Source organism: Mobula hypostoma, chromosome 7 (assembly GCF_963921235.1).
Source record: "Mobula hypostoma chromosome 7, sMobHyp1.1, whole genome shotgun sequence".
In the NCBI taxonomy this organism is placed as follows: Eukaryota; Metazoa; Chordata; class Chondrichthyes; order Myliobatiformes; family Myliobatidae; genus Mobula; species Mobula hypostoma.
The window spans coordinates 180,736,848-180,808,936 of NC_086103.1; the positions used below are offsets into that span (position 1 = coordinate 180,736,848).

Below are 72,089 nucleotides of genomic sequence, written 5' to 3' on the forward strand. Positions count from 1 at the left end.
ACATACGATATCATTTGAAACTGCTGCGCGCGCTGCGTCGCGTCACCATCTTCTCCTCCCTCCTCCTCTTTAATGAGATATTCATTAAAATCTAAGACAGTAGCACAATCCATATTTTGACAGGGATGAAGATAGCTAGACTGTGCACATCTATACTCATTTCATTCTACAGATGTGCAGTAGAGAGCATCCTAATAAGCTGTATCACTGTATGGTATGGAAACTGCACTGCTGCGGCCTGGAGTGCTCTACAATGGGTAGTTAAAACTGCTCAACGCATCACCGACACCAACCAACCCGCCATCAAGGACATATATACAGAAAGGTGCCTGGAAAGGACCAGTAATATCATGAAGGATCCAATCCACCCAGCTCATAAGACTGTTTGACCCACTCACATCAGAGAATAGCATCCACACCAGGACTACCAGATTCAAAAACACTTCCACCCACTGACCCACCTCTCCACACCCACAACTGCCACTGCATTATCACCGCTCGTCAGTCACCTTGTGTACAGACACTACTGTGCCTAGCATCACTTCATGGACATATAATCAATCTACGTATATGTTATTTTTGCATTTATATTTATTACGTGTATTATTATTATTATTATGTTCTTTATCTTATAGTGCTACATCGGATCCAGAGTACCTATTATTTCATTGTCCTTTACACTTACGTACTGCAAATGACATTAAACCATCTAGAGTTACACCAATTCAAAGAAATGAGCTTGATCATAGGTGTGATGAAATATTGCAGGATGTTTGAAACCTGAAAGAACAGAAACAGGTCAGGCAATGTGTGGGGAAGGGAGAAGGGGCGAAGAGTGGGACTGTGTCTGGAGAGTGGGGGCCGAAAGTGTTGTTGCCGGAAGATAACACAGAAACTCGAGCAGGCGACGTCAAAGCGCTGGATGGGATCGCAGGCAGCGTACGCGATGACGTAAGCGCGTTGGAGTACGCACGGTGTTCGACGGTTGGAGTTACGGCCTTTAATCACTTCACATTGAGCCCAAAGCGGCGGCGTTAAAACAAACAAAACCATTGTTTTGTTCAGTGTCGGGTAAAACGCCTAGCGAAGACAATGCCGAACTTCTGTGCGGCGCCCAACTGCAGCAGGAAGAGCACCAACTGCCCGGAGATCCCTTTCTTCAGGTTCCCCAAAGACCCCGCGAGGTGAGCGCGGTGGGTTGGGGGGTGGTGGTGTCTGCCTTGTTTCTGGAATGTTCCGCTGCCGCGGCCGAGTGGAGAAAGGATGGGGAAGGTTGACGAAAGGCTGTGGTGTTTCTCCAGTTCGTCTGTTGATCTTAGAGCCTGAGCTCGCCTCCGATTTCTTTGCCTCCGATTTCTTTGCCTCCGCCCGCAGGCCCGAGTCCAAGGGGAGAGGTGCGCATGCGCAGTGCTGTCTCTCTTTCGCCGCCTGTTCCGCTAACTCTGTCTGACGCTGTCCCACTTATATGCCCATGCCGTTCTCCAACCACTTTTATGCCCCTGCCCCTATATTTGCCTGTTGCCATCCAGGCAAATATCAGGGGGATGTCAGAGGTAAGTTTTTCGCACACAGAGAATTGGGTGTGTGGAATGCACTGTCAGCGACAGTGGTAGAGGTGGATACAATAGGGTCTTTTAAGAGACTTAGGTACGTGGAGCTTAGAAAAATAGAGGGCTATGTGGTAGGGAAATTCTAGGCAGTTTCTAGAGTAGGTTACATAGTCGGCACAGCTTTTGGGCCGAAGGCCCTGTAATGTGCTGTAGATTCCTATGATTCCAACCCATTTCCGCTCCTGTACCCCATGCCTTACTTGGTCACCCCATCCCTTCTCGTGTCTGCTCCCCCCTCTGCCCTGTCACCACGTCTTCCATTTCCTTGCACATTCCTGCACTTTCATGTCATTTTTTAAGGTATAGAGGGAGGGTGTTTAATCCACTGGCTCTCCCATGGCTGTTTTTTTCATAAGTTGCAACAATCCATTTAGGTTCATTAGAATCATAGAACACTTCAGCATATAAACAGGCCATTCAGCCCATCTGGTCCATGCCAAACTTTTTCTGCCTACTCCCATTGACCTGCACCTGGACTGTAGCCCTCCATTCCAGGTACCTAACCAAACTTCTCTTAAATGCTGTAATCAAACCCACTTCCACAGACAGCTTGTTCCACAGGCACATCACCCTCTGTGTGAAAAAGATCCTCCTCTGGTTCCCTTTAAATATTTCAGCCTTAACCCTAGTTCTAGTCTCACCCAAACTCAGTGGTAAAAAGCCTGCTTGCCCTAGTTCAGAAGTTCAAAGTACATATGTCACCATATACAATGTTGAGATTCATTTCCTTGTGGGCACACTCAGTAAATCCATAATAGAATAATAACTATAGTACAACCAATGAAAAACCTCAACAACTTAGGCGTTCAACCAGTTTGCTAAACACAATAAACTGTGCAAATCCACAAATAATAACTATTGAGAACACAAGATGAAGAGTCATTGAAAGTGACTCCATAAGCTGTGGGAACATTTCAATGATGGGGCAAGTGAAGTTGTCCCTTTTGGTTTAAAAGCCTCATGGGTGAGGGGTAATAACTCTTTTTGAACGTGGTGGTGTGAGTCCTGAGGCACCCGCACCTTTTTCCCAATGGCACCAGCTAGACAAGAGCATCAGAATCGTGTTTATTATCACCACCATGTGACATGAAATTTGTTAACTTAGCAGCAGCAGTTCAACGCAATATGATAGAGAAGAAATAAAATAATAGTAATAAATAATTACAGTATACTTATTGAATAGATTAAAAATTGTGCAAAAACAGAAATACTATATATTATAAATGTGAGGTAGTGTCCAAGGTGGAACCAACTAAATTTACAACCCTCTGCAGCTTCTTTCGGTCCAGTGCACCCCCTCCCCCACCCCGACATACCAGACAGTGATGTAGCCTGTCAGAATGGTATGTGTTCCTTCGTCTTGCCCTTCCGGAAGTCCATAATCAGCTCTTTCATCTTACTGATGTTGAGTGCCAGTTTGTTGCTGCAACACCACTCCACTAGTTGGCATATCACTCCTGTATGCCCTCTCACCACCTGAGATTCTACCAACAATTGTTGTATTGTCAGCAAATTTATAGATGGTATTTGAGCTACGCGTAGCCACGCAGTCATGTGTATATCGAGAGTAGAGCAGTGGGCTAAGCACACACCCCTGAGGTGCACCAGTGAGCAGTGTTGATTGTCAGCGAGGAGGAGATATTATCACCAATCTGCACGGATTGTGGTCTTCCGGTTAGGAAGTCGAGGATCCAATTGCAGAAGGAGGTACAGAGGCCCAGGTTCTGCAACTTCTCAATCAGGATTGTGCAAATGATGGTATTAAATGCTGAGCTATAATCAATGAACAGCATCCTGACATAGATGTTTGTGTTGTCCAGGTGGTCTAAAGCCGTTGAAGAGCCATTGAGATTGCATCTGCCGTTGACCAGTTGTGGAGAGAGGCAAATTGCATTGGGTCCAGGTCCTTGTTGAGGCAGCAGTTCATTCTAGTCATGACCAAACTCTCAAAGCATTTCATCACTGAAGCTCACATTATTCTTCTTAGGCACTGGTATAATTGTTGCCTTTTTGAAGCAGGTGGGAACTTCCACCCTTAGCCGTGAGAGGTTGAAAATGTCCTTGAATACTCCCGCCAGTTGTTTGGTTCAGGTTTTCAGAGCCTTACCAGGTACTCCATCGGGACCTTCTGCCTTGCTACGGTTCACTGTCTTTAAAGATAGCCTAACATCCGCTCTGAGACAGAGATCACAGGTTCATCAGGTGTTTCAGGGATCTTCAGAGCTGTAGTTGTATTCTCCTTTTCAAAGTGTGCCAGGCAATGAGGTCTAAAAATGCCATAACCCTTAGAGTTACCTGCCTCTCATTATCTTGGTCCATGGGATAAACACAAGCTGGGCCTGATCAACACTGGCTGGGATACCTGGGTGAGGGTGTCTAACGATTAAAGACCCGAAACACGTAATGACCCCAGGTTGCCTTACTGATGATGTGTCCCAGTGCACATCCAGTTCATTAAGCCACATGGTGTCAGACCAGATTAATGAAAGGCATCTATTAGATTAAAGTGACTCCAATTTGCCAAATGCTTTCTTTACGACCCTATCATTCTTTCCCTTCTTCAGAGGCCCATGATCTCTGCTGTGAATGTGGAAATGACCCATTATGCCAACTCTTCTGATATTTCTTTAAGTTTTTTTTTGGCTTCTAAATGTTTTTCCAAAGCAGATGGAAATCTCTTACTAGCTCGTCTTTCAGTTAGTCCTGACGAAGGGTCTCAGCCTGAAACGTCGACTGTACCTCTTCCTGTAGATGCTGCCTGGCCTGCTGCGTTCACCAGCAACTTTTATGTGTGTCGCTGGAAATTGTTTCCAGTTTGTGGGGATAAGAGTATTTATATATTTAAAAAATGGAATGAAAATTCATCCATAATTTGTCACTGACCTTCTATGAGAGCAACTGTACATAGAGTAAAGATGGCTTGCAGGGATATGAGAAAAATGCAGGAAGCCACCCGTTGGAGAACATATTCTCCAACAGGTGATCAGTTGGATCCTGGATTTCCTCACTTGCAGACCCCAGTCAGTTCGATTGGCAACAACATCTCCTCCATAATCTATCAGTTTAGGTGCACCACAAATCCCCTGCTCTACTCACTTTATACTTATGACTGTGTGGCTAAATACAGCTGCAAAACCAAATTTCAAATTTGCTGATGACACTACTGTTGTAGACTGAATCAAAGGTGATGAATCAGCATCTAGGAATGAGATTGAAAATCTGGCTGAGTACCTCTTACTCAGTGTCAGCAAGACCAAGGAACTGATCTCAAGGATTTAGGAGAAGGAAACCAGAGGTCCATAAGCCAGTCCTATCAGAAGTGGAGAGGGTTGGCAAGTTTAAATTCCCATGTGTTATTATTTCTGAGGACCTATCCTGGGCCCAGCACATGTGCAATTATGAAGAAAGTACTTCCTTAGGAGTTTGTGGAGATTCAGCATGACATCTAAAACTTTGACAAAATTTCTATAGATGGGTAGCGAAGAGTATATTGACTGCATCACAACCAGGTATGAAACACCAATACCTTTGAATTGAAAATCCGACAAAAGGTAGTGGATACAGTCCAGCCCATCACGGGCAAAGTCCTCCCACCAATTCATTCATTTTCTAGGATTCTGCATCTCATGTTCTCGATGTTAATTACATTTTAAAATTTTTATTTCTTTTGTATTCGCACAGTTTGTTGTCTTTTACACACTGGTTGAATGCCCTAGTTGGGCAGATTTTCATAGATTCTGTTCTGGTTATTTTTCTGTAGGTTTATTGAGTATGCACACAAGAGAATGGATCTCATGGTTGTATATGATGATGTAAATGTACTTTGATAATAAAGTTTACTTTGATCTTTGAACTTTATACTGGATCACTTTTGGAGTTGATAAACAGCCAAGCAAGAAATCTGGGATTTGACAGTATGGAAGTGGGTTGGTTGATGCCTTTTTTTTTGGTGAGGGATAAGGAGGGGTTGGAAAAGGTAATAACTTCTTCCTTGGAGAACAGAAAGTTTAGAGGTTACCCGTTTAAAGTTTCATAGGTGGTGAGAGTCTTCGGTAAGCTAGGTGAGGGGAAATTGTTCCCTGTGATATGTGGATCATAAGTTGGAATCATTGAACAATGATGTGGAAGGGTATAATTTTATCAGCATTGGACATACTGTTGAAGGAAGCAAGAGGAGAAATTGTTGGGGCAAAAACAAATAGCTTGAGGAACTCAAGCACAAAAGGTATTGAGGCTTCAGCAAGAGGAGATGGAGGCTAAGGTGAGATTTCTATTAAGTTCTCTTCCTTTCTTTTTTATCGCACAGGTAGAGCAGCAGAATTGGAACCCAGGCCATTGGTATGCTTCTCCTATACAAAGTGTGAAGTCAGGGAAACCTCCAGTATTCCTGATGACCACACCTGTGACAAGTGCATCCAGCTGCAGCTCCTGACAGACTGTGTTGGGAACTGCAGCTGGATGATTTGGGAGACAGGTTGACTTCCAAGAGTTACATGGAAGCAATTACTCCCAGATTGCAGGATGCAGATAACTGGGGACTATCAGGAGAGGGAAAGAAAATAAGCAGCAGTGCAAGGTAACTCTGTGGGCGTTCCTCTCAAACATCAGTTGGAGGAGACTACATAGCAGGGAACAGCCACAGCATTCAGGTCTCTGGTATTGAGTCTGGTTTTATGGTTCAGAAGGGATGAGGGAGAAGAGGCGAGCAGTAGTGTTAAGGTATTTGCTAGTTAGGGGGACAAACAGGAGATTCAGTGGATGAGGACGAGACTCCAAAATGGTATGCTGCCTCCCAAGTGCTAGGGTGAGATCATGCCAATAGAATTCTTAAGGGGACAGGTAAGCAGAGTTCATGGTCCAAGTCAGTACCAATGACATGGGTAGGAAGTGTGATGAGGTCCTGCAAAGAGAGTTCAGGGAGTTAGGTGCTAAGTTAAAGTGATCTCAGGATTGTTACCCTTGGCACTTGCCAGTGAGGCCAGAAATAGGAAGATAATGCAGTTTAATATGTGGCAAAGGAAATGGTGCAGGAGGAAGGGCTTCAGATTTTTGGTTCTTATGGGCTCCCTTCCAAGGTAGGTGGGACTTGTACAAACTGGATGGTTTGCACCTGAAATGAAGAGGAGGTGCCAATATCCTTGCGGAAAGCTTTTCTCATGCTGCACAATGGCAGGCTAGTAAACTAGAGTTGTTGGGGTGGGAACCAGAGTGGCAGGTCAGCAAGTGAAGTGGCTGGAGAAAATAAATGTTAAGTTTACATGCAAAGACAAACTGAAAGGCTGAGCATGGTGCGATTGATATTTTGGGTTGCATATAATTCACCGCAGAGTATTGTAGGTAATGCAGATGAACTTAGAGCATGGATAAGCACATAGATTTATGATGTTGTAGCCATTAATAAAACTTGTTTGCAGGAAGGACAGGACTGGCAGCTCAATGTTCCATGGAGAAGCCAGAGAATGGTAGTAGTTGGTTGCCTCTCTAACTGGAGGTCTGTGACTAGTAGTGTGCTGTAGGAATCGGTGTTGGGTCTGTTATTGTTTATCATCTACATCAGGAGTTCCCAACCGTTTTTTGCCATGGACCACTGCCATTAACCAAGGTTGGGAACTCCTGATCTATATTAATGATTTAGATGATATCGTGGTAAACTGGATCAGCAAATTTACAGATGACACCAAGATTGTGAGCATTGTCAACAGCAAGGAAGGATATCAAAGCTGCAGCTTGATCTGGACCAGCTGGGAAAATAGGCTGAAAAATGGCAGAGGGCATTTAATGTAGACAAATACGAAGTGTTGCACTTTGACAGGACAAGCTAAGGGTAGGACTGATACATTAAATGGTATGGCACTGAGATGTGCAGTAGAATGGGGACCTGGAATACAGATCCATAATTCTTTGAAGCTGGCGTCACAGGTGGTTGGGGTTGGAAAGAGAGGTTTGAGGATTGTGTGTGTACGCTCCTCTGCAGACTGCTGAGATCTGCTTGTTCTTCCAATAACAAGCATGCAACATTAATTTGCAGGACATGTCACTCAGGGACTTGGGTTATATATTTTGTGACTGTATGTTAACTTGCTATCTTGTATGTGCTATATGCGCCTTGTGCTGTATATGACTGTTGATACTGTGTTTCGCATTTTGGCCCTGGAGGAACGCTGTTTTGTTTGACTGTATTCATGTATGACTAAATGACAATCAAACTTGAAATAAAGTGTGGCACATTAGTCTTCGTAAATCAGAACCTTGTGTACCGGGTTTGGTTTGGTATGATATGTTTAGGTCACCATAACTACAGAAAAGATGATCAATAAGTTTTGAAAAAATGTGGGGAAAAATATTACAGAGATGTTGTCTGGCCTTGAGGACCTGAGTTAAAGGGAAAGGTTAAACAGGTTAGGACTTTATTCCCTTTAACATAGGAGAATGAAGGGAGACCTTACAGAGGCATACAAAATTGAGGGGTATAGATAGGCTTTATACATGTTGTGGGTTTCCCCTGAGGATAGGGTGGACTAGAGCTGATGAAAGGTTAAGTATTTAGGAGGAACTTAAATATTAGCTTATTGATTAGGACACTTGAGTATACGAGTGAGGAAGTCATGTTGCAGCTATTTCAAATTTTGGGGTTAGGCTAGAAAAACTTGTTGTTCTGGTCACCCTTTTACAGAAAGGATGTGGAGACCTTGGAAAGTGTTCAGAAGAGTTTACTAGAGTTCTGCCTGGATTAGAGAGTAGGACCTTCCTGGAGAGTTTGGTTAAATATGAGTAGGTTTCTCTGTAGGGTCAGAAGCTGAGGGGAGACTTGTTAAAAATAAGAGACATTAATAGAGTAGACAGTTTTTTTTCTCTCTGGGTAGAAGTATCAAGTATTAGAGGACGTGCATTTAAGGCAAGAGGAAATAAAAATAGGTTTGCATTTAGAGTGGTGGGTGCCTGGAACCCATTTCCAGGGGGTAGTAGTGAAAGCAGATCTGATAGCGACATTTAGAGGCTATTTGATAGATACATGAATATGCAATGAATGAAGGAATATGAATATGCAGACAGAGGATAGTTTAGTGGTGTTTGGCATGGACATGTAGGCCAGAAGGTCAATTCCTGTGCTGTACTTTTCAGTATTATATCTTTGAGGACCTGAAAATATACTGAAGCAAATTTTATTAATGTTTAGCAATATTAAGAGTTTTGATCAGAATCATTCTTTTTTTATATTAAACAGTTGAACTTGCCCTTTCACAGGCTGATATGGACTTTCTGTTATCAAATATCTGAATAAACATGACTCTTTATCAAAACCACAAAATCAGGAAACTTCATTCCTCCAGCTAATTGCCACCTTCTCAACATTTCGTGAATTTGTCTTGTGCTGTTTTTTTCCACTCTGACTATTCTCAACCCAGCCTGTTCTATTCTCTCCTCTCCTGGGTAAATTAGCCAACCACCTGGCTATGCTTTCTTGTGCTTCCATGCCTCCTCCCCCTTCAATAGGTTCAATTTAATGTTAGAGAAATGTATACAATATACATACTGAAATTCTTTTTCTTCGCAAACAGAGGAGTACCCCAAAGAATGAATAACAGTTAAATGTTAGAACCCTGTAGACCCCTCCCCCAGCTACTCCCTCCCACGCATAAGCAGCAGCAAAGTGACGCACCTCCCCTACAAGCAAAAAAAATCTGCACCCTCCAAGCGCACAAGCATGCTGCCAAAACATCAGTAAAGGCACAGATTTGCAGTACCCTAAAGACTACTTGTTCACCCAGTAATTCGACATACCACAGCCTCTATCTCCCCCCCCATACATCCTGATTCATTCACACCTTACTTTCTCTCATTTTAAATATTTTCCGAAGTATGAACTGAGGCCAAGTAAGAAGTGATCCTCAAGAAAGTTACCTTAAAGTTTGGGTTTAATTCACTTCCTGCTTACTGCACCACTTGGGTAATATTCCTTCTTTAAAATAAAAATAGGCAAAATCCAGAATATCATGGAGCACCACTGACCTGGGTTCAATTTCACTGTTATCTATAAGGAGTTTGTATGTTCTTCCCATGACTACATGGATTTCCAACGGATGCTCTGGTTTCCTGCCACATTGCAAAGACGTACGGATTAGTAGATAATTGCTCACATAGGTGTAATTGGGTGGCTGGAGGGCCTGAGACTGTGCTGTATTCCTGAGAAAGAAATCTCATCTTCAAAGCTGAGAAAGCAGTGGGAAGGGTTCAATAGTAACTTTTAACACATGAAATTTGTAAAACATACATGAAGAGGAGTATTTTTTTTTGCAGATATGGGAAAGAGTTACTACTTTGGGAGTCCCTTAGATCAATGATGACTTGCTTCCACTCAAGCGTTTTTTGTTCAAAGCTATATGGGAATGATGAGACCGATGTGGGAATTACAGGGATCTCACAGTTGAGGCAAGGCAAGACAGACTGGGCAGTTAGTTAGTTTGTGAGGTTAAGCTGTCCTTCCATAGCCGTTTGCTGAGTCCTGTCACAGATTAAAGATTTTTAAAATTTAAGTTTAGTTTTATGTCATATGGACATCAAAACACACAGTGAAATGCATTGTCTTTGCATCAACAATCAACTTAGCCTGAGGATGTGCTGGGGGCAGCCGGCGAGTGTTACCACGCTTCCGGCACCAACATACCATGCCCACAACTCACTAACCTTAACCATATATCTTTAGAATGTGGGAGGAAACCAGAGCACCCAGAGGAACCCCACACAGCCACAGGAAGAACGTACAAACTCCTTACAGACAAAGGCAGGAATCAAACCCCAATTGGCTCTTGTCTGTTACAACTAATTGCTCACTTACTAATTCTTTACTTTTGAGATTTTGTGTCTTGGCTGAGGGAGCTAACTTCCCAATTTATGCCTGCTGCTTTTATGTTACAGTGGAGAGTTGTCCCTTAGCTTATTTTCATCTGGTTTCAGTCTGTGCTTACATTTGTCAGTATTGATCATTCTGGGAGACACCTTTGATTAGTTGTTAACAAGCTCCTTGCTTATTTTAACATTCTCAGAGCATTTTACGAGACCATTAACCACCTCCTGAGTAGTCACTTCAAGGAGTTGCTTAAGACTATACACCAATTTCTTATATTCTGAAGTACTTTGCATATGAAAAAGTGTTCCCCAAGATTTCCAGCATCTGCATAATTTCTTGTGTCTATGATTTGCTGTTCCACTGTGAAATCTCTTTAAGATATGTATATCCTGAAGGCATTTAATCCTTCTCTTCTTTCGGAGTTCAATGAGACCCTCTCTCGCTACTCCCCTCTGTGGTCTCTGCTGTTACCTGACTCTTTGCACTTATTAGTTGGCAGCTTGTACTCTTCTTCCCCCCCCCCCCCAGCTTATTCTGGCTTCTTCCCCTTCCAGTTCTGATAAAGGGTCTTGGACCAGAACATCACCTCTGCATAGATGCTGCCAGTCTGCTGAGTGAATTCCTCTGGCACCTTGTGTCTTATAATCTGTGATGATTGCTTCAACCTGCTGAATACCACTGTCTCCCACACACCATTCTTCATTGAGGGCTGCTGGAGCATCACATCAAACACTCATATCCCTTTGCTTGGGCAGACCGCCAGTGCAAACTGCTTTACATTAAATTGATTGTGCAGACATGATACATTCAGCATATAAAATTATCTAGTGTAATACAAAATATTGATGAACAGAGCATTAATTATGGTGTTATACCAGTCCACAACTTTTAAGTATCAATTCTGCAACTTCAATAATAATTTATTTTATACTTGAAGTTCTGTTTCTGTCAGTTCAGGATTGTTGAAGGGTCTCAGCCCGAAACGTCGACCGTTGACTGTTTACTGTTTGCCATAGATGCTGCCAGGCCTGCTGAGTTCCTCCAGCACTATGTGTTTTGCTTTGCATTTCCGGCATCTAGATTTTCTCTTTTATCTGAGTGTGTCTGTGAATCCTCTGAACACAAGAGATTCTGCAGATGTTGTAAATCCAGAGCAGGTCAGGTACCATCTAAGGAGGTGAATAAACACTCGATGTTTATTTCCTGTTGACATTGCAGCTGTTCGCAAAATAGCGCTCTGTTTCGGTGAGTTGCAATTGAATGTACATTTGTTGGCGCGTAATCGTGGCGCATTGTGGTCTATCGGAGGACCGACCAGACCTCCCAGCCAGCATCTAGCGGGCGACGCGGCGATAGGAAAGACGCCTGTGCTTGCTTCAGAATCCTGTTCCCCGTTTTGGGGAGGTAAAGCTAGAAGGGGGTGGGGGGTAGAGGAGGATAATAATTTAAAATAAAACATGCCGAATTTCTGCGCGGCCCCGAATTGCAGCCGGGGCAGCACTAATTACCCGGACCTACCTTTCTTCAGGTTCCCCAGGGATCCCAAAAGGTGAGAAATGAGACTTGCTTTGGTTTCATCCAAGGCACCCAGCTCCCGGAAAGGTCATGACCTGGTGCAGGGAGGGTGCACGCAGTGGGGGGGAAGCTGCGGATTTCGAGCTCAGTAAGCGGGGATGGCGACTGCTGTTCGGGCCTGTGTTTCCACTTTCCGACGCTAGGCCTCGCCGTCCAAGGCGGACGGGATCGAAGAACGCATGCGCAGAGGCGACCACCCATTTCCCTCAGTCCCTTGTCATTCAACCCATCAAAGTAAAATGCAGCAAATTTTGCTGATACTGGAAGTAGACTATTAAAACAGTATATATCTGCAACGAGAAATGCTGATCATTTTGGGGCAGTATTTTTATTATTTTCACATATTTTTGTGAATTAGATGAAATATTTTCCTCTGCCTGGATGAATGAAGCTCATCAAGAAGTTTAAAACCATCCAGGACAAACAATCCACTTCATCAGCATCCTGTTTAGCTAAAATATTAGAGTAACCCAAACATAATGCTGGAGGAACTCTGCAGGTCGGTCAGTATCTCAGAAAAGGAATTTAAAAAAGTCAATGTTTCAGTCTGAGACCCTTCATCAGGACTCGTTTCACTTCAGCCCATTGTAACTACAGTGCAAACAGCCTAAAAATACACTGCTGTTACACTTTGACAACATCTGCCAAATCAACAAACCCTACCATCTAGAGATACTAGCCCAGCAGCCCCATTGAAACTGCAAGACCTGTGACTTGCACATCCTGACATGGAAATTTCTTGTTGTGGTTTAAATCCTGTCACTCCCTACCTAACAAAACTGTGGGAGGCCTTTGCCAGTATGCTGAAGCAGTTTGAGAAAATGGTGTGCAGCTATTCTTAAGACCATTTGATAATGGGCAATAAATCCTCGCCTTAATCTTCAAAAGGTGGTATTTCAGAAAAGTGGCATCTCTCATTAAAGACCCCCATCACCCCAGGTCATGCCCTCTTCTGATTGCTATTTTCAAGGAGGTGGTACAGAAACTTGAAGACAAACCCAACATTTTTGGAACAGCTTCTTCCTCACAGCCAACAGATTTCTGAATGGACAATGTACCTCAGTGTTTCTTTTGCTCTTTTCTTGCGTTACTTATTTAAAGAAGAAGAAGAAAGCCCTTAACTCCGAGTGGAGTCATCGGGGCGCCGTCATGACAGAGTTTTTTTTAGCAGGCTTTCTTATTTTTACGAGGCCGAGTTGCTAGCTCGACACTCAACCCAGCACGGATGGAAAGCGTACAAGGGAGCCGGCTAGATTCGAACTCGGGAGCCTTTGCTCCGAAGTCCAGCGCTGATGCCACTACGCCACCAGCCAGCACTACTTATTTAATTGTTATGTTTATTTATTTAGTTTTGTGATTTGTAGTTGTTTTTTATTATGTATTGCAGTGCATGACTGCTACAAAACAACAAATTTCACAATATATGCATGTGATATTAAATCTGATTCTTGAGACTAACATCCTGTAATGAATAAATTCTGCCATTAAGAAAGGATATTTAAGTTGCTGGGTTTTCCAAGATACCCTCCACCTAAGGGGTGCATTCCATCTGTTGTGATGCAGGAATTTTGGTGTAAGTTTTAATTTATTTTTAAGGATCTGAACAGCAGTGGCAGAGCCAGAATTTATTACCATTCTCTTAATTGCCCGTGTATACATCAAAACAAGAGTTGTCTGTATTAAATTCTGCATGTGCAATGAATGTTGGTCAAGATATCAAGGATAGCTCCCGTTGTATTGACTCATGCAGCAAGCTCTCTTCCTCCAACCGTGAGCAAACAGCACTTCGAGCTCTATAGCTTTCCCTCAGTTCCAGATTTACCATGTACAGTACAAGAATCTGAAATGGACCTGGACCTACAACCTTCTGACTTTGAGATGGTATTATAAACCACTGAGTTACACCTGATGAGGTCGTTCAAGTCCAAATTCTCTATACTGTGGGAATTACTCTCTCCTCTTTCCCTATAGAATCTTCATCCTTAATGCACAATGTATATTAACATTTGAACTGTTATGAATTTTCCCTGAAATTTCCATTGACATTTCTGTGTTCTGAGCTCTGTGGGCATGCAATGCTATGTGTGTCAACACATCCTTGGATATGTTGGTTGTTAAGGCAAATGAACTGTTTTGATGCATATGTGATAAATAAATCTGAATGAACATGGTGCGTTTTCGTGCAAATCCTGGACACAATTGAAAAGGGTCCTTTTCTTTGGGATAATGCTGTTCCATTGATTGGGGTTGGCATCTTGAAAGCATTGCAATTTACTTTAATGTCATATTTGTGGCTGGAGAACATGTTGGCCAATGCTTTGTGTACTAAAGTGAATTCACTGATCCCAGTTAGGTAGTACTGTGACCTCTTGTGTATGATGTTCTCTGGTGGCTGTTGGGGCTAGTCCAGGATACACACATTCTGGTGCAGTGTAGGCAAGAATAAGTGGTGGATGTGGTTAGTGGTTTGTCTTGGTTGTTCAGTCTGTCCTTTTGCAGCTGTTTATTCTCATGTAGCACAGCTCCCCCTTGGAACAGATTTGCTCCAGGTATATCTATTGTGTGCAATGTCTTCCCAGTTTTTTGAAGTTAAGTTGAATTTCTTCAGACTGATTTTGATTCTATCTTTGAATATTTCTTTTGTCTACCACGGGCTTGCTGACCTTGCTTCAACTGGGAGTAAAGGATCTGTTTGGGGAGATGTGAGTTAGGTATCCGGATGACATGACCTATTCATCAGAGTTAGTGCTGCTTTATCACCAGAGATGCTGTTTGTGTTGACCTCCTCCAGTTCACTCCTCCAGGTGTTAGTGCACCTTCCGGCTGGTCCTCAAATCTTTCTTAAGGATCTTTGGTGGTATTACTCCAGGGCCTTTAGGTGCCTGGTGAAGGTGGTCCATGATTGAATTCCATACAGTAATTTAGGAAGGAAGACTGCTCTATAGACCAAAAGTTTTGTTTGGAGCTGTCTGTTACAAAGAATCTAAGACTGGCATTGATCGATTAAAGCTTCCTTGCTCTGAGGGCAACGTAGTCTCTCTGAGTTCAATTAGGCTATTGCATTTAGGCTGCTGGAGGCAATGGGGCATGCTCCACCTGTCAATGAGCGGGGAAGCAGTTGAAGCTTCACTAAAAATATTTAAGATACAATTAGATAGATTTTTACATAGTGAGGGAATTAAGGATTATGGGGAAAAGGCAGGTAGATGGAGCTGAGTTTACGGACAGATCAGCCGTGATCTTATTGAATGGCGGGGCAGGCTCGATGAGCTACATGGCCTACTCCTGCTTCTATTTCTTATGTTCTTATGTCATCTTGCATTTCATTCACACAATTGCTGCTTCCTTTTCTCCCTTTCTACCCCTACCCATGATCTATTTGAGTTTGTTGGTAGATATCCATATATCATCGGTGTATGTGGGAATGTGCTGGTAAGCAAGGAGACAGATGGAGGGAAAGGATTGATCCTGTTCTCCAAGATGGTGTTCAATCCTAATAGAAGCCAGTAGTAGAAACCCGGGTTTGCTTACTGCCTTTAGGATAGGAAGATGTTCCAAGATGCTCATGATTTCCAAAAGTGGGTTATATATTCATCCTTGTTTGGACTTTTCATGTAAGGTCATTGGTAATGGATGGATTTTAAAGTAGGGGCATGATTTGGACACCTTTCAGAGATAACAGGCTGAACAAATTCTCAGATCTTTACTTATAAGCTCAAAATCAGAGAGTTACACAGCATTACTTGGAAAGCAGAGAAACGAGGGGTAACCTTATAGAAATGTTTAGAAATGCGAGGCATAGATAAGGTGGACAATAGTATCCTTTACCCTCCAAGGTGGGAGAGACCAAACAAGTGAGCATAGATTTAGGGTGAGGAGAAAGATTTTTAAAGGGATCTTTTCACACAGAGGTTGGTGATTATATGGAATGAGCTTCCAGAGAAAGTGGATTGAAGCAGGTACAAAGTATCATTTAAGAAATACATAGATAAGTACATGGAATAGCAAAGGCTTGGAGGTATATGGGCCAAAGCAAGAAATCATGATTGGCTGGGTGGGTACTGTGATCAGCATGGATTGGTAGGGCACAAGGACCTGTATCTGTGTTGTACTGCTCTTTATAGTTGTTTCAGTCTATCCTGGGAGCAGTATATATCACTTTCCATAATTATATGGTTTTCCAGTCAATAATAAAGCTAATCTATAATTAGATTTTAACTAATAATAATCTGAATTCTAGAGCTATAGGCTTGCACCTTTTCACATGTACAGGGACACTCCTTGAAACAATTCCGTTTGCTATTTGAGAAAAGGAAATGCTTTTGATGTGGTTATTTAGTATGAATAATTTAAAATTTGAGAGATGTTGGGTAATATGAAATGTTGCTCTTGTTTGATGTAGGTGTCAGAAATGGGTGGAGAACTGTCGGAGAGCAGATTTAGAAAACCGTTCTGCTGAGCAGCTTCACAAACAATACAGGCTGTGTGCGAGACATTTTGAAGAATCTCTAATATGCACAAATGTAAGTTGGAATTTGTACTTTGAGCTTTTGAAAATTGCCACAGATATTTGGATTAAATTGTGCAGACCTAATAAAGATACCCAAGACTTGATGTTCTAATTTTATCGTTTGTGTATCGTCTTTTGATCCATCAGTGGGAATGATTAAGTTTACAGAAATTTAGGAGAGCAGATTATTGGGAAGATATATTCTCATACTTTGTTCTGTTTTACAGTTGACACAGAAATGCAAATAGAATATCATAATGCAATTCATCGCATTCTGCTTGTGCCTTTGGGTTACCTAATAATAAAAGAAACTATTGATTACTATTAATTTCTCTGATGGCGATGACCACTAACTTTCGTAGTAATCTATACTCTCAGTTTTGGACAGAATCAAGTAAACCAAAAGTGACCTGAGTTAGCAGGGAAAGAAAATGGAGAGTCAGAAAGGATGCACGGCATTCTTCCTCGTTGTTTCAGGAAGTAGAAAAAAGCACTAGTTATCATAGGAAAATGGTCAGGAGTGAGCTGTTCGGCCCTGCTGGTCTGTTCCATCATTCAATATGATCATAGTGATTCTTTCTCTTAAAGCTATTCGGCCCGTCTTGCCTGCTCCACCATTCAATACTGTCATAGTGATTCTTTATCTCAATCCTAAAGATCATCTCTCCCTCTTTTATGTTTAGCAATCAATCTGTCTCCTTGAATGTGGTAGGAAATACTACAACGTCACCATCTTTGAAAGAAGAAATTCCTCCTCTTCAGTCTTAAATGGCCTACCTGATATCCTAAAACTGTGATCCTCATTTCTGGACCCTCCGCCCTCTTCCCCCCCCAGCTGTGGGAAGTATCCTCCATTCAAGCTTGTCAAGACCTGTCAGAATTTTGTATCCTTCAGTGAGATTTTGTCTTTTTTTTCGTATGTCAGTGATTTGGATGAAGGAATTGATGGCTATATGGCCAAGTTTGCAGACGATGCAAAGATGGGTGAAGGGGCAGGTAGGGTTGAGGAGGCAAGGTGTAGGACTTAGACAGATTGGGGCAATGGACAAAGAAGAGGCAGATAGAATATAATGTAGGGAAGTGCATGGCTTTGCACTTTGGTGGAAAGAATAAAGGTGTGTAATATTTTCTAAATGAAAAAAATTCAGAAATCAGAGGTGCAGAGCGACTTGGAGGTCCTCGTGAAGGATTCCCTAAACATTAACTTGCAGGTTGTGTCAGTGGTGAGGAAGGCAAATGCAATGTTAGCATTCATTTTAAGAGGAGTAGAATACAAAAGCAAGGATGTAATGCTGAGGCTTTATAAGGCATTGGTCAGACTGCATTTGGAGTATTGTGAGCAGTTTTTGGCTCCTTATCTAAGAAGTTATGTGGTAACATTGGAGGGGGTGCAGAGGAGGTTCAGGAGAATAACCTCGGGAATAAAAAGGTTAACATGTGCGAATGTTTGTTAGCTCTGGGCCTGTACTCACTGGAATTTAGAAGAATGGTTGGGGGAGGGGAGGGATCTCATTGAAACGTATGGAATATTGAAAGATCTGTATAAGGTGGATGTGGAGAGGATGTTTCCTATAGTGGGGGAGTCTTGGATTAGGGGAAAGCCTTAAAATTGAGGGACGTCCATTTAGAACAGAGATGAGGAAAAAATTATTTAACTAAAGGGTGGTGAATCTGCAGAATTCATTGTTACAGATGGCTGTAGTCATGGCTATATTTAAAGTAACACACTCAAATCACGAAGAACTCAGCAGGCCAGGCAGCATCTGTGGAAAAGAGTATAGTCAACCTTTGGTCCCCACCTGGCACTCAGCTCTCACCTGTGGCTCCCCGTAGCTGTTTGCATGCGATAGCGGCCACACCCCGGGCAACGGCTTCGACAAGCCGGCTAAACCAGGTGAGGGTAGCCGACGGGTCTCAAACCCTCAGTGAGATAGGGAGTTGTCTATCCCGACATGTGAAGACAGACTCCGGCAGATTGAGCGGACAAAACCAATGGAAGGTCCAACGGTCAAGAAGGCAGTCTCTGCAAGCGTCGTGGAACGTGTAGAGCAGGACAAGACACAGAAGACGTCCTGGTCATCCACTGCACCTAGTCCCATCTCCAGCCGTCTCTACTCTGTCTTGCCACTGGACCCAGATGGGAATTGGGAAGAGAGAGTGAGGCTGACGCTGCGCAACTCTCCCTCACTTAAATCCAAATCACGCGCTAGTCTCGACACCATCATTATGGTGTCGAGGTCCTCATCGACATCAACGATGGACGAACAACATAGTCAACTGAAGGGATTCTGCACGAAATGTCGACTAAACTCTTTTTCCATAGATGCTGCCTGCCTGCCTTCTGAGTTTCTCCAGCATTTTGTGTGTGATACTTGGATTTCCAGCACCTGCTGATTTTTTCTTATTGGTTATATTTAAAACAGATTGACAGGTTCTTGATTAATCAGGCAACCAAAGGTTGTAGGGCGAGGTCAAGATAATGGGCTTTTGGTGGATACTACATCAGCCATCATGGAATAGCAGAGCAGACTAGATGGGCTGAATGGCCTAATTAAACAAAATTAAATCTGGTGATTACAGGCCCAGTAGGCCCAATGTCAGACAAGTGAACAACCTTGTACTGTATTCAATCACTCTTTTAGGTTATTAAACCAACAATGCACGCAGTTCTCCAGGTTGGTCTCACTCTGGCTCTACATAATTGTAGCAGTTATCCTTCCTCCATTTATCACCTTAAGTGCTTACTGCTCCTGAACATTTACTTTCAATGACTGATGGGTGGAGATAACCAGGTCCTTTTGTCCATCAACATTTTTCTATCTAAATAGTATGACGCAAATAATTTGCCTCTGTGCTTTTCTTACCATTGGATAATTGGGCTACTGTATATGCCTACTTACTTAACTTGTTTAACTTGTCTGTGGTCCTAGGGATTTGTGTGATGCTATTACAGTAAATTTGGAGTTCAGTTCTGATGTCTGTAAGATGCTTGTACATCCTTCTCCTGAGCCTGTGGATTTCCTCTCGATGCTGCATTTCCTCCCACAGTCCAGAGATATGTTGGTTAGTAGGTTAATTGGTCATTTAAATTGCCCTGAGATTAGGCCAGGGTTAAAATAGGTGGGTTGCTCATTGGACTAGAAGGGCCTATTCCTTGTCTTGAACCCCATTTGCATCCTTTGAACTTCCATTTCCATCCAGTTCTGTGTCACTGGAAAATTTAAAGAATTACATTCTATTCCCCCATCCAGATTGTTGATAAATATTGTGAATGGTTGAGGCCAAATCACTGATCACTATGCTGCCTAACAGGTTATCACTGCCACTTCTAAACAAAAAAGACCCTTTTATTCCTACTGTTTCCTATCTGCCAATAATTGTCTTTCAATCCATACCAGTATGTTTCCTTCAGTGCTTTAATTTTGACCGGTAACGTCATGAACTTTTAAAGATCTGAAAATCCAAATACACCACGTTCATTGATTCTCTTATCTATTATCATCTCAAAAGTTAAAACATAGGTTTGTTTGTTTGTTCCAATTCCCTTTCATAAATACACATCAACAATTTTTTAAAATATGCTGTGGTCATAGGCATTAGCTGTTTCCCTTTTTGTTCAATTTGGGTTGACTGGTTTGTACTTCCCTGATTTTTCTCTAATTACTGTGATTACATTTGTTACACTTTATCTACAGAAATTTTGAAAATGACAGTCCATACAATTAGTATTTCTGTGGTTACTTTTAGTACTTTAGGATACTGGTATCAAGTCCTACAATTACTAGTAATTTTTCTATCCATACTGACCTCTTAGACTTTTGATTTGGATTTGATATGACCACTCGATGTTTCAGGAAGACAAAATAATTCCAGATAGTCATAGACTCGTGCCAAGCTATTATTCTGTGTAGTCCCATCAACCTGCAGCCAGCTGCACCTCTCCCATCCATGTGTCTATCTTAAATTCACTTAAATGTTAAAATTGAACCTATATGCCGTCAACACACATAAAAATTGCTGGTGAACACAGCAGGCCTGGCAGCGTCTATAGGAAGAGGTACAGTCAACGTTTCGGGCCGAGATCCTTCGTCAGGACTAACTGAAAGAAGAGATACTTTATACTTTATTGTTGCCAAACAATTGATACTAGAACATACAATCATCACAGCGATATTTGATTCTGCGCTTCCCGCTCCCTGGATTACAGGGAGAGATTATAGTAAGAGATTTGAAAGTGGGAGGGGGAAGGGGAAGATCCGAAATTATAGGAGAAGACAGGAGGGGGAGGGATGGAGCAAAGAGCTGGAAGGTTGATTGGCAAAAGGGATATGAGAGGATCATGGGACGGGAGGCCTAGGGAGAAAGAAAGGGGGAAGGGGGAAGCCCAGAGGATTGGCAAGGGGTATAGTGAGAGGGACAGAGGGAGAAAAAGGAGAGAGAGAGAAAAAATATATATCATAACAACAAATAAATAACAGATGGGGTACGAAGGGGAGCATTAATGGAAGTTAGAGAAGTCAATGTTCATGCCATCAGGTTGGAGGCTACCCAGACGGAATATAAGGTGTTCCTCCAACCTGAGTGTGGCTTCATCTTGACAGTAGAGGAGGCTGTGGATAGACATATCAGAATGGGAATGGGACGTGGTATTAAAACGTGTGGCCACTGGGAGATCATGTTTTCTCTGGCGGACAGGGCATAGGTGTTCAGCGAAACGGTCTCCCAGCCTGCGTCAGGTCTCGTCAATATATAGAAAGCTGCATTGGGAGCACGGGATGCAGTATATCACCCCAGCTGACTCACAGGTGAAGTGTCGCCCATTTCACGCACATCTGTTCTCACCCCATCTTCCCACTACTCCAAGAGGAATAGGGTTCTCCTTGTCCTCACCTACCACCCCACTAGCCTCCGGGTCCACCATATTCTCCGTAACTTCCGCTACCTCCAACGGGATCTCACCACTAAGCACATCTCCCCCCCCGCCGCATTCAGCAGGGATCGCTCCCTACATGATTCCCTTGTCCATTTGTCCCCCCCATCCCTCCCCACTGATCTCCCTCCTGGCACTTATCCTTGTAAGCGGAACAAGTGCTACACATGCCCTTACACTTCCTCCCTTACCACCATTCAGGGCCCCAGACAGTCCTTCCAGGTGAGGCGACACTTCACCTGTGAGTCAGCTGGGCTGATGTACTGCGTCCGATGCTCCCAATGCAGCCTTCTTTATATTGGCGAGACCTGATGCAGGCTGAGAGACCGCTTCGCTGAACACCTACGCTCTGTCCGCCAGAGAAAGCAGGATCTCCCAGTGGCCACACATTTTAATTCCACGTCCCATTCCCATTCTGATATGTCTATCCACGGCCTCCTCTACTGTCAAGATGAAGCAACACTGAGGTTGGAGGAACAACACCTTATATTCCATCTGGGTAGCCTCCAACTTGATGGCATGAACATCGACTTCTCTAACTTCTGTTAATGCCCCTCCTCCCCTTTGTACCCCATCTGTTATTTATTTATTATTATATATTTTTTTCTCTCTCCTTTTTCTCCCTCTGTCCCTCTCACTATACTCCTTGCCCATCCTCTGGGCTTCCCCCCCACCCCCCCCCATTTCTTTCTCTCTAGGCCTCCCGTCCCATAATCCTCTCATATCCCTTTTGCCAATCACCTGTCCAGCTCTTGGCTCCATCTCTCATATTTGCTATATACCATAATTTCCATTGGCATCTCACTCCACACTCTTACCACCTTCTGAGTGAAGAAGTTCCCCTCATGTTCTCCTTAAACAGTTTGCCTTTAACCCTTAACCCATGACCTCTAGTTCTAGTCTCACCCAACCTATGGAAAATGCCTGCTTGCATTTAACCTGTCTATAGCCCTCATAATTTTGTACACCATTATCAAATCTACCCTCATTCTACTATGCTCAAGGGAATAAAGTTCTAACCAATCCAACCTTTCCCTATAACTCAGGTCCTCAAGTCTGGACAACACCCTTGTAAGTTTTCTAGATGCTGGAATCTAGTTTTAAAAAAATGCTGGAAGTACTCAGCAATTGAGTACCATCAATGCAGATACCAAGTGTAAGTTGACATTTCAGGTCAACCCTGCATCTTCACACTCCTGTACCACCAGCTTAATGGTAGCAATGAAAAGGGCATGTCCTGGGATTGGGGGTCCTTAATGACAAATGCTGCTTGCTTTTGTTGTTGTTGTTTTTAGGCATCGCCTTTTGCAGCTGTCCTCGTTGCAGCAACTTTTGCCCATGATGGAGCTGGCCGAGTTCACAACTTCTTAACAGCTTTTTCCAATCCCCAACAGCCATTCCTTCATACTAGATGGTGATACAACCAGTTGGAATGCTCTCCACAATACATCTGTAGAAATTTGTAAGGTGTCTTTGGTGAGATACCAATTCCCTCAAACTCCTAATGAAATGTAGCTGTAGTCATGACTTCTATGTAATTACATAGAACATAGAACTGTACAGCATATTACAGGCCCTTCGGCCCACAATGTTGTGCCGACCCTCAAACCCTGACTCCCATATAAGCCCCCACCTTAAATTCCTCCATATACCTGTCTAGTAGTCTCTTAAACTTCACTAGGGTATCTGCCTCCACCACTGACTCAGGCAGTGCATTCCACACACCAACCACTCTCTGAGTAAAAAACCTTCCTCTAATATCCCCCTTGAACTTCCCACTCCTTACCTTAAAGCCATGTCCTCTTGTATTGAGCAGTGGTGCCCTGGGGAAGAGGCGCTAGCTATCCACTCTATCTATTCCTTTTAATATCTTGTACACCTCTATCATGTCTCCTCTCATCCTCCTCCTCTCCAAAGAGTAAAGCCCTAGCTCCCTTAATCTCTGATCATAATGCATACTCTCTAAACCAGGCAGCATCCTGGTAAATCTCCTCTGTACCCTTTCCAATGCTTCCACATCCTTCCTATAGTGAGGCGACCAGAACTGGACACAGTACTCCCAAGTGTGGTCTGACCAGAGTTTTATAGAGCTGCATCATTACATCGCGACTCTTAAACTCTATCCTTCAACTTATGAAAGCTATCACCCCATAAGCTTTCTTAACTACCCCATCTACCTGTGTGGCAACTTTCAGGGATCTGTGGACATGTACCCCCAGATCCCTCTGCTCCACACTACCAAATATCCTGCCATTTACTTTGTACTCTGCCTTGGAGTTTGTCCTTCCAAAGTGTACCACCTCACACTTCTCCGGGTTGAACTCCATCTGCCACTTTTCAGCCCACTTCTGCATCCTATCAATGTCTCTCTGCAGTCTTCAACAATCCTCTACACTACCTACAACACCACCAACTTTTGTGTCATCTGCAAACTTGCCAACCCACCCTTCTACCCCCACATCCAGGTCGTTAATAAAAATCACGAAAAGTATAGGTCCCAGAACAGATCCTTGTGGGACACAACTAGTCACAATCCTCCAATCTGGATGTACTCCCTCCACCACGACCCTCTGCCTTCTGCAGGCAAGCCAATTCTGAACCCACCTGGCCAAACTTCTCTGGATCCCATGCCTTCTGACTTTCTGAATAAGCCTACCATGTGGAACCTTGTCATATGCCTTACTAAAATCCATATAGATCACATCCACTGCATTACCCTCATCTCTTTGCCTGGTCACCTCCTCAAAGAACTCTATCAGGCTTGTTAGACACGATCTGCCCTTCACAAAGCCATGCTGACTGTCCCTGATCAGACCATGATTCTCTAAATGCCCATAGATCCTATCTCTAAGAATCTTTTCCAACAGCTTTCCCACCACAGACGTAAGGCTCACTGGTCTATAATTACCCGGACTATCCCTACTACCTTTTTTGAACAAAGGGACAACATTCGCCTCCCTCCAATCCTCTGGTACCATTCCCGTGGACAACGAGGACATAAAGATCCTAGCCAGAGGCTCAGCAATCTCTTCCCTCGCCTCATGGAACAGCCTTGGGAATATTCCGTCAGGCCCTGGGGACTTATCCGTCCTACTGTGTTTTAACAAGTCCAACATCTCCTCTCCCTTAATATCACATGCTCCAGAACATCAACCTCACTCGTATTGTCCTCACCATTATCAAGTTCCCTCTCATTGGTGAATACCGAAGAGAAGTATTCATTGAGGACCTCGCTCACTTCCACAGCCTCCAGGCACATCTTCCCACCTTCATCTCTAACCAGTCCTACCTTCACTCCTGTCATCCTTTTTTTCTTCACATAATTGAAGAATGCCTTGGGGTTTTCCTTTACGCTACTTGCCAAGGCCTTCTCATGCCCCCTTCTTGCTCTTCTCAGCCCCTTCTTAAGCTCCTTTCTTGCTTCCCTATATTCCTCAATAGACCTATCTGATCCTTGCTTCCTAAACCTCATGTATGCTGCCTTCTTCCTCCTGACTAGATTTTCCACCTCACTTGTCACCCATGGTTCCTTCACCCTACCATTCTTTATCTTCCTCACGGGGACAAATTTATCCCTAAAATCCTGCAAGAGATCTCTAAACATCGACCACATGTCCATAGTACATTTCCCTGCAAAAACATCATCCCAATTCACACCTGCAATTTCTAGCCTTATAGCCTCATAATTTGCCCTTCCCCAATTAAAAAATTTCCTGTCCTCTCTGATTCTATCCTTTTCCATGATAATGCTAAAGGCCAGGGAGCGGTGGTCACTGTCCCCCAGATGCTCACCCACTGACAGATCTGTGACCTGACCCGGTTCATTACCTAGTACTAGATCTAGTATGGCATTGCCCCTGGTCGGCCTGTCCACATACTGTGACAGGAATCCGTCCTGGACACACTTAAACTCTGCCCCATCTAAACCCTTGGAACTAATTAGGTGCCAATCAATATTAGGGAATATTACTTCAATATGTTGGGCCCAGGATCAACCTTCAGAGATGTTGACAGCCAGGAACATGAAAATGCTCATCCTTTCCACTGCTGATCCCTCAAAGAGGTCTGATGTATCTTCTTTGATTTCCCCTTCCTGAAGTCTACAATCAATTCATATGACACTGGTTTGATGCTGACAGTATAGAGTTTATATGTTCTCCCTATAACTGTGGGTTTCTCTTTGGTGCTTTGGTTTCCTCTCAGATCACAAATCTTCACTGGTTGGTAGATTTATGTGCAACTATAAATTGCTTCTAATGTGGATGGATAGCAGAAACTAGGAACGTGGGAAGAAGAGATTACAAGGAAAATCATGGAGGGAGTTGGAGCTGGCCTATCTTCAATGAGCTGAAATGCCCTGCTTCTATGTCATATCATAAAGGTTAGCTTTATATGTCATAGGTACATCGAAACGTCCCAGGAAATGCATTGTTGGATCACTGTTTACTATGTCAGCCTGCAAGTGTCACCACACTTCTGGTGCCAACATAGCCTATCCAAAACTTACTAACCCTAACCCATATATCTTTCGACTGTGGAAGGAAATTGGAGCATTTGCAGGAATCCAACTAGGTCATGGGGAAAACGTATAAACTCCTTACAGACGGCAGGAATTGAACTCTGATCTTCCGACCTGTGGCGTTGTTAAAAGCATTACGATAAATGCTGTGCAACCCAGGAAATATATGAAAATGCTCATTTTCTGGGTCTGCTGCCGTGGATAAAAATAAAGCAACCTGACTTGTTCTACTGTATTAATTTCTGTTATTTATGAAGTAACTGGTGTAACACATGGAACTTTATTTTTCTGTTGTGAACCTATGATGCCGCAGCTGTCTTTAATCTGATTCCTCCATCTATTCAACCTTTTTTGCTTGCTTGCTTTTATATCCATCCAAATGCTGCTTAGTTCATATTGCAGTGACTTTGTACATAATTCTGTGTGAAGAGAGATCAATAGCATGTTAGTAGAGCCAGTAAACTATTTAGATTAGATTATGAGGACACTCAGTCCTCGTTTATTGTCATTTAGAAATGCATGACTAAATATATTGGATTCCAGTTAATTGTGGACACTTTGGAGCCAGTGCATTTGGCCTAAATAAGTGGCTGTCCCAATTAGCTGTAGTTTAAATTAAGTAGTTCAAAAGGTATAAAAAAAGACAAGCTCCTATTTAACTGAATAGCAAATTCTGAATTTAAATAAAATGCAGAATATATTAGAACACTACCTATATGAGTATACCAATACAATATATAGTGTTGTAATACAGTTATCGACAGAGGAATTCATCCACTTTGTGCTGCTGTGTTCATTTGATTGACTGTAAGTGAAGAAATCAGTGCAGATAATGGACTGTCTTCATTGCTTTCCTGCATGAAATAGCATCATAATGAAACAATAAATTTCCTGGCATCCTGTGAAGTTACTAGCTTTGATTCAGCTGTGACTACATCTTCATCACATGATCAAAAATCACTGATTTTTGAATTGCATCTGTCGGCCCAAATAGATAACATAAACACAAGCCCACTCAACTGACGCTATTTTAAAAACTGTTCGCTCTAAGCATGGTTTAGTGTCAAACAGTTTTATGAGTTTGAAAATGTTCAGTAACAGTCTCCTGACCCAATTGAGCGACATGTCCAAAACAGACGTCTGTCCTGATTAACCAATGGCCCAATTAACTGGAATCCACTGTACTAGCATTTTAGTGAATCTAGGATTTGAAATGTTTTTCTTCTGGTGAGCATTATAATCACTATATGCGTTATAATTATAGTGCCTGCAGCTACTGGAGAAAATAGTTGTTGCTTGACATAAAGGAAATATATGACATGAGTTAAAGTTTAAACACTTCTCTCCCTAGAGCCCTTACAGAACAGTCCTCAAGGATAATGCTGTGCCAACCTTGTTTGACTTGACAAGTCATCTCAATAAACCAGAAGGCAAACACAGAAAGCACAAGATGATAAAAGAGCTGGTAAGTTGTTGCTATGTAGTTGGCGTATCTTGTAAAGTTAACCTTTAAACTTGTTGGGATAACTAATTGTCTCTTCTTCCCTTATAGAGTGAGGAAGATCTGCTAAGGGTGAAGGCACCAAGAAGTAAGTACAACATCACATGGTCAGAGCACACTGAGTATTTTGAGCAGTTTTGGGCCCCTTATATAAGAAAAGTTGTGCTGGCACTGGGGAGGGTCCAGAGGAGGTTCATTAAAATGATTCTAGGAATGAAAGGGTTAGCATATGAGCAATTGATAGCTCTGGGCTTGTACTTGCTGGAGTGAGAAGATTGAGAGGGGATCTCATTGAAACCTATCGAAAATTGAAAGCCCTGAATGTGGAGAGGGTGTTTCCTATGGTGGGGGAGTTTAGGACCAGAAGGCACAGCCTCAGAACAGAGATGAGGAGGAATTTCTTTAGTCAAGAGGGTAATGAATTCTTTTGCCACAAACTACTGTGGAGGCTGTCAATGGATATATTTAAAGCAGAGGTTGATAGCTTCTAGATTAGTAAAGGTGTCAAAGATTACGGGGAGATGGTACGAGAATGGGGTTGAGACAGCTAATAAATCAGCCATACTGATGGAGTTGATTTGATTGCTTTTATGTCTTGTGCTGTAATGTAGATATACGTCTCGGGCAGTAATGTGGTTAAATTATATTTTCAAACAAATGCTTCTGGAGCTAGAATTTTTATGGTGTTTAACATTTTGTTGGAATATTACAATTTTTCTGTACTATTTACTTGTTTTTCAGATGTTCATTTCTGCTTACTTGTGACTGAACCATAAGCAAAAAGCCTTTATTTTGTAGCAATTTTTTAAAATAAAAATAATTTAAGTATTCCGAGGTTTGAGTCTAGTTTATAATAATATGGCTTGGGAATGTTATAAGTGAAGTGATTGAAGATGACTAGAAAAATAATTATGGGTACAGTGTGATTATGATCATTATGCATAAAGTGTAGGAAATGATTTGATACATAGCTCCAAGTGTTTGTTTTATGGGTTGGCCCTCTCTGTTGATTGCCTTGATAATAAAGCACACGATTTTTTTCTATAAAAGATCTTTTAAAAGGATCCATGGTGTCTCCTTTGCATTTTGACCTTAAATCCCACTGCCATAAATAGCAGGTCACGCTGAATAATTTGAGAAAATAGAGACCATTTGCTCTATCTGAAAACATTCCCAAAGATGTTAAACTGCTAATGTGACAACCATTTTTGGATCATGAATTCTATTGTTTTTCCCCTCTATGGACCATATCTAGATGTGCAATCTATGTGCTATATTTCTTGATGTCAAAATTTTATTGCTTTGAGCTATTCAGTCTGATCTTCTCTAACAGTTTAATAGTCCAGATGCTGAAAATATATGTACTACCAGAAATACCATTTTAAGCATACTTGTCACAAAGTTTAAATATTTTACATGCACCATTGTCTTTTACTGCTACAACTGCAGTGAATGCTTTTTTCCATTGTCAAACTTCCAATTACTGTTTTAAAATCAGTACTTAATATTCATTGATTTCAGTAGTAATTGTTTTAAAACTTAAGAACATATGCACGAATAGAACACACACCTCTCTCCTCAGACCTGCTGCCACTTAGTAAGATCATGCCTGAGCAAAGGCATGATGGTAACATAGCGGTTAGCATGTCACTATTACAGCTCAGGGCACTGGAGCTCAATTCCGATGTTGTCTGTAAGAAAGTTTGTATGTCCTTCCCTTGAGTGTGTGGGTTTCCTTTAAGTGCTCCCACGGTTCAAAGACCTACCGGTTAGTAGGTTAATTGGTCATTGTAAATTGAACCATGATTAGGCTAGGGTTACATGAGTGGTTTGCTGGATGGTGCAGCTCGTTGGGTTGGAAGGGTCTGTTCCGTACTGTCTCTAAATACATAAATAAATAAACATTGTGCTTGAAGGCACAAGATTCTGCTGATGCTGGAACCTGGAGCTAAAAACATACTGCTGGAGGAACAGTGACTCAAGCACAGTCTGGATCTAAAAAAGGACAAACTGCTGGAGGATCTCAGTGGGTTAAGCAATTCTTGGCCTGGTGAGTTCATCCAGCAGCTTGATTTTCCTGTCTGATTTCTATAGTTTCTGATTTCCATGTGATAAATAAAGCTATCCCAGTCTTAATGACTCATTAGAGAGTTTCATAGATTTTCTATTCTAAGAAATTCTCCTTCGTCTTGTTTCTTCATTCACTGAAGTATTTACTGACATTAAATTGCATAAATGTAACAATAAACCCTGTGGTTTTGATTTTTGAAACCACCTGCAGATGTTGAACTGTGCAGAATTTCACAGCTTTGAAATAATAGCAGTTTAGTTTTTCTTGCAGCACAGTTGAGTTTAGAAATTAAAGTTGACAGAAATTGAAATTCAGACAAAAAATTTAATTGAGTTTGGCAACTGTGCCACACTCAAGTAAGTTTTAAAAAGTGCCAGGGGAGTGCATCTAGCTCTAGAGTTTAAATTAATAGCTACCTTATCAATGAAAAATCTGCAGGTCCCATTAATACTGTCTTGTATTTTTAGTTCCTTGTTGATAACTTAAATAATAACAAGGTCATGGCTTTGAGGTGAGGTGGGAATTTTAAAAGAGGTGTGCAGGGCAGGTGGTGGTGGTGGTTTTTTTTACACTGATGTTGCTGGGTGTCTGGAATGTGCTGCCAGAGATGGTGCTCAAAGCAAATAATATAATGGAGTTTAAAAGGTAAATAAACCGACACATGAACGTGTCAGGAATGAGAGATACAGATAGTGTGTGTAATTGGTTTAGTTTGTTCTCATGGTTGGAACCAACATTGTGGATCCAAGGGTCTGTTCTGTTTTCTATAAGGGAAAAGAGATTGTGTAAAGACTTGGCAGATGGAGTATATAATGTGAGAAAAATTTGTAATTTTCCATCTTCACAGGAAAAAAGGAGTGAGGAATTTTCTTTTGAGTGAATCTTAGAATATTCCTCAACAACAGTGGAAACAGAATCAATGAATACTTTTGAAGCAGAGATGGATAAATTCTTAACAAGCAGTGGTTTGTCAATGATGGGTGAGAGCTTGAGGTTACAAGCAGATCAGCCATGATTTTATTAAAAGGCAGAGCTGGCTTGGGGTCTGAGTGACCAGTACCAGCTCCGAATTCATGATCCTGATGAAGGGTCTCAGCCCAAAACGTCAACTGTTTTGTCCTCTCCTTAGGTACTGCTTGTGAGTTCCTCCAGCATTTTGTGTGTTACTCTGGATTTTATTGTGTAAATTTAGATGTTTGTAGTAAAGATTTCACATTTCCTTTTTCTTCTTTAAGCTGATGGTGATGTCCTGAGAGGTCTACAGTGCAAACAGGAGGCAATCAACGAAATGGAAAAAACAGACCTGGAAGGTGCAACAGAAAACATTGAGGAATCTACTCTAATGGAAGAATCTTTGAACTTAACACCTGAAGAGAAAGGGAATAAAGAATTTCTCAAAGTTTTATTTGAAACTGTACTGCTATTGGGGCGGCAAAATGTTCCATTGGGAGGCTCTGCTGCTGAAAACGCACATAATTTGTGCAATACTCCCGATAACGTTCAAGCACTGTTGGAGTTCAGAATGAATGCAGGTGATGAAATTCTACGTAAGAGGTTTGAGACCACTGCAGTGAATGCAGTCTATTGCCCAAAGAGCCTGCAAAAAGACCTTCTGGATATTTGTGAAATGTGCATACGGGAAGAGGTGCTCAGAGAAGTACGTGACAGCAATTTCTTCTCCATCATAACTGACGATGTGATCAATATAGCAGGGGTTAACCATGTCTCTCTGTTGATTAGGTTTGTAGATGAATCCGATTCACTAAGGCAAGAGTTTGTTGGGTTCATACCATGCGAGTTAGATGGAGAGTTTTTAGCCAGCCGGATCCACGAGACCCTCACAGAAAAATGGGGACTGAATTTGTATTACTGTCGTGGACAAGCCTATAATGGCTCTGGGAATATGGCTTACAAAAAGCAAGTCGTCGTAGCTAGCATCTTACAACAGTGTCCAAAGGCTTTGTGCACTCCCTGCTCCTCCTACCCACTAAATATATGGATGGCAAAGTCCAGCCTGATATTTGGTATAAACCTGGTGTTAAGCTTGATGGAAAATATTGTCTCATTTTTCAGTTTATCACCTCAGCTCCAAAAAGTTTTTGAAGTTAGCATCAACAGTGTCTATCAAACGAATGAGAAATTGGCAAAAGAGCTGAAAAAGCTTTTCCAAATCAATTGGTATGAAAGGCATGACACTTTTGAGATTCTGGCAGATCTTTACGAAGTGTTGGTGACCTGCCTGGACGAGATCAGCTATGATACATGCGGTAGGTGGAATTCTGAGATATCGACCCAGGCCAGTATGCTGTCATCCACCATGCGAGATTTTGAAATTGTTGTATCTCTGATGGTCCTGAAGAATGTCCTCTCCTACACAAGAGCCTTTGGCAAAAACCTCCAGGGTCAAGCTTCAGACACCTATTTCGCCTCAAGCACTTTGACTGCTGTCCTCCATTCGTTGAATGAAATGAGGGACAATATTGAAGTATACCATGAGTTCTGGCTGGAGGAAGCCACCAACCTGTCCTTGAAAATGGGGATTGAAGTAAAGTTGCCATGGAGGTGCCGTCGGCAACCTCAAAATGAAGAGGTGTCCGAGGAGACCCCGGAAAATTACTACAAGGAGGCCATCACTGCACCATTTCTAGATCACGTAATTTTAGAAATTGAGGATATGTTCTCAGAGCAGCAGTTAAAGGCCCTCAAGTGCCTGTCGTTGGTGCCCTCTGTTATGGCACAGCTTAAGTATAACACTGGAGAGGAAAACATGGCTGATCTGTATAAAGATGACCTCCCAAATCCAGACACCCTTTCAGCAGAATTGCACTGTTGGAAGATAAAATGGAAGCACCGTAGCCGCGATGTCGAGCTACCCAGCACAATCTTCGAGACTCTTCGTCACCCGGACATCAAGTTCTTTCCGAACGTGTACACTCTGCTCAAAATTGTCTCTAACCTTCCGATCATCAAACTTGAAACTGACAAGTGTGATGTTGGCAGGAAGCGGCTTAAATCCTACTTGAAAGTCACTCCGGTTGAGGAGCGAACGGGCAGTCTGGCACTGATCCACATCAATTACGATGCAAAGCATGACTACGACATGATGGTGGATACCTTCGCAAAGTTGTACCCAGAGAAAATGCAACTGCCGCATGTGACAGATTCGGATAACGTGGAGGTAAACAATCATGGTGGCAACAGGGTAGAAATAAACAATTTGGGTACAGGTGCTGCTCCGTTGTACGAGGTTGATGGTGACTGTGTGGCACTGGTGAGCGGCATAGTGTTGCATCACCAGTCGCCAGGAACGATCCTGGAGGCCTGCCAGAACCCAGGCAAGAATGTCATAGAAGTGACCCAGCACCCAGTGGGGAGCACTGTGGAGCTGCAACAGCTTCCCGTCAGTGGCACTATGATAGTGACCCAGCATTCGACAGAACACCACCCTGAAGGGGTCCAGCAGGTGGGGAGCAACGTGGAGGTCCAGCAACATCACATCGAGGGAAGGGTGGTGGAGGTCATCCACCATCCGGAAGTGAATGGGGCAGAGCTGCAGCATCGCTCAGAGGTGAACGGTGTGGAGCTAGAGGACCATCAGGAGGAGGTTATTGAGGTGAGCCATCATTCGGAGATGAGAGCTGTAGAATTTGAACCAACGTTGGAGGAGGGTGGTATGGTGGAACTGGAGCACCACGTACAAGGTGTCGCTGTGGCACTACAGCACCAGGTCGACGGAAGTACGGTGGAGCTACAGCCTGAAAGCAACACAGTGGAGATGCATCGTCCTGAAGCAAGTGCCGTAGAGCTGAGCCACCACACAGAAGAGAGTGCTATGGAGGTTGATCATTACCCAGAGTCCAGCACTGCGGGCTTGCAGCAGCATCTGGCGCCCAGTGCCATAGAACTGCGACACCAAATCCAACCAGAGCCCATAACCACAGAGATCTTATGCCATGCAGAGACCCGAGAGGGAGAAGCACAGCACAGCCTGGAACCTGTCACTGTGGAGGTTCAGCATCCCCCCAATCCCAGTGAGGCAGAGTCACAGCACCATCCGGAGCCAAGACATCCAGAGCCTGCTGGTACAAATACACAACACCATTCTGAACCTGTTGCCATGGTCACCCAGCACCCCTCAAAACCTGTCACTACAGTGAGAGAGCACCACTTCAAGTCCACCTCTTCAGAGATACAACAGCATTCTGAGCCCAGTGCCATAGTAATTCAGAGCCACCCAGAGGTTGTTGCTGAAGAGATAGAGCACTATACTGAATCTGTCACTGCAGGATCTAATGCCGCTGTAATCCAGAGCTATCCTGAGCCTGTCACCACAGTGATACGGCAGCATCCTGAGCCTGTTACTGTGCAGATACATCAGCATCCGGGGCCTACTGTAATGGTAATCCAAAGCCGCCCAGGGTCTACAGTCACAGATCCTGCATCCAGTGCCTTGTTGATCCAGCAACACCCTAAGCCCATCACTACAGAGATACAGCACCATTCAGAGACTGGTGTCAGAGACGTACACCATCACCCAGGACCTAATGCACTGGAATTACAGTCACATCTAGGATCCGGTGAAGTGGTTGAGGTCTGTCCACAGGTAAGCACAGTGAAGTTAGAGCACCATTCGGTCGCAGGTGTTGTGGAATCCAGCACGGTGGAGCTGGAGAACTGTTCAGAGGCAGATGGAGGCACAGTGGAAGTGGACAGTATGAGTGCCTGTACTCAGGATGTTCATGAAGGAATAAATATTCTGGAAGTTAAAAATTCAGAAGAAAGCAATTCAGAAACGAACATTTCTAGTGTAAGTAATGTAAATAAGTCTGAAGTAGCTGTACAATAAAATGATTCCTTGTTCTACTTTGAGTAAATTTAATACAATCTGCATCAAAATCTCTGATTGGGCATGTTTAAATGAAGACTCTTGCATGGCTTTCCTCAGAGATGTTCATTAAGAGGGAAATATCATAATTCTGGAGTACTGTCATTCATTGTCGTATTTACTTAACATCTCTCTGCACCCACCTTTCCTTCTTGCTTTGCCTTACAATAGTAGAGAACTTAATGTCCATCTACAATTACTTGTGATTTTAAGCATTGGTGCCCTGGGCCAAAATGAACAATGAGGGAATCTTGCCAAAGACCCATTTACATGAAAGGCCTGCCCTGTGATTATTGAGTGCCGTGCTCTCTACTGATACTGTAATCACTAAGTTTATAAAAAGTTGATGTCAGATAAGGAACTACACTATTGAGTGACACATGAACAATGTGTTTGTTTATGTAAAATTCTCAGTGTTTTAAGTATATAGCATCCCTGCCTAGGTACATTTAGTGTTGAATTCGAACACCTTGAGCTGTGTGACTTTTCTTCAATGCTTTGTACCAGCTCATGCTAAGAATTACCAGGCTTACACAGTCATACATTGTGTTCTGAGCAATGGTGGGAGCTTCTTTGATTTTAGTCCTTCCTCCCCAAGTACTCCTCTCCCTACTCTGAATGTCCCAATTAGTGTGCAGACCACTTGACTGAACGTCTTGTTACCCTGGTTACTGTAGCTCTATGTTGCAATATTCAATCAGACTTGCCCAATGAGGTTTATTTAAACTTTATAACAATAACTATCTTTAAACATCTCATTCATTCTACGTTGTATATTTGAATAATAATTAAATAGACCATGCAGAGTGGGACCACTATGTTCTCAAACTTTTTGGAAATTTGTGGATATTTTCAGAAGTGACTGGTACATTTGTTACTTTTCCATCCTTCCACCAGCGATGTTTGACACATCATCAAAAAGGTTAAATGTGAGGAGGAAGAATTTTTTTTTTATCCTTGTAAGACCTATCCTCTTAACATTGGAGAAGATCTGTGTGCTGGATAATATGTCAAGACAAGAAGAGTTACTTAAAATCTTGGTCACTGGCATTTGTTTTCCATGCATATGTTCTCATTACTGTAAAAAGCCTAGAGAATTATGGGTTTTATACCCATTTATTGATGTTAGTGAGGTTATTTGAGGTGAATGGCGCATTTGGGGAAGGAAGGAATCTCCTGCAATTGCACAGTATTTTAATTGATTGGAATGTAATTAAATTCCATATTGCAGTGGGAATTGATCTGAAAGGTTTGCTAAAATAATTACTGGGAGAAGTACTTCTTGCTCCCTCAGCTTCCCTAGCTTAAATATCTCTTGACAATCATATGAATACACATTCAGCACTCATGCAAAATTAAGAATTTGTTTAACAAAGGGTTTGGTGGGGGAGCGGGGGAATCTGCAGCTAATTATTCAAATATATTCAAAATGTGTCCCTTATATTTTGAAGTTGCACCTTGGAGTTCATTTGAAAAATTATTTCTGCAAATTGAATGTCTTTTTCCGTCCTGAATACTTTTCTTTAATTCTTCCATCTGGGGAAAATGTTATTCTTCTTGTTTTGATGTTCCTTTAATTAAAATATTTGGTTTTCTTTACAATGGTCCAGGTGCAAGTGGGGTAAGCAACTGAGCCCACTTAATGACCATTGTTATGCTGAGCTAAGATTATATGCAACTTCCCAGTTTATGATCCAGGTTAGAATAGGGGATATAGTGAGGAAGTATGGGAACTGAGGTGTTCACTGTCTGCTGTAGATACTGACATTGCAGTGATTTCTCCACGTCTGATCGCATGGACCATTGATGTATTCATTCACACCAGTAAGCTCACAGTGAAAAGTGACACCTTGAAATTGGGCTGCTATTTATGGGATTAATTCCTAGCATGATTCTTGTTGACAGTTTAAAAAAAACAAAAATATTTTTTGTCAAATTATATTTTCCTCTTGGAGTTTTCCCATAATCATTAGTTTTTCAGATCTTGACAATTGACCTTAGAAATATACCAGCAATGTGGGGAGACCCTTGTTGGTTTAATAAAAAAAAATACACCATATTGAATTAGTCTGTTGGTGGGTGTTTGGAGAATTGTAAACACAAGCTTCAAATAAACTTCAAATTTAGCAGACCTATTTCCTCAGTGTTTGATGTTGGAAGGGGGTAGATTAGGTAAAGAGATCAGATAGTGTGCATAGAGAAGTCCTTTTGGGAAGCCCCTGTACCCATTTCTTGATGTGAACTTTGTGCTGCGGTTTTGTCAGCGTTGAATTTGATCTTATCCTTGATTGTTATTACCACTAGTTCATGTGTACCTCATTATTATTATTATTAGGGGGCAGGAAGCTTGACTGATTCAATTTATAAAGCTTCAGTGTCTGCCCATATAGAAATCAATTGGCTGATCAGAGAACAAATGTTAAACCTAGGACCAAATATTGTCTTGTGCAGTTCATTTTTATTCTAGTCCACAAGAGGGAGCTCCTTTCGCAATATAAATCAGTAGATTGGGCTTTTGAATGCAGTTTTCAGTGGGTTGGTTGATTCTTTCACAGGTCTGCTTGGTTTAATTTATTAACCTCTTTCTGTCATATAAACAGTTCACTTCATCAGTGGGCTCTGGAAATCTATTCCATTTGCTGTTTAAAGGTATTCATCTTATCATTCACTTGTTATAATGCTAGTTTCATGAATACCTGCTTGCCTACTAACTGATTAGAGTTAGAAATCAATTTCTGTGAAACAGTTTGTTGATCCTCAAACTTAGACTTGCACTCTATTGAAATACAGTTGAAAGGCTCCCCATATCCAAGGTCAAATTTATAAAATAAGATCCATTTGCAAGTTGCTTAAGCAGATTGGTGATGTGGAATGATTCCTTTGTAATGTTCTTTACAGCCTACTTGTCAAACATGTTTTAAAATAAATGGCATGGGCATTCTCTGCACTTCCACAATGGCTTAGCAGGTAAGGCAACACTTTGTGATGGAAGCAGACAAGGAAGGCTCATCGTATTTTTCATTCAGCTGATTAATTGACCATAGTTCTAACAAAGAGTTCTCCAATTATCTCCTGCATTCTGCATGGGGAATTGGTTTAGCTAAGGTTTTTCCATTTGTTGTTTAGGAGTTGCTTATTGATTATGGTGGGTGTTATTCTGCCTTAAGATACCGTCAAGGCTTCTGCTTAAATGAAGGCCATTTGTGAAAAGTACTGGAAGGAATATTTAAATGGTGTATAATTTGTCAATTTCAGGACAAGATGCCATTTATGAGTTTTTGTGTGTAAATATTCCCTGTTAAGATTAGTGGTGGGGGTGGGGAGGGTTGGGTTTGGTGTGGTGATGATGCTGGTTCTCTTGCTTATTGTTAGTAGTTAGTGGCAGAGTACAGATTGACATGTTCACTTCTGATAAATATAAGGCTGTTTTTAGTTTCAAACAGGAAAAAAGGGAATATCCTGGTGGGGATAAAATTTCCCTCTCCCCCTGCCCCTCCAAAAAAGGCATTGAATTTGATCTCTGCTGATGTTTTTAGAATGGGATTCGTTTCCCCCAAGCACATTGTGCTCCCTTTGAGAATGGCTGATTTTTTTTTTTCCCTTGCACCAACACAATTAGCTTTTTACATCAGAAATAAAATAAACAGCCTATATTTTCAAATTGCAAAGCTTGTTAGCTTATTGGTAAAGTTTGTTGGTCCGTTTTGTCTTTTTAAAAGAAAATATTTCAGAAACATACTAACAGCTCCTGGTGTAAGTATCGGTGATCATTTGTGTTGGTACTGATGTTTTCCTTAAGAATAGCTAGCAAGTTCATCACTTTACACACTGTGAGGGACGTTTCTTGTAAATGCTTTGCTACACGTTCTGTACTTCAGTGCACCAGTGACCCTCTCATTACAAGTACTTGAGAAAAACCTGCACTTGTTTAATCCTGTAACTTTTTTTCCCATTAATTATTAAGAACTTTGTCAGAATTGTTACCATTTGTGGTACGTAAATACAGTGGAATAAGTCACACTTCCGTGTTCTGTCTTATGTTCAGTGTTGCAAAAAACTATTGTTACTTAGGCTTATTTCTGCTGTCTAGATGTTGAATACGTGCAACTGTATTTTACAATAAATTGAACATGTAGAAGGTTGATGTGTTTTCTTTTCAGATGCCTCCCATGACTACCCTCTCCCAATCTTCCCCTTTCCTAGAAATAATGGAACTCTATTCTGTTGTAAGAGGCCTTTATCACATGATGTAGTTTGTTAAATGATTTGAAACTTGCCCTATCCAGACGTGCTAAATTCAACAAAAGGGGACATAATTTTAAACTGATTTGGAGGATCGTATGGGGGGTGGGGGGGTGTCAGAGGCAATTTTTTTCCCTACAAAAGTGGTTGTTGACTGGAAAGCCCTGCCAAGGGTCATAGTAGAGCCAGATACATTACGGACATTTAAGAGACTGTTAGATAAACACATGGTTGAAAGAAAAAATGGAGGGCTATGCAGGACCGAAATATTAGATTGACCTTGGAGTATGTTAAATGGTCAGCACAACATTGTGGGCTGAAGCACATGTTCTGTGCTGTAATGTTCTATGTATGTAACATTATCTCTTAACTGCCCCCGTTTCATCCTTCTTGATAGATTTGAGGATTGGTTGAGTGGAAATCTACTCCAGTTGAATATACAATTCAGAAGTCGTTACATGGCATCATATTCACAAGGCCAGTCGTACCCACCGTCCAATTTAAATGACAGGCTTCCTCCTTGCTATTCTATTGACCTTCCTCTGAGCTTCCAACCACATTATCTTGCCTTGGTTTATCTTTGTTCTAACCCTCATCCATATTGTTATTACCTCCAGTCTTGATGACCCTGATTCTGTTCTGGCCAATCTGCATACGTACTTGTTCAAGACTGCTGTTTGGTTCATAAGTGAAAGGATTTCAAACCTTTTCATTTCATATACTATACCTAAAGTGTTTCACTAGACAACTCAGTAATAGTTATTTTACTGATGATGATTTGGCTTCTCCCTTCCTTTCCAGTCCCGATGAAGGGTCTCAGCCTGAAATGTTGACTGTTTATTCTTTTCCATGGATGTTGCCTGACCTGCTGAGTTCCTCCGGCGCTTTATAGGCGTTACTCTTTCATTATATTTGCTTGTTAGGTCCATGAAAGAGTCACTCCTTGATCTTTCCTCCTATCTGTAATACCAAATTTGGAAAGTCTCAACTCAAATGACACCTTCCCTGAATTGGCAAAGAATTAACTCCTTGTGACTTTTGAATGTTTTCTGCACTAACTGTGGATTTTGTAATCCTGCCATCTTAGTGACAGAGTAGTCAACTGGTAGTAAGGTCCAGCTCAGCAGATGAAAGCCAGATTTGGGTGTTCAGGTTTGGGTTAACATATTCTTGCTTCTTTTGGATGTGTCAAGATCTGGAGGTCATACATTTGGGGTGAAAGCAGAAATATTTAAGGGGAATCTGAGAGGGATTTTCTTCACTCAGGGTGATGCAAGTTTGGTGGGAGCTGCCAGGAGAATTGATGGATGCTGGTTCATTTGTAACATTCTAGAGAAGTTAGGTACATGGATGAGAGCTATATAGAGGCCTATCGTACAGGTGCCAGTAGAAGTGATGAAGTAGAACAGTTTGGCATGGTCTAGGTGGGCCAAAGGGCCTGTTTCTGTGCTGTAGTACTCAATGACTATGTGACTATATTGGATTGTTTCCCCTCCCATGTTGGAGGTCAGTAGTCCAATGCAAGTATACTATGCCACAGAAACAGGCCTTTCAGCCCATCTACTCCATGCCAAACTATTAATCTGCCTAGTCTCATTGAGCTACACCTAGACCTTAGCTCTCCATACTCATCCTATCGATAGATAATCCAAATTTCTTTTAAATGTTGAAGTTGAACCTGTGTCCACCATTTCTGTTGGCAGCTCGTTCCATATTCTTACCACCCTCTGAGAGGAAATTCCCCCTCATGTTCTCCTTAAACATTTCACCTTTCACCCATAAGCCATGACCTCTAATTCTAGTCTCACCCAACCTCGGTGGGGGGGGAGGGTAAATGCAAGCAGACTATCTACACCCCTCATAATTTTGTATATCTCAATAAAATCTCCCCTCTCCAATATTCTTCAGAATAAAGTCCTAAACTATTCATCCTTTCCTATAACTCAGGTCCTGGTAACATCCTTGTATATTTTTCTTTCAATCTCATTGACATCTTTCCTGTAGGTAGGTGACCAGAACTACATACAATACTCCAAACTGGGTCTTGTCAACATCTTGTCACATTCAACATTCCACTCCTGTACTCAGTACATTGATTTATGAAAGCTAATGTGTCAGAGGTGTATTTTATGACCATACCTGTAATGCCACTTTATGGAATTATGGATCTCTATTCCTAGATCCCTTTGTTCTATTGCACTCCTCAGTGCCCTACTGTTCTGTGCAAGTCCTACCCTGGTTGGTCCTCCCAAAGTGCAAGACCTCAAATTCCATCTGACATTGCTTAGCCCATTTTTCCATTTGGTCCAGATCCTGCCGCAAGCATTAATGGTCTTTCTCACTGAGAACAATGCCCCCAATCTTGGGGTCATCCACAAATTTGCTGATCCAGTTTACTACATTATCGAAACCATTAATATTGATGATAAACAACAGACTCAACACTGATTCCTGTGGCACTTCACTAGTCACTGGCTTCCAGTCAGAGAGGTAACTATCTACCACCGCTGTAGCTTCTCCCATGAAGCCAATGTCATCCAATTTACTACTTTATCCTGAATTCCAAGTGGCTGAACCTTGACTAACCTCCCATGAGAGGACCTTCATCCCTTTCATCAGCTTCTCCCTTCATCGACTTTCCTGGTAACTTGAAAAGCTTCAGGATTGGTTAGGTACAACCTACTGTGCACAAAGCCACATTGACTATCCCTAATCAGTCCCTGTATCCAAACACTTGTATATCTGGCCCCTTAGAGTACCTTTGAATAACTTACCCACCACTGATATCAGGCTCACTGGCCCATAATTTCCTGACTTATTCTTAGAGCCTTAAACAGTGGAACAAAATTAGCTATCCTCCAATTCTCACCTGTAGCTAAGGATGTTTTAAACATCTCTGCTAGAGCCCTGCAATTTCTGCATTAGTCTCCCACAGGGTTCATGGAGATTTATCCACCCTAATTTGCCTCAAGACAGCAAACACCTCCTCTTCTGTGATTTGTATATGGTCATGGCCTCACTGCTTTGTTGCCTCACATCTATAGCTTCCCAAGTAAATACAAATCCAAAAAAAAACATTTAAGGTCTTCATCTTTTTTGTTTGGTTCTGCATATAGTTTACCATTTTGATTTTCCAGAGGACCAATTTTGTCCCTTGCTGTCCTTTTGTTCCTAATATACCCGTACAGTGCCTATAAAAAGTATTCACCCTCCCTGCCTCCTCTTGGAAACGGTTATGTTTAACTGTTTTACAACATTGAATCACACATTAATTTGGCTTTTTTGACACCGAACAGCAGAAAAACTCATGTCAAAGTGATCCAAATTAATTATGAATGTAAAACAATAATTGATTGCATAAGTATTCACCCCCTTCAAGTCAGTATTTAATTGATGCACCTTTGGCAGGAATCACAGACTTGAGTCTGTGTGGGTAGACCTCTATCAGCTTTGCACATCTGGGTACTGCAATTTTTCCTAATTCTTTACAAAACTGCTCAACCGCTGTCAGATTGCATGGGGATTGTGAGTGAACAGCCCTTTTCAATTCCAGCCACAAATTCGCAATTGGATTGAGGTCTGGACTCTGACTTGGCCACTCCAGGACATTAACTGTATTGTTTTTAAGCCATTCCTGTGTAGCTTTGGCTTTATGCTTGGGGTCATTGTCTTGCTGGAAAACAAATCTTCCCCCCATGTTGCAGTTCTCTTGCAGACTGCGTCAGGGTTTCCTCCAGGATTTCCCTGTATTTTGCTGCATTTATTTTACCTTCTACCTTCTACCTTCAAGCCTTCCAGGGCCTGCTGCAGTGAAGCATCCCCACAGCATGATGCAGCCACCATCATGCTTCATGGTAGAGGTGGCATGTTTTTGATGATGTGCAGTGTTTAGCTTATACCAAACATAGCATTTTGTCTGATGGCCAGAAGGCTCAATTTTGGTTTTATTAGACCATAGAACCTTCTTCCAGCTGATTTCATAGTCTCCCACATGCCTTCTGGCAAGCTAGCTGAGATCTTCATGAGTTTTTTTTCCCCAACAGTGGCTTCCTCCTTGCCACTCTCACATAACCTGCGCAACAGTTGTTTTATGCGCAGCCTGCTATCTCAGCCACTGTTGCCTGTAGCTCCCAGAGTTGTGATAGGTCTCTTGGTGCCTCCCTCACTGGTCCCCCTTCTTGCACGGTCACTCGGTTTTTGAGGACGACCTGTTCTAGGCAGATTTACAGCTGTGTCATATTCAAAGGTACATTTAATGTCAGAGAAATATATACAATATACGTCCTGCTTTTTCTTCACAACTATCCACGAAAACAGAGGAGTGCCCCAAATAATGAATGTCAGTTAAACATTGGAACCCCCCCCCCAGCTCCCCTCCCGCGCATAAGCGGCAGCAAGCAACAATCCCCCCCCACCATCAAAAAAAAAGCATCGGCACCCACCACCGAGCACTCGTGTAGCAAAAGCAACAGCAAAGCCACAGGCTTGCAGTACTCCAAAGACTACGCATTCACCCGGTCTTCAACATACCACAGATTCTCTCCGATTCTCTCTCATTCTCACTCTCTCAAGTGTGAAAGAGATGTCTCCGTTCCATATTCTTTTCTTGTTTCTATCTCCTGATGTGCTTTTCAATAAACTTTTCACAGAGTTATTTGGAGTGTTCTTTTGTCTTTATGTTGTAGTTTTTACTACAATCAATTGAAACTAGACATATATTCTAAATCCCTTCACCCAATCGCGCACGCACACACGCGCACGCACACAAACCTACACTTTACCCTCCCATCTTTGACCATCCTAGTACCCTATTCCTGTTTATCCGTCATATCCTATAAAAAACCCCTGTACCCCTTAAAAACGCCAAAAATACCCGGACTTGTGCTCTCTCACCCATGCCCAGCAACCCTTTTAATGTGAACTCCTGGACCCCCAACTCCCTTAGTTTAATTCTCATCATCTCTCTCTGTCTCCCATACTTCCTGCAACACAAAACTACATGTTCTACTGACTCCTCTTCCTGACATTCCTCACACAATCCTGTCTGGTGTTTCCCTATCATTTTCAATGTTTTGTTTAATGCACAATGCCCCAGCCTTAACCTAGTCCACACAATTTCCTCTCTTCTGTTTCCATTACCTACCCTAGTACCTACAACACTCTTTTGTATTTGATATAAATGCCTCCCTGTCCCATCTTTCTTGCCACATTCAGTTGACTTTTTCCCAGATTACACACTTAACCTCTGCTTTACTAATACTAATGTGCATTTCCACATTTCCTTTCTTTAACGCCCTCTTTGCCAACTCATCCACCCTCTCATTCCCCTTCACCCCTACATGTGCTGGAACCCATAGAAATTTTACCTGACCTCCCTGATTTGCAATTCTTGTAACTAACTGAAGGACTTCATAAAGTGCATCTTGCCGACTGTTTGTGTGAAAAGAGCTTAAACTTGCTAGAACTGAGGATGAATCTGAACATATCAATGCTTTGACTTGTCTGGCTTTCCGCACCCATTGCAACGCAACCAGCACCGCCAGCATCTCCACTGTAAACACCCCTAACTTATTAGATGTTCTTCTACTGATTCCAATTTCTTTTGCCGGTATAACCACCCCAAACCCTGTCACTCCTGTTTCAGGTTCCTTCGCACCATCCGTATAAATGTGAGTATAATCACTATACTTTTCCATCACATGACAGTTAAATGCATTTACCAAATCTGTTTTATATCTTTCTTTCCTTTTTACCTATAATAAATGCCAGTCTATGTCAGGCCATACAAGCTTCCATGGAGCTACAACCGGATAACTACTGAAGGACTTATCCTCAGATCAAACACTCCACATTCTTTCGCGATATCATTCCCTGCCCAACTAAAGGTATCCCTCTGAAACCTCCCATTTTCCCAGCACTCCTGCAACACTCCTTTAGCAGGGTGAGAATCATTGTGTCCCTGCAAGTTAGCCCAGTAGTTTGCCATCAGTTGTATCCTTCTTAGTTCCAAAGGCATCATTCCCATTTCTACCTGTAGGGCTGACACTGGTGACGTTTTAAAAGCCCCACTGCACACTCTCAAGGCCTGAGCCTGAATCACATCCAGTTTCCTTATGAGACCTAGCTGCTGATCCATATGCTATATTTCCATAGTCCAACACAGATCTCACTAAAGCCACATACATTCTCTTCAAAGCTGAACAACTTGCTCCCCATTCCCTACCAGTCAAACATCTCATCACATTTATTACTTCTTTACATTTCTCCTCGGCTTTCCTGATATGGTCTGCCCATGTTAATCGTGAATCAAATATAACTCCCAGAAATCAATTGAAACACACAGGTGATCTTCATTTAACTAATTAAGTGACTTCTAAAACCAATTGGCTGCACCAGTGATAATTTGTCATATTAAAAGGGGTGAATACTTATTCAGTGAATTATTTTGTGTTTTGTATTTGTAATTTAATTTGGATCACTTTGTAGAGATCTACTTTCACTTTGACATGAACGTCTTTCTGTTAATCTGTGTTAAATCCACTGTGATTCAATGTTATAAAAGAATAAACTTCCGGGGGTGGGGTTAATACTTTTTACAGGCACTGTAGATATCTGTAGAAGCCCTAAGATTCCCCTTCACCTTATCTGCTATAGCACTTTCGTGTCTTCTTTTAGCCCCCCTGATTTCTAAGTATTTTCTTGAATTACTTATACTTAAGTCCCTCATTTATTCCTGCCTGCCTATATCTGTTATTTACCTCTTTAACCAGGGCCTTTAGACTAATTTCCCATTCCTTCCTCAACCCTATCACCCTTTATTTCTCCTTTAGGTGAAAATATCCATTGATCTTGGCCTTGAATGTCTTCAATCATTCTTCATTCAAACTTTTTGGAAGTGCGAAATTTAAAGAATTCAGTCTTCTGAGAGAAGAAATTAACCCCCCCCCCCCGCATATTGTATTTAAGTGACTAAATCTCTTTTGTATGCATCTTGATTCTAGTCATCCTCTGCATCTACTCTTGTTAAGCTTACTTGGAATTTTACATGGCTCATTTGATAGATTTTCTCTGATATATCAGTAAAGATATCTTCGCCCAAGATATATTGCAGATGCTAGAAATCCTGAGCAACACACAGTAAATGCTGGAGGAACTCAGCAAGTCTGGCAGCATCTATGGAGCAAAATGAACAGTCGATGTATTGGGCCGAGGCCCTTCATTGGGACTGGAAAGGGAGGGGCCAGAATAATAAGGGTGGTGAGGAGTACAAACTGGAAGTTGAGGAGGAAGAAAGGTGGATGGGGAGGGGATAGGTGGAAGAGGTAAAGGCTGAAGAAGTAGTAAAATGGTAGTGAACCTGGGAAAAAGGGAGGGAGGAGGGGCACCAGAGGGAGGTGATGGGCAAGTGAGGAGAAGAGAATGGGTGAGAGGAGAGCTAAAAGCGAGGGGAAAATTGGGACAAATTACCAGAAGTTAGAAAAATCGATCTTTACGCCATCAGGTTGGAAGCTACCCAGACAGAATACGAGGTGCTGTGCCTGCAGCCTGAAAGTGGTATTGTGGCAGTAGAGGAGGTCGTGCATTGATATGTGGGAATGGGGATAGGAATTAAAACGAATGGCTACTGGAAAAGCCTCCCTTCTGTGGTGGATGGAGTGAAGGTGCTCAACAAAGTGGTACCCCAATGATGGTCTTTTCTTTTTTCTCACTTTTCTGCTTAGTAGGTTTTTTTTGTTACCACAAAATTTTTTTTTCAATCTTTAAGATAATGCTTTTTTTTGAGGCATTGTAAGTGTTGTTACTTCGATGTACTCATGTTATTTTTTCCTGTGTATAACAATAAAAAGATTTGAAAAGAAAGAACAAAGTGGTACCCCAATGATGGTGTCTGGAAGATTAAGGTGGTCATTTGCCATCCAGCTGCTCTCTTGTGGTTCTCTGCATCTAAAGTCATATATTATTACCCTAAAACTACAGTTGCACTAGGTCTAGAGGTTAGTATAAGCTATTCTCAGTGTTCCATCTGCTCAGTTTATTTTCCTCATTGACGTTTCCAGGACCAACCCTCTCTCTGACCAAGCTTTGTGCGGGAGCAGATCAAAGAAGGACATAACATCAGAACTGACAGGCAAAGAGAAAAAATTCAAGTGTAATCAGTGACTTCGAAAGAGCACCGTTAATAAACTGTGGAGTGAAATTTGGCCAACTGAAAAATATGTGAATCTAGCGTGTGTACAATACAACTCGCATCATAGGTTTTTGAATGGTATTAAATATATTTTGCTAATATATTTTTAAAACAGGTATTAGTAACATGTAAAACAGCATTCCATGACCTTATGGCTAAATAGTTACTTTTGAATCATAACACAGAACAGTACAACATTAGGAACAGGCCTATGCCTCACAATGTTGTGCCGAACAAAATTACCTAATCCTTTCTGCCTTGACCCTGGCCCACATTTCCCTATTCTCTGTAGATTCATGTGCCTAAGAGCTTCATAAACACCTCTCGTATCTGTTTCCTTCATAACCCTTGGTAGCACATTCCAGGCACACACTACAGAAAATGTTTTTTTTTAAACTTGCCTTGCACTTCTCCCCTCTTATTGTAAATGCATGTCCTCCAGTATTAGGCATGAACTCTGGCAGGGGTGGGGGGGAATGTCGTACTGGCTAGGCATGGGCAAGAGAATATCAGCTGTCTTTCCATTCATCTCATAATATTATAAACTTCTATCTGATCTGTATTTTGCCCAACCTCTCCTTATTGCATCTGTCCTGTAATCCAGGAAGCATCTCTTCTGCACTCTCTCCAAAGTCTTCACATTGTTCCTACGAGGGGTGATTGATTAAGTTTGTGGCCTAAGTTAGAAGGAGTCTATTTTAGAAAACCTAGCACATTTATTTTTCAATGTAGCCCCCTCCTACATTTACACACTTAGTGCAGCAGTCGTGGAGCATACGGATCTTGGACCTCTAGAAAGTGTCCGCAGCATGGGTGATGGATAAGTTCGTGGCCTAAGGTAGAAAGAGATGAGTTATACAACTCTCGTTACAAGCACATGCAGTTCAACTCTTTGAGTGATTATGCAGAAAGTTTGAAGTTAATAACTCATCTCCTTCTACCTTAGGCCACAAACTTATCAATCACCCCAATGCATTATTAACTGATGAGTTATTAACACCAAACTTTCTGCATAATCACTTCGATATGACCTGCAAGTGCATGTACAGAGAGCTGTATAATTCATCTCCTTCTACCCTAGGCCACGAATTTACCAATCACCCATGCTGTGGACACTTTCTGGAGGTCCAAGATAAAGTCTCCTTATCTCTTTCCTGCTTTTGACTGAGATCTTGTAATCCCTTCTGAAAGTCTGGATCTGTGATTAGTCTCTTGAATGACGACTATGCACCTGGCTGAATCTGAGAGGTTATGGAACAAAAAAAATTGAATTTGTTAATACATTTTTCATAAAATGCTTGAATAGCAGTTTTATTGCTTCCAGCTAAAGAGATGAAAGGTGGATGTCTGCTGCTTATGGAATATGACGAGCAACAACTCGTATTCTGTCTAGGTAGCCTTTAAACCTGATGGCAAGAATGTTAATTTCTCCAGGTAGTTTTTCCTTCTCTTCTTTTTCCTATTCCGCTCGCCCTTCCCTGTGCTTCCATTTGCACTCCCTCTTGCCTCTTCTCCCCACCTGCTTATCACCCCCCACCCCCTCCCCTGGTGGCCTCTTTCTTTCCTTTCTCCTATGGTCCACTCTCCTCTCCCAGAGAAGATTCCTTCTTCTCTAGCCCTTTACCTTTCCCCACCCATCTGGCTTCACCTATCACCTTCTAAATTTGCCTCCTTCCCCTCTGCCCCCACCTTTTTTATTCTGATACCTTCCCCCTTTTGAGTCCTGATGAAGTGTCTTGGCCTGAAACTTTGACTGTTTATTCATTTTCATAGATGTTACTTGATGTGCTGACTTCATCCAGCATTCTGTGTGTGTTACACTGGATTTCCAGCATCTGTAGAATCTCTTTGTGTTGCTTGGATGGACATGGAAAGAAATATTTCCACTTCAGATTTCAGATTTATATATTTATCAGCCAACACTACCCAAAGATGTTGGATTGTAACCAAGTAAACATGTTGAAATGCAAGGAATTGATAAGAAACCTTGCTCAGAAAGAGGTATAAACTTGTTCCCACAAGATGCAATTGAGCTAACAGCAAGGGAAACTTGTGGCTGTCTGAGAAAGAAAGGAGGAGGAGAAGAAAGCACTGATAGTGGAGGAATGAAAATGGGGCGAGGGAGGAGTGACTGACTATAATTAGTCAAGATAGCCAAATAGCCTTCCATCCAGGATTCTGTAAAGAAGAAAGACTTTATCTCTTAAATAATTCAATTTCAGCATAACCTAGAGTGAAGAACATAGAACAGTACAGCTGAGGAACAGGCCCCTCAGTACATGATGTTTATTCAACCATGATCCCAAATTAAACCAAACCAAACCTGTACTTACACATGTTCCATATCCCTCCTCTCTGTTAAATGCCTCTTGGACATCACTTTTAGGTACACCTCTACACCTTAATGCAAATATCTAATTAGCCAATCACATGACAGCAACTCAATGCATGCAGAGATGTTCAAGTGGTTTAATTTTTCCAGGCCAAATATCAGAATGTGGAAGAAATGTAATCTAAGTGACTTTGACTGCAGAATGATTGTTGGTGCCAGAAGGGGGGTGGTTTGAGTATCTCAGAAACTGCTGATCCCCTGGGATTTTCACGCACAACAGTTTCTGGTGTTTATAGAAAATTTGAGGAGAAAAATTCAGTGAGCAGCAGCTCTGTGGGCTTTGTTAATAGAGAGGTCAGAGGAGAATAGCCAAAATATAACCATATAACAATTACAGCACAGAAACAGGCCATCTCGGCCCTTCTAGTCTGTGCTGAACTCTTACTCTCACCTAATCCCACCAACCAGCACTCAGCCCATAACCCTCCATTCCTTTCCTGTCCATGTAGCTGTCCAGTTTAACTTTAAAAGACAACATCGAACCTGCCTCAACCTCTTCTGCTGGAAACTCATTCCACACAGCCACCACTCTCTGAGTAAAGAAGTTCTCCCTCATGTTACCCCTAAACTTTTGCCCTTTAACTTTCAACTCATGTTCTCTTGTTTGAATCTTCCCCACTCTTAATTGAAAAGGCCTATCCACATCAACTCTATCAAGTCCCCCCTCAACCTTCTACATTCCAAGGAATAAAGACCGAACTTGTTCAATCTTTCTCTGTAACTTAGGTGATGAAACCCAGGTGATGCTCAAAGCCGATAGGAAGGTGACAATATCTCAAGTAATCACGTTACAACAGTGGTGTGCAGAAGAACAACTCTGAATGCACAACACGTCAAATCTGGAAGCAGATAGGCCAGAGCGGCGGAAGATCATGAACATGCAGACATATACTCAGTGGCCACTTTATTAGGTACAGGGAGGTACTCATAAAGTGGCCATTGAGTGTGTATCACACACCACAAAAGACCCTGCAGAACAGCACTTGCCACAAACTTTCAAACAAAACAGCACCCCCTTCGAATGCACCGTTGGTCTTGTATGGCCAGTGGTATGTTTCAGGAAATGTGACAGGCAATTTATACACAGTAATGTCCCTCAAAATGGGATATAATAATCAGAATCCATTTTAATATCACTGATATTAAATGTTCTTTTGCAGCAGTAGTATATTGTAATACATAATAAAACTATAAATTACAGTAGGTGCAATATATATTAATTCAAATTCAATAAGTAGTGTAAAAAGAGAAAAAAGTAGGTAGTCTACAGTAATTCATTGTTCATTCAGAAATCTGATGGGAGATGGGAAGAAGCTGCTCCTAAAACATTGAGTGTGTGTCTTCAGGTTCCTGTACATCTCCTTGACGGTAGTGATGAGAAGGTGGCATGTCCTGGGTGATGGGAGTCCTTAATGATGGATGTTGTCTTTTAAAAGGCATCGCCTTTTGAAGATGTCCTCAACGCTGGGGAGGCTAGTGCCCATGTTGGAGCCAGCTGAGTTTGCAACTTACTGCAGCCTTTTCTGATCCTGTGCAGTAAATAAGTTTTACAAAATGTGAAATTGATCTGATTAGAGCTGCTATTTGAGGGGTAAAGTACACCACAGAGAATTTCCGTGCTTGTCTTTGAAATACGGTAATGCGACCTTTTTTAGATCCATGTTTCTGAAGTAATTACAGCAGTTTATTATGGCTTGCTGGGCTATTCAGAAGGCTAAGGGTCTAAGGTCACATATGGTCCAGACCAGGTAAGGATTTGGGGTTTCTTTCCCTGTAGGTCATTCCTAAAGTGAACCAGATGGCTGGTTATGCTCAATTTATTTAATTAGCTGAATTTAAATGGCCTGAAAGGTTGAGAATTTGAATTCATATCCCCAGTTTTTTCAACTGGACCCTTCGTATTACTAGTGTAGTGACATGACCACAATGTTACTGTCAACTTCTCCCTTAGTCAGACCCTCAGAGATAGGACACCTACCTTCACAACAGCTGGAGACTTGACCATGCCAGTGGGAGACATTGTCATGTGTCTCAACAGAATGAACAACATGCACAAAGTGCCGGAGGAACTCAACAGATCAGGCAGCATCAATGGAAATTAAACATTCGATGTTTTGGGCTGAGACCATTCACTGGATTGGAAAGGGAGGGGAAAGATGCCCGAATACGAATGTGAGAGGAGGACCAGCTAGAAGGTAAGGTGAGGTGAGGTGAGGTGGGTGGGGAAGGGGGGGGATGAAGTAAGAAGCTGGGAGGGGATAAATGTAAAAGGCAGAAGGCTGGAGAAGAAGGAATCTGAGTGGATCATGGAAGAAAGGAAAGGAGAAGGAACACCAGAGGGAGTTGATAGGCAGGCAAGGTTTTAGTTTCTTAGCAAGGAGATCCAAGGTGATTGGTGACTAGGCTCTACAGCATGGAATTAGTGTATGTGTGGATGGATATACATGTGGGCATGTTCTTACCTACAATCTAGCCATCTCACCACTCTTCTATTCCACCTCTCCTCTCTCCTCTTTGTCCCTACCCTCCCCCTCCTCAAATTCCTGTGCTCTCCCTTCACTATCCCTATCATTAAGCCCCCATTCTCTGACATCTCTTGCTATTGAGCAAATCTGAGAATCCTGGTTTTAGAGGCGTGTGTGTGTGTGTGTGTGTGTGTGTGGGGGGGGGGGGGGAGTTTAAAGTAAATTTATTATCAAAGTACATGTATGTAGGTCACTATATACTACCGTGAGATTCATTTTCTTGCAGGCATTCACAGTAAAATAAATAAATATGATAGAATCAGTGAAAAACTTCACACAGGCTGATTTACAACCAATGTGCAAAATAAGACAAACTGTACAAATACAGAACTAAGCAAACAAATAAGAACATGAGTTGTGAGTCCTTGAAAGTGAGTATACAGGTTGTGGAATCAATTCTGTGTTGAGGTGAGTGAAGTTATTCAGGCTAGTTCAGGACCTAAGGCTCCTGCAGCTCCTTCCCAATGGCGGCAACAGTAGCAAGAAGAAGGCATGGCCTGCATGGTGGATTGGAGGAGAATTCTCCGTGCATGCAGCACTCTCCTCACATGTCACTCACGCAAGAGCCCGAAGCTGACAAGTGAACTTCTACATTGAGTATGTGGTTTAAACAACAAAGGTTTGAAAGGCTACAGGACAGGACAAGTGAATTGCTTTTACAGAGAGCTTGCATGATCACACTGGCTCAATTTTAAAGTCATAATTGGAAAGGGTTGGTCATGATCACCAGTGCCCTGCTTCAATGTTTTAAGCTAAAACTTCCGACAGTTCCTTTCTCTATAGTTGCTGGCTTCCTCCAATGGATTGTTGCTCCAGATTTTTAAAGAATTAAAAGATTAAATGTTAACTTTATGTGTCACTTGTATATCAAAACAACGTAGTGAAATTCGTTGTATGCATCAAATCAGTGAGGGTAGTACGGGGGCAGACCACAAGTATCGACATGCTTCAGATGCCATTGTTTGGGGTGTCACGGTAGCATAGTGGTTAGCATGATGCTGTTACAGCTCAGGGCATCGGAGTTCACTTCCAGCATTATCTGTAAGGAGATTGTACTTTCTCACCATCAGCACGTGGATTTCCTTTGGGTGCTCCAGTTTCCTCCCACGTTCCAACTGGTTTGAGTTGGTAAGTTGTGGGCATGCTACGTAGGCAACAGAAGCATGGCAACACTTGCTGCTGCCAACAGCACATCCTCACTGATTGGATTTGACACAAATGACACTTATCAGTGCATGTTTCAATGGGCATCGAGTCATAGAAAAATACAACACAGAAAATAGGCTCTTCAGCCCATCAAGTTCATGCTGAGCTATTTAAACTACCTACTCCCATCGACCTTCACCGGGACTAGCCCTCCATACCCCTATCATCCATGTTAACTATCCAAACTTCTCTTAAACATTGAAATCAAGCTCACATGTACCACTTGTGCTGGCAGTTTGTTCCACACTCTCACAACCCTCTGAGTGAAGAAGTTTACCCTCATATTACTCTTAAACTTTTCACCCTTCATACTTAATACATGACCTCTATTTGTAGTCCCACTTAACCTCAGTGGAAAAAGCCTGCGTGCATTTACCCTATCTATACACCTTATAATTTTGTATACCTCTATCAAATCTCCTCTCAGTCTTCTACATTCCAAGGAATAATGTCCTAACCTTTTTAATCCTTCCTTATAACTTAGGTCCTCCAGATCTTGTAAAATCCTTGTAAATTTTCTCTGTACTCTTTAAACTTATTTACACCTTTCCTGTAGTAGGTGATCAAAACTGCACACAATACTCCAAATTAGGCCCTACCAATGTCTGAAACAACTTCAACATAATTTCCCATCTCCTGTACTCAGTACCTTGATTTATGAAGGCCAATGTGCCAAAAGCTTTCTTTACGACCCTATCAACCTGTGACCAACTTTCAATGAATTATGGACCTGTATTCCCAGATTCCCTTCGTTCTACCACACTCAGTGACAAATAAAGCTAATCTTATCTGTTGTCTAAATCTATACTGTGAAATCTATTGCACAAGAAATTGGGTGTCCTGAAAAAAAATCTGTGATCCTAAACTGTTTCTTCAAGCCTACAATCTTCTGTTGTGATGATACTAAAGAAAGTGTTGATTTTCATAACTGAGAATAAATGTTTGTTCTGTAAGTTAGGGTTTTTTTGTTCCTGATTATTGTGTCAGATCCATCTACTGGACAGTTCCAACAACATTTTCCTCTGAAACTAGACATAGGGGTGTACAGATACTCCTGTGCCTAACATTACTTCATGCAGATACAATCTATCTATGTAGATAAACTATCGTGTGTATTTATGTTTGTTGTGTTTTTAAAGTTACTATTGTGTTCTTTATCTTATTGTGATTTTTTTTTGCGTGCTGCATCTGATCCGGAGTAACAATTATTTCATTCTCCTTTGCGCTTGTGTACTGAAAATTACATTAAACAATCTTGAATCTTGAACCTCTCTTTCAAAAGCAGTTACTGTGTTTAATAAATAGATATTGGATTTGGAGAGATGGGCTGTTTAATATTAACCTTTGGCCTCCCAGCTGATGTCAACTGTCATTAGACAGCAGGGAAGCTGCATGTATCATTTTGAAAGCACCTACGCAGTGGGAGAGAAAGATGATACAGCGACGGCATAGGCTCAGCACACAGACTGTGTTTCAGACCACACAACACCTGGAATAGGTTGGAGCTATTGCACTCTGCTCTGCCGAGGGTGAGAGGGGCTGCCTGCAGAGATGGAAAACACAAGTTAAAGTCTTCAAACTTTAAAGCTGGTCATTAAGGTTAAAGAGGTAGGTTCATGAGACAAAGTGTTTTAAAGGATGCATGACCATACTTAGAACAGGAGGGTGCCACGATATCATTGATATACCATCTGCTGCCATTAATCAAGTGTATGTGCTCCTAAATATCTTGTTCATGCCTTTTCTGTCTTTAGAATTGATTATACTAATGCTGTTGTGTTGGGTCCTTTAATAAACTTGAAGCCAATTAAAACTCTCCTGTTCACATCTTAATTCTGTCCACTAGGTTCAGTTCACCTACCTTACCTGTGCACATGAGATGTCACCAAAGATTCATGCAAATTTCTATAGCTGTACCGTGGAGAGCATTCTAACTGGTTGGATCAGTTTCTGGTATGGGGGCGGGAGGGGCCATTGTACAGGATTAGAGAAAAACTGCAGAAAGTTGCAAATTCAGCCAGCTCCATCATGGGAAATAGCCTCCCCAGAATTGTGGACATCCTCAAAAGGCGATGCCCGAAAAAGACTGCATCCATTGTTAAAGATCCCCATTACCCAGGAGATGCCCTCTTCTCACTACTACCATCAAGGACAAGTTAAGGAGCCTGAAGGCACACATTCAACATTTTATGAACAGCTTATTCCCCTCCAACATCAGATTTCTGAATGGACAATGAACCCATGAAGACTACCTCACTTTTTTTTCTTTTTTGCACTACTTATTTAATTTTATTTATATATAATGTAATTTATAGCTTTTATTACGTATCACAATGTACTGCTGCTGCAAAACAACAGATTTCATGACATATACCAGTGATATTAAATCTGTTACTGGTTCCAGATAGATAATATATAGCATAGATCAGTACAGAAACAGGCTCTTTGGCCCATCTGGTCTATGCTGAACTATTATTCTGCTTCGTTGAAACACTCAGTTAACCAGGTTCCCTGTGGAAAAGAAAAGAAAAACTCTGTGGAAAAGCTTTCACATTTCAGATAGGAAACTACTTACTTTTGTAGTTTTTTGATTTTCATCTAAAGTTATGTGTACAGTACCCTTGCGTTCTATGTTCTATGACTATGATTCTGCAGGCTGAATGAAATACAGAGTCACACAACACTACAGCACAGAAATGGGCCTTTTGGCCCATCTAGTCTCTATGACCTATCAATCCCATTGATCTACACCCAGAACATAGCCCTTCATACCTCTCCCTTCCATGTAATTATCCAAACTTCTCATAAATGTTGACATCGAATCCATAGCCACCACCTCCACCAGCAGCTCGCTCCACAGTCTCGCCACCCTCTGAGTGGAAAAAGTTCCCCTTAAATCTTTCACACTTAATCCATGACCTCTAGATCTAGTCTCACCAAACCTCAGTGGAAAAAGTTTGCTTGTATTTACACTATCTATACCCCTCATAATTTTGTATAGGTCAATCAAATCTCCCCTCTTTTTCCTGTGCTCCAGGGACTAAAGTCCTAACCTATTTAACCTTTCCCTATGACTCAGGTCGTCAGGTCCTGGCAACATCTTTGTAAATGTTCTCTATCCTCGTTCAATCTTATTGACCTTTTCCCTGTAGATAGGTGACCAGAATGACACACAATTCTCCAAATTTGGCCTCACCAACAACTTCAAAATAACATTCCAATTGCTATACTCTATACTTTGATTTATGAAGGCCAATGTGTCAAAAGCTTTCTTTATGACCTTATCAACCTGTGACATCACTTTCATAGAATTATGGATCTGTATTCCCAGATCCCTCTGTTCTACCGCACTCCTCAATGCTCTCCCATTGACTGTGTGAAAGTCCTACTCTGGTTAGTCCTGTCAAAGTGCAGCACCTCACACTTGTCTACATTAAATTCCATGTAAGTACATGTTCAGTGCAGCATTGTGGGCCGAAGGGCCTGTACTGTGCTATAGGTTTTCTATGTTTCTATATATCTGCATACATGTGTTTCTCACAAGCACACTGCATGAATCAACTAACACAAAAGCGTCAATTCTTTCACTAAATCAGAAGGTTTTAATCCTCATTCAGGACTTGAGCAGAACAAGCTGAGCTGACAATGAAGAAGTACCATTCTATTAAAAACTCTTAGGGAGATTCAGAAAAGAGAAGAAAGACGCAACAGAGGGAAAAAATCACGTCTCTTGTTCTTTCGAATCTGTATTCCAAATGTTATTTTTAGAAGGATATCTTACCTAATTCACATTTGATTGACTCAATGTTAACGGCTACTCCTTGAATAAATTCATTCCAATTTGCCACAGTCACTCTCTGTGGGAGTGAGCTGTACTTTCCCACTCTTCTTCACAACTCCTTCTGGATTTAGTGTTAACTATTAATAAAAGAAAACAAATACAGCAATCTCGTACAATAGCTCATCTACTGGCTTATCTTGCTGATCTTACCCCATAGAGTTAGTGTCAGAAGACCATAAGACAGGAGCAGAATTAGGCCACTTAACCTGTCAAGTCCGCTCTGTCATTCTATCATGGCTGAGTTATTATCCCTCCAAACTCCATTCTCCTGTCTTCTGTCCATAACCTCTGATGCCCTTACAAATCAAGAACCTATCAACCTCCGCTTTAAAAATACCCAATGACTTGGCCTCCACAGCCATCTGTGGCAATGAATCCTACAGATTCATCACCTTCTAGTTAAAGAAATTCCTCCTCTTCTTTTTTCTAAAGGGACATCCTTCTGAGGCTGTGTTTTCTGGTCCTAGACTCTCCCGATATTGGAAACATTCTCTCCACATCCTTTCTATCTAGACCTATCAATAATCAATAGGGTTTAATAAGATCCCCTCCTTCCCTATTCTTCTAAACTCCAGTGACCCATCAAACGCTCCTCATACACTAACCATTTCATTCCCAGGGTAATTCTCATGAATCTCCTCTGGACTCTCTCCAATGCCAGCACATTCTTTCTTAGATAAGGGGCCCAAAACTGCTCACAATCTGACCAATGCATTATAAAGTCTCAACATTACATCCTTGCTTTTATATTCTAGTCTTCTTGAAATGAATGGTAACATTTCATTTGCTGTCCTTACCACCAACTCAGCCGACAAGTTAGATTATGAAGACACGTAGTCCTCTTTTATTGTCATTTAGTAATACATGCATTAAGAAATGATACAATATTTCCTCCGGTGTGATATCACAAAACACAGGACGGACCAAGACTGAAAAAACTGACAAAACCACATAATTATAACATATAGTTACAACAGTGCAACAATACCATAACTTGATGAAGAAGTCCGTGAGCACAGTAAAAGTTCAAAGTCTTTCAAATGTCCCACATCTCACGCAGACGGGAGAAGGAAGAAAAACTCTCCCTGCCATGCCGACCACAATCCGACTCTGAGTCATCCAAAAACTTCGAGCTCTGATCAGCTCTCCGACACCGAGTACTGAGCGCCATCTCTGTCCGAACAATTTGACCTCAACCTCAGTCGCCAGCAGCAGGCAAGGCCGGGGATTTTGAGGCCTACCCTCCGAAAGATTCCCCACCACACAGTAATGACAGCAGTGGACGGGCATTTCAGAAATTTCTCCAGATGTTCTTCTGTGCTTTCACGTCCATTCTCCATCAAATCAGAATTGTCCACGGCCCCTATTTAACAGATAAGATATCATTTTTCACCGGAGGGCTGCACACACGCAGGCGCGCTGCTCTCTCTCCTTCCACTTTAGTTAACTTTTAGTTAATTAAAAGTTAACTTTTAATTGGTTAATTATTGGTTTATTATTGTCACATATACAGTGAAAAGGTTTTGTTTAATGCCATTCAGACAGATCATTCCAAAGATTAGCTTTGTCACATGTGCATCAAAACGTCTAATGAAATGAGTTGTTTGCAATAAATCAAATCAGCAAGGACTGTGCTGGACAGCCTGCAAGTGTCTCCACACTGCTTGTCAGCATAGTGTGCCCACAACTCACTAATCTTAACCCCAACCCGTATGTCTTTGGAATGTGAGAGGAAACCAGAGCATCTGAAGGAAAACAACACAGTCATAGAGACTGATGGGTGAATGGAACACCAGTCTGCCTGGGATAGTGCAATACATTAGGGACAATTGGGTGTCCTAAAAAAAAAATCTGTGATCCTAAGCTGTTTCTTCAAGCCTACAATTTCCTGTCTTGTGACGGTACTAAATAAATTGTTGATTTTCATAACCTGGAATAAATGTTTGTTCTGTAAGTTAGGGTTTTTTTTTCCTGATTATTGGGTCAGATCCATCTACTAGACAGTTCCAACAACTGGCAGGTACATTAGGGACATTTAGAGACTGTTAGATAAACGCATGGATGATAGAAAAATGTAGTGCTATGTGGGAGGTAAGGCTTAGATTTAACCTAGGGTAGGTTAGAGGGTCAGCCCTATATCATGGGCCGAAGGACCTGTACTGGCTTGTACTGTTTTCATTCTTCTTTTATTGAGATACAGTGTGGAATAGGCCCTTCCAGCCCTTTGAGTTGCGCCGCCCAACAATCCCCCTATTTTAATCCTGGCTTAACCATGGGACAATTTACAATAACCAATTAGCCTTCCAACTGGTACGTCTGGACTGTGGGAGGAAACCAGAGCACCCAGAGGAAACCCATGCGGTCACAGGGAGAACATACAAACTCCTTACAGGCAGTGGCGAGAATGGAACCTGGGTTGCCTGTATTGTAAAACGTTGTGCTAACCACTACACTACCATGCCTGCCCTATTCTAGGGAATGTGAACAGTAATAGAGAAAGTTCAGTGCTGGCAGGCAATGAGGTTGACTGTGAGGTCAAGAATCTATCTTACATACAAGATCTGTTCTATGGTTATATAAATAATTCCAGTCCTGCATCTGTTGTCCATAATTCCCTAGACTCCACCTAACAGGGTATATGTCCCTTTCAATAAAATAATATTAATAAATTATGATTGTAAGAAGCAAATCTCCTTATCCAATTATCACTTTCTGAGGAGACAGAGGTGTGAAAGGCTCCCTGCCCCCCATTCTAACAACTTTCCACAGGAGCACCATCAAGTGTCCTGTCTGGCTGCATTATGTGGTACAGAAGCTGCAAGGCATCTGACTGCAAGACCCTACAGAGGATAGCAAAAACCGCCAAGAGGATCACAGGGTCTCCCTCCTCCCATTAGTGACATTTACCAGGAATGTTGTATACAAAATGCCTGAAGCATTGTTGAGGATCCCTACCACCCATCCCACAATCTCTTTGACCCACTACCATCAGGAAGGAGGTACAGGAGCATCAGGACTAGGACTGCCAGACTGGGTAACAGCTTCTCCCCTCAGGCTCTGAGACTAATGAATACCCTGCCATCTCCGAGGTCTCGTCGCTAGGTCAGTGAGCTGTTTACTGATTACCCGTGCTGTGCACTGCATGCATTTTAGAATTACATTTTATTAACTTATTTATGGTAATATTTTGTGTTATGTGCTGTGAGGGATATGTGCTTTGTGTGTGCACAGTAGTCTGGAGGAACATTGTTTTGTTTGGTTGTATATATGTACAGTCAGATGACAATAAACTTGAATTTTAGCTAGAACAGTACAGTACACTATAGTCTGTTTGGCCAACAATGTTGTGCCAATCTATTTAAGTCTACTCCATAATCAATCTAAGCCTTCCCCTCACACAATCCATAGCACTCCATTTTTCTTTCATCCATGCACTTTTCAAAGAGTCTCTTCAATGTCCCTAATGTATCTACATCTTCCACCACCCTGCCAGAGCAAACCAGTCACTCTCTGTGTAAAAAAAAGTCCATTTGACATCTCCCTTAAACTTCTGTTGGACCCTGATACCTTTGTAATCCAAAGGTTCTTCGGAAGTTCAGAATGAGACATAATACTTGTTGCTTACCCCCATTTTATTATATGTTACATGAACAAAGAACAAACAAGAAAGAGAAAGAGAGAGCTGAGAGAACGAATTAAAGAAGACAATGGAAAAAGCAGTCATGGGCGTTTTATACTCAGAGATTACACAAATTCTGGTCATAGCTATTAATCTTAGAGGTTTTCACAAATTTGGCATGTTATCTAAAACTTTAACAAACTTCTATAGATATACAGTGGAGAATATCACAGCCTGGTATGGAAACACCAATGCCCATGAATGGAAAAGTCTACAAAAAATAGTGGATAAAGCCCAGTCCATCACAGGTAAAGCCCTCCCCATCATTGAGCATATCTACATAGAGAACTGCCATAAGAAAGCATCATCAAGGACCCCACCACCCAGGATGTGCTCTCTTCTCGCTGCCGCCATTGGAAGGAGCTACAGGAGCCTCAGGTCTCACACCACCAGGTTTGGGAACGGTTGTTATCCCTCGACCATAAGGCTCATAAGCCAACATGGATAACTTCATCACCTCAACTCTGAACTGATCATTGAATACAACGTAATGTTTCACTTTCAAAGACTCTACCACTCATGTTGTCAACATTAATTATTAATTTATATATTTGTTATGATTTATTTATTATTATTTGTATTTTAGTCATTGCACATTTTACCTTTTGCACGTTAGTTGTTTGTCTTTGTGTGTAGTTTATCATTGATTCTATTGTGTTTCTTTGTATCTGTTGTGAATGCTGCAAGAAAATGAATCTCAGGGTAGTACATGTATACTGTATGTACTTTGATAATAAATTTACTTTGAACTTTAGAAAATAGCCAGACTCAAGTAGCATCACACCTGCTACTGAAAACTAAGAAGTTTCTAAAAAAAAATACAGAAGGCAACTACACTGTAATTACTAGAAAATTCATTGAACCATTACACAGATATAGGTGATTATATAAAACTACAAAGCAAACATAGGAAAGATAAACAACAAGAGAAATAATAATTCTACACCCCGATCCAACACTTCCATCCACTCTCATCAAACGGATGTCCATTGGTATTATAGTGAATTCATTATCATGGTACGTATATGTCACCATATACTACCCTGAGAATCATTTCCTTGCAGGCACTCACAGTAAATAGAAACACAATAGCACCAATGAAAAACCTCACGCAACAGAGATGGACAAATAACCAATGGTTAAAAGGCAACAAACTGTTCAAATACAAAAAGAAAAACAATTAACAATAGTAATAAATAAATAAGCAATAAATATCAAGAACACGAGTTTGTAAAGTCCTTAAAAGTGAATCCATAGGTTGTGGAGTTAGTTCAGTGCTGGATGAGTGACGTTATCAAGAAGCTGATGGTTGGGAGTAATAATTCTTCCTGAACCTGGTGGTGAGGTTCCTGAGGCTCCTGTACATGGTTTTTGATGGCAGCAGCAAGAAGAGAACATGGTCTGGATGGTGGGGGTCATTGATGATAGATGCTGCTTTCCTGTGATAGCACTCCTTGCAGATGTGCTCAATGGTGGGAGGGCTTTACCTGTGATGGACTGGGCTGTGTACACTGCATTTGTAGGAATTTCCTTTCAAGGGCATTGGTGTTTCCATACATATCATAGTGTGAAGCAACCAGTCCACATACTCTCCTCCACACATTCTACCATCAGGCAGGAGACTCCGATGCATAAAGACAAGAACGGTCAGAATGAGGAACAGCTTCTTCCCTCAGGCTAGTTGGCTTCTGAACTCCCTGCCGCATTGTGTCACCGGATAATTTGTACTGTACCCTACAATATTTAATGTATGCACTTTATTAAAAAGTGCATGATTCACTTTACTTTTCTAAGATATTGTGTGTTATGTATACTACTATGCTTTACACCCCGGTCCGGAGAAACGTCATCTCATTTGGTGGTGTAGATATATATAGTTAAATGACAATAATCTTGACTTGACTTGACTTGGCACGATTTGACTATAGAAGTTTGACAAAGTTTTAGATGACATGCCAAATCTGAGCAAACTTCTAAGTAGAAGTGCTACAGTATAATGGTAGTTACATGCTGGACCAGGAGAGATCCTCTGAAATGATAACACTCGTTGCCGCCCTTGGAAAAGCAGTTGAAAGACATTTAGACAGGTACGTTAGATAAGAAAGGTTTTTAGGGATATGGGCCAAATGTGAGAAAATGGGATTAGATTTGATAACGTGCAGGAGTTGGGCTGAAGGGCCTGTTTCTGTGCTATATGGCTCTATGAATCTAAGCCAGAACTTTGGGTATAATGCATCATTTAAATAACAGCACAGCACTCCTTCAATACTGGCACTGGGGCAACAGCTAAGCACCTGTGGGATTTGAACCCACAGCCTCTGACTCAAACACAATGGAACCACCCACTTAGCCACAGCTTTATGTTTTCACAGGAATTCCAGCTGCCTTCTTCAGACACGAGTGAACCTTACGCATCAACCTCACTGGTAACGCGACACCTCACCCTGGCATGACATGACTTGTCACCACCGGCACATCAGAGTCCATTTAAGTGTCAAGCAAGCAGGCCACGCCCCCCCCCTTTGTATCTCCACTCTCCTGGATGTAGAGGAGCAGGTGGTCAGGTCCTGTTTCATGTTTAACAGCTATCATTGCACCGAGGCTCCGGCTACATGGGAACATCTGTGGAATCCTGGAGGCCTCCTTCACCAAGCTGACTCACAAGTTTGGCTTCGAGTAACAATTAAAATCATAGTCATAGCATCACTGAACACTACAGCATAGAAACAGGCCTTTTTGGCCCATCAATTCTGTGCCAAACTATTATTCAGCCTAGTCCCATTGACCTGCACCTGGACCATAGCCCTCCATACCCCTCCTAACCACATAACTATCCAAATTTCTCTTAAATGTTGAAATCAAACCCACATCCATCACTTCCACTGGCAGCCCGTTCCACACTCTCAACACCCTCTGAGTGAAGAAGTTCCCCCTCATGTTCCCCTTACGCATTTTGCCTTTCACCCTTAACCCATGACCTCTTGTTTCCAGTCTCACCCAGCCTCAGTGGACAAGACCTGCTTGCATTTAAAAGAGAAAATTGTAGATGCTGGAAACCAAGCAACACACACAAAATGCTGGAGGAAATCAGCAGGCAAGGCAGACTGCATTTTGTTCCTCCAGCATTTTGTGTGTGCTGCTTGCGTTTACCCTGTCTCTGCCCCTCATAATTTTGTATATCAAATCTGCCCTTATTCTCCTGCGCTCCAGGGAATAAAGTCCTAACCAATTCAAACTTTCCCTCATTGGGAGGCTGAGGTAGTAGTGGGCCTTGCCAAAATTCAGAGTCATTATTCACGGATTAAAATAAGGTGCAGAAAGGAGGTTATTGAAGCCCAGAATAACCCTCTCACTTCAAATGGACAGCTGCGTCTCACCATTCACCATGAAAGAACCGATGTGCTTTCATGTAGAACTTATCATGTTCTCCAGACATCTAGAATATTTGATAACCAATGAGTCACTTGTTTTTTGAAGTGCAGCGCTTGTGAAGTAGACAAATTTTCTAGATGATCTTACGAAAAGGAACAAAACAAGGTTGCATTGCACGTCACGGAAGCCAGCTTCACCTCCATGGAGTACTCCACGATAAAGTGGCCAACGTAATCAAAGACCCCGCCCACCCCGAACATTCTCTCTTTTCCCTTCTCCTATCAGGTAGAAGATTGTTCATTCGTTCATCCATCGTGCAACAATGAGACCCACTCCAGACACCCGCGATTTGTAGGGGCTGGACTAGCCTGTGGGTATGCAGACGGCTGGAGTAGCCAATCCAGGCTCAAGAAGTTCTTTGGCAGTGTGGACTACAGATGGCAGCCATGTTGGGTTGAGGGTCGCTGGCCAGCCTACATCTCTCTGCTGCAATTATCCTTTCTGCCTTATGGGGGAAGGAGCGCCACTGAGCCCAACTCCGGCCGTAATGTTCCCACGAGTCTGAATTGATGCCAAAGGCTGATAGCGAAGCTTTTGTGTGTCTTTATAGTGTTTCCTTGGGCCTCCACAGGAGCTCTTTCCTTTCTGTAGTTTTCCATAAAGCAATCTCTTAGGCAACTGATGGTCCGGCATACGAGTTACGTGGCCTGCCCAGCGTAACTGGGACTGCATCAGTACAGTGTAGACACTGGGCTGGCCTGCCTTGGTAAGTACCTCAGTATAAGGGATTCTGTCTTGCCACTTAATATAGAGTTTTCTGAGGCAGACTGTGTGGAAATTGTTCGGTTTCTTGGCATGGCATTGGTACAACTGTCCATGTTTCGCAGGCGTAAAGCAGGAGTGGGAAGTACTATGGCCCTCTACCTTCAGCTTCATCTATAGACTTCTGTTCCAGATGTTGGTACATAAAGTCTGTCAAAGACTACACTTGCTTTGGTGATCCGGGCATTTACTTCATCATGAATGATAATGTTCTGGGACAGTGTACTGCCAAGATATGTGACCTTGTTCACTGGATTGAATCTCTGACCATTGGTTGTGTTGTTTGGCTATACGTATGATTTTCCTGGAACTGGTGGATGCATTACTTCTGTCTTCTTGGTGTTAATGGTAAGCCCGAAGTTGGTACATACATCAGAAATCCTGTCAACACAGTGCCGCATATCATCTTTTAAACCACCACTGAGGACACAGTCATCAACAAAAAGAAAGACTCTGATAATGTCTGTCATAATCTTAGTTTGTGCTTGGAGCTTCCTGAGGTTGAACAGTTTCCCATCGGTGCAGAATCTGATCCCGATGCTTACCTCACTGTCTCAGAAGGCAGCAGTCAACATGGCGGAAAACACCAGGCAAACTAGTGTCGGCGCCAAGACGCAGAGCTACTTGACGCCGTTCGAGACGGGAGGGTTTGGATGTCTCACCATTGTCTTCAACTTTAGCTTGCATGCCATGGTGATGAATTTTCTTGAGCATCCGTACTTTGCCATGATCTTCCACAGACCCTCTCTCCTAACAGTGCCAAAGGCCTTAGTCAGATCAACAGCTGGAGAACACGTCAGTGCTTCGTTCATGACCATTCTTTTGCAGCTGCCTTGCGACAAACACCACAGTGATAGTCCCACACTCTTTCCAGAATCCACATTGGCTCTCTGGTAGGAGTCCCTGGTCAAGATGTGATGTGGGATGGTTGAGAAGAAGCCAGACAAAGATCTTGCCTGTGATAGACAGCAAGGATATTCCCCAATAGTTGTTGCTGGACTGTCAGCTCCCCTTTGCTTATACAGGTGGATGATGGATGCATCTTTAAATTCCTGTGAAATCATCTCTTTCTCCCACATGAGTTGGAATATGGAGCTTTTCTGTTAGAACTGCACCACCTTCCTTGTAGGCCTCAGCTGGTATTGTGATCTGATCCAGGCACTTTGCTGCTAGAGAACTGATGAATCGCTTTCTGGGTCTTGGCTAAAGTCGATGGAGCATCCAGTGCATTATTGACAGGTAATCATGGCAGATGATTGATAGCTTTACCATTTATAGTTTAAGGACAATTTGCAATACTGTTAAAGTGCTCAGCCCACCTACGAAGAATTTTGTCTTTGTTAATGATCAGCATGTTCCCATCAACACTAGGAAGAGGGGATGATCCAGATGATGTGAGGCCATATAATTTTTTTAGTGCAATGCAGAAGTTCTTTAAATCATGCCTATCTGCATACACTTGGATCTTGTCAGCTTTATTGTTCAGCCGGGAATCCTGCATCTGGTAGTTTTGTTGTCTGGTCCTTTGTATGCTATTGAAGGTATACTTCTTTGAGACGGACTTCAGGTCACTGAGGAAAGCCTGGTGGAGACAAGGTTTTTCACCCAGCAGTTGTTTGATGGCCGACACAGTTTTTATCAAACCAGTCCTTGTGCCTTCCAGCAGCAGGCCCCAGAATCTCTGGCAGCAGTGTTGTAGATCAGCTCTCAAAGGGTTGACCAAACACTTTCCACATTCTAATTATCCAGAGGGATGGAGTTCAGGCGGTCTTCCAGAGAGTCAAAAAAGACTGTTTTATTTTGTTGCTTTTCAGCTTGAAGATGTCAATCTTCTTGAGGCCTTCTTTCATTGTGGGCAACTCATAGAAAACCTACAGCACAATACAGGCCCTTCGGCCCACAGAGTTGTGCCGAACAGGTCCCTACCTTAGAAATTACTAGGCTTACCTATAGCCCTCTATTTTACTAAGCTCCATGTACCTATCTAAAAGTCTCTTAAAAGACCCTATCGTATCCGCCTCCACCACAGTTGCCAGCAGCCCATTCCACACACTCACCACCCTCTGAGTAAAAAACTTACCCCTGACATCTCCTCTGTACCTACTCCCCAGCACCTTAAACCTGTGTCCTCTTGTGGCAACCGTTTCAGCCCTGGGAAAAAGCCTCTGACCATCCACATGATCAATGCCTCTCATCATCTTATACACCTCTATCAGGTCACCTCTCATCCTCCGACTCCTGGAGTTCGAATCCAGCCGGCTCCCTTGCGCGCTTTCCATCCGTGCTGGGTTGAGTGTCGAGCTAGCAACTTGGCCTCATAAAAATAAGAAAGCCTGCTAAAAAAAAGTGCTGTCATGACGGCGTCCCGATGACTCCACTCGGAGTTAAGGGCTTTCTTCTTTCTTCTCGGATTGGAAATGGACATTCAGTTTAGAAACAATGAGACAGTAGTCTGTCCATTATTCAGCATCAAACATAGATCTAGTCTCCCTTATATCCTGCCAATGTCTCTCTTCCTGACAATGTCGTAGTCAATTAGATGCCAGTGCTTAGAGCGGGGATTCATCTATTCAGTTTTGTTATGGGTGGGAAGGCAGAAGACAGTGTTGGTGATCAGCAATGCATGCTCGGTACATGTCTGAGGTAGTGGAAGACCTTTGCTGTTGCAGAGGCCAACACCATATTTCCCAGTGACTCTACTCCAAGAGTTATTGTCGGAAACTCCTCTTGAGTTGAAATCACCAAGGATGCTTGTCTGCATTGGGAACAGTGGCAATGACTGAGTGCAGTCCAGGCAGAAGATACGAAAGCCTGAAAACATGTACCACCAGGCTCAAGGATAGCTTCTATCCGCTATTATAAGGCTAGTGAGCAGTGAATATCGGTACATATGGCAATTTACAAATCAGGAACAGTATAGAGGGATATGGGCCAAATATAGGCAAACAGGACCTGCTCAGTTAGACACCTTGGTTAGACTATAAGAAATAGAAACAGAATTAGGCCATTTGGCCCATTAAGTCTGCTTCACCATTCAACTATGGTTGATTTATTTTCCATCTCAATCCCATTCCCCTGCCTTCTCCTCATAACCTTACTAATCAAGAACCTATCAACCTCCGCTTAAAATATACCCAATGATTTGGCCACCACAATTGTCTGGGGTGATGAATTCCACAGATTCACCACCCTCTGGCTAAACAAACTCCTCTTTATCTCTGTGCTAAAGGGACGTCCCAGGATGCTGCTTGGACTAGGTGTATAAGATGATGAGAGGCATTGATCGTGTGGATAGCCAGAGTCTTTTTCCAGGGCTGAAATGGCTAACACAAGAGGGCACAGTTTTAAGGTGCTTGGAAGTAGATACAGAGGAGATGTCAGGGATAAGTTTTTTACGCAGAGAATGGTAAGTGTGGAATGGGCTACCGGTGACGGTGGTGGAGGCGGATACAATAGGGTCTTTTAAGCGACCTTTGGGTAGGTACATGGAGCTTAGGAAAATAGAGGTCTACGAGTAACCTTAGATAATCTCTAAAGTAAGTACATGCTCGGCACAGCATTGTGGGCCAAAGGGCCTGTATTGTGCTGTATGGTTTCTATGTCGTATTCTGAGGCTGTGCCCTCTGGACCTAGACTCCCCAGTTATTGGAAACATCCTCTCCACATCCACTCTATCTAAGCCTTTCAATATTCAGGAAGTTTCCCCTCATTCTTCTAAACTCCAGTGAGTACAGACCCAGAGCCATCAAACACTCCTCATACATTAACCCTTTCATTCCTGGGATGATTCTCGTGAACCTCCTCTGGAACCTCTCCAATGCCAGCATATCCTTTCTTAGATAAAGGGCCCAAAACTGCTCACAATTCTTCACATGTGGTCTGACCATTGTCTTATAAAGGCCTCAGAATTACATCCCTGCCTTTATGTTCTAGTCATCCCAATATTTTTTGGAGCATCACTTGTCCTCATTTTATCCCTGCCCCTGCCCTCCCGCGATAAGATCCAACGTTACTTTAGCCTTTTTAATTATTCCTTTGTGCCCATCCGCAAACATTTCCATGCACCCCACTACAAAATGTGTCCGCTCACTCAACACAGGTCCTGAAGCCAGCTGCAGATCTTCAGTCTGTCCAAAAGGACAGAGGTGAAACACATTTGGCCAGGCTGTCACTCGGTGTGGAAGGTTGCTGTAGGTTACAAAGGGACTTTGACAGGATGCAGAGCTGGGCTGAGAAGTGGCAGATGCAGTTCAATATGGAAAAGTGTGAAGTGATTCACTTGAAGACAGAATGCAGGTCTAATGGTAGAATCCTTAGTAGTGTGGAGACGCAGAGGAATCCTGCAGTCCACGTCCCTAGTTGACAGGGTTGTTAAGAAGGCGTATGGTGTGTTGGCCTTCATTAGTCGGGGACTGAGTTTAAGAGCCGTGAGGTAATTTTGCAGCTTTATAAAACTTTTGTTAGATTAGATTAGATTATGAGGACACTCAGTCCTCATTTATTGTCATTTAGTAATGCATGCATTAAGAAATGATACAATGTTCCTCCAGTATGATACCACAGAAACACAGGACAGACCAAGACTAAAACTGACAAAAACCACATAATTATAACATATAGTTACAACAGTGCAAAGCAATACTGTAATTTGATAAAGAGCAGACCATGGGCACGGTAAAAAGAAGTCTCAAAGTCCTGAGAGCCCGTCATCTCACATAGACGGTAGAAGGGAGAAACTCTCCCTGCCATGAACCTCCAGCATCGCAAACTTGCCGATGCAGCACCCTGGAAGCACCCGACCACAGCCGACTCTGAGTCCGTCTGAAAATTTCGAGCCTCCGACCAGCCCTCTGACACCGAGCACCGAGCACCATCTCTGCTGAACGCTTCGACCCCGCCCCGGCCGCCGAGCAACAAGCAAAGCCGAGGATTTGGGGCCTTCCCCTCCGGAGATTCTGGATCACACAGTAGCAGTGGCAGCGAAACAGGCATTTCAGAAGTTTCACTAAATGTTCCTCCGTGCTCTCACGTCTGCCTCCATCAAATCAGGATTGTGCATGGCACCCTACTTGACAGGTAACAGATATTCATCACCAGAGTGGCCGCTGCGTCGCACTGCCATCTTCTCCTCTCCTTTTCTCTCCTTCCACACTTGTAGTATTGTGTTCAGTTCTAGTCGCCTTATTATAGGAAGGATGTGGAAGCTTTAGAGAGGGTGCAGAGGAGATTTCTCAGGCTGCTGCTTGGACTAGAGAACATGTCTTATGAGGATAGACTGAGCAAGCAAGGGCTTTTCTCTTTGGAGTGAAGGAGGATGAGAGGTAATGATAGAGTGTAGAAGATAACAAGAGGCATAAATCGAGTGGATAGCCAAAGACTTCTTCCCCAGGATGGAAATGGCTCATATAAGTGGGGCATAATTTTAAGGTGATTGGAGGAAAGTATAGGGGGTGTCAGAATGTGGGAAAATGTAAACACAGTGTTGCTAAGGAGATTTTTGATAGGAAGATCACTTTGAAAAGATGGGAACTAGGTTTTTACACAGAGAGTGGTGGGTCGTGCAGTGCACTGCCAGGAGAGTTGGTGATGGCAGATACAGTAGGGAGATTTAAGAGACTTTTAGATAGGCACATGGATGGATGAAAAATAGACTATGTGGGAGGAAAGAGTTAGATTGATTCTAGAGAGGGTTAAAATGTCGGCACAGCATTATGGGCCAAAGGTCCTGTACTGTGATATGTTGTTCTATGTATGGGCCTCACAGTAGTGTAGCGGCTAGTGTGACACTATTACAGCTCAGGACACGGGAGTTCAGAGTTCAATACTGGCACCTTTTGCAAGGAGTCTCTGTACGTCTTCCTCATGGAATGTGTGGGTTTTTCCCCGGATGTTCCGGTTTCCTGCCACTGTCCAAAAATGTACCAGGTAGGTTAATTCATCATTGTAAATTGACCTGTGATTGGGTTAGGATTAAATCGGGGTTGTCGGGGGTTGCTGAGTGGTGTAGCTCGAAGGGGCAGAAGGGCCTATTCCGTGCTGTATCACTAAATAAGTAAATAAATAAATGTTCAAACCATAGCCCCTAAAACAGTGCTCATTAAACGGACAGGCTCAGAACAATTTCTCCCCAAAGGGTAAACCTTGTCAAGAATCCTGTGAATGTGCTCCCGCGGTGTCTGCATGTATTCAGATTGTCAGAAAAGTATTACTTACCTTTTTAACTAAGGGCTCCTCGACTGCAACAGCAGAAACAATAAAACTATCAACGGTTCTTTGAACTACAACAGAAAGAGAAGATGAATCACTATTCATGTCTCATGTACAAACGTTTTTTTTTATATATTTTGCTTAAAGAGTTCATCCATTTGTTCACAGCCCCTCACTATTTTTCTTGGAAAACAGTGTAAGATTCCTATTAATAATCTGGGAATTCAAAGCTGGTGTTAAGGCCATAATTAATAAAACAAAAAATTGGACAGCTTAACCCCGAAAGTATAAATGCAATATAGTGTTGCTAAGTGGAGATATTTGATAGGGAGCCCACTTTGAAAGGGTGGGGACTAAGTTGTGATAATTAGACGCATAAAGATACAGGGAAGTTGATAGAGGGCAAAGTAACTTAAGTGTAATTGATGGCCGAATCTTAGACACAATTAACATGAAACATCTGGCCATTGGCAGCTAACTCAACAATAGTTAGAGAGGTGGGTGTGTGGAACACCCTGCTGGGGGTGGTGGTAGAGGCAGATACATTAGGGACATTTAACAGACTCTTAGATAGGCACATGGATGAAAGAAAAATGGAGGGCTATGTGGGAGGGAAAGGTAAGATTGATCTTAGAATAGCTTAAAAGGTCGGCACAACGTTGTGGGGTGCAGGGTCTGTATTGTGATGTAGTGTTCTGTCTTCTATGTTCAAACCACAACCCCTAAAACCCACAGCATTCATTAAATACACAAACGTGGCCCAGTTTCTTCCCGAAGGGTAAACCTTGTCAAGAGACTTGTGTGTGCGCTCCAGCAGTGTCTGCATGTATTCAGACTGTCAGTAAAGTATTACTTGCCTTTTTTTTAACTAAAGGCTTCTCAACTGCACTAGCAGGAACAATAAAACTGTCGACAATTCTTTGAACTACGACAAGAAAAAGGAGAGGAATCACTCTTCATATGGCACGTACAAACGTTTTTTTTGATATTTTTGCATGGAGAGTCTATCTTTTTGCTAACAGCTCCTCACTATTATCTCGGAGAACAGTGAAAGATTCCTGCTAATAAAATACCACGGCACAAGACTGGATAAAAGCTGTAGTAAACTCATTTAACTCCATCGTGGGCACTAGCCTCCCCAACATTAAGGACATCTTCAAAAGGCG

At 42.2% G+C, this 72,089-nt stretch overlaps 1 protein-coding gene across 3 annotated transcripts; it reads left to right on the plus strand.

Annotated features, from left to right (window-relative positions):
- The first annotated feature begins 766 nt into the window (after nt 1-766).
- Nucleotides 767-47,144, plus strand: LOC134349783 (52 kDa repressor of the inhibitor of the protein kinase-like). 3 transcript variants are annotated; one of them, XM_063054652.1, is made up of 6 exons: nt 767-1,184; nt 16,436-16,556; nt 27,344-27,457; nt 27,545-27,581; nt 30,800-34,167; nt 46,749-47,144. In XM_063054652.1, exons 1-6 carry the CDS (start codon nt 1,093-1,095, stop codon nt 46,764-46,766), a joined length of 3,750 nt encoding a protein of 1,249 aa, XP_062910722.1. In that variant the 5' UTR covers nt 767-1,092; the 3' UTR covers nt 46,767-47,144. The 3 variants fall into 3 exon arrangements, with proteins under 3 accessions (XP_062910722.1, XP_062910719.1, XP_062910721.1); XM_063054649.1 differs by lacking the exon at nt 46,749-47,144 and having other exon boundaries at nt 30,800-36,010; XM_063054651.1 differs by lacking the exons at nt 767-1,184; nt 46,749-47,144 and adding an exon at nt 11,623-12,007 and having other exon boundaries at nt 30,800-36,010.
- Nucleotides 47,145-72,089: the final 24,945 nt, after the last annotated feature.

Coding starts and splice junctions, on each gene's coding strand:
- LOC134349783 (XM_063054649.1), top strand. CDS start 1,093: ATGCCGAACTTCTGTGCGGCGCCCAACTGCAGCAGGAAGAGCACCAAC. Junction 1,185..16,435: donor TTCCCCAAAGACCCCGCGAG/GTGAGCGCGGTG, acceptor TGTTTGATGTAG/GTGTCAGAAATGGGTGGAGA. Junction 27,582..30,799: donor AAGGGTGAAGGCACCAAGAA/GTAAGTACAACA, acceptor TTCTTCTTTAAG/CTGATGGTGATGTCCTGAGA.